The sequence below is a fragment of the Brachypodium distachyon genome, chromosome 2 (genome assembly GCF_000005505.3).
Source record: "Brachypodium distachyon strain Bd21 chromosome 2, Brachypodium_distachyon_v3.0, whole genome shotgun sequence".
NCBI lineage: Eukaryota > Viridiplantae > Streptophyta > Magnoliopsida > Poales > Poaceae > Brachypodium > Brachypodium distachyon.
The window spans coordinates 32,851,656-32,921,418 of record NC_016132.3 but is presented as its reverse complement, the minus strand read 5'-3'; the positions used below and the strand labels follow the sequence as shown (position 1 = coordinate 32,921,418).

General features: G+C 43.4%; 7 protein-coding genes and 2 long non-coding RNA genes across 20 annotated transcripts; 3 read left to right on the top strand and 6 right to left on the bottom strand.

Moving 5' to 3' along the window:
- Positions 1-1,745: 1,745 nt before the first annotated feature.
- LOC112270974 lies at positions 1,746-5,496 on the bottom strand. 12 transcript variants are annotated; one of them, XR_002963702.1, is made up of 3 exons: positions 3,060-5,496; positions 2,907-2,956; positions 1,746-2,160 (listed from the first exon to the last, which is right to left on the bottom strand). XR_002963702.1 is itself a non-coding variant. In XM_024459774.1 (3 exons), the coding sequence occupies exons 1-3, from the start codon at positions 4,828-4,830 to the stop codon at positions 1,833-1,835; spliced, it is 402 nt and encodes a 133-aa protein (XP_024315542.1). In that variant the 5' UTR covers positions 4,831-5,494; the 3' UTR covers positions 1,746-1,832. The 12 variants fall into 12 exon arrangements, 1 of the variants encoding a protein (XP_024315542.1); XM_024459774.1 differs by having other exon boundaries at positions 4,807-5,494; XR_002963701.1 differs by lacking the exon at positions 1,746-2,160 and adding an exon at positions 2,481-2,760.
- Positions 5,497-5,529: 33 nt separating this feature from the next.
- Positions 5,530-9,512, top strand: LOC100826969 (zinc transporter 7). The gene is made up of 4 exons (XM_003568718.4): positions 5,530-5,830; positions 5,949-6,601; positions 6,678-6,827; positions 8,931-9,512. Exons 1-4 carry the CDS (start codon positions 5,773-5,775, stop codon positions 9,234-9,236), a joined length of 1,167 nt encoding a protein of 388 aa, XP_003568766.1. The 5' UTR covers positions 5,530-5,772; the 3' UTR covers positions 9,237-9,512.
- Positions 9,513-16,805: 7,293 nt separating this feature from the next.
- Positions 16,806-18,073, bottom strand: LOC100840303 (NDR1/HIN1-like protein 13). Its single transcript, XM_010233314.3, has one exon. The coding sequence runs from the start codon at positions 17,943-17,945 to the stop codon at positions 17,064-17,066; it is 882 nt and encodes a 293-aa protein (XP_010231616.1). The 5' UTR covers positions 17,946-18,073; the 3' UTR covers positions 16,806-17,063.
- A 16,689-nt stretch (positions 18,074-34,762) lies between these two features.
- LOC100826658 (probable beta-1,3-galactosyltransferase 12) lies at positions 34,763-40,194 on the bottom strand. The gene is made up of 7 exons (XM_003568717.4): positions 39,640-40,194; positions 38,087-38,236; positions 37,913-37,995; positions 37,727-37,826; positions 37,430-37,543; positions 35,588-35,730; positions 34,763-35,322 (listed from the first exon to the last, which is right to left on the bottom strand). Exons 1-7 carry the CDS (start codon positions 40,080-40,082, stop codon positions 35,225-35,227), a joined length of 1,131 nt encoding a protein of 376 aa, XP_003568765.1. The 5' UTR covers positions 40,083-40,194; the 3' UTR covers positions 34,763-35,224.
- Positions 40,195-41,784: 1,590 nt separating this feature from the next.
- LOC112270780 lies at positions 41,785-43,761 on the bottom strand. The gene is made up of 4 exons (XR_002963112.1): positions 43,678-43,761; positions 42,516-42,653; positions 42,255-42,383; positions 41,785-42,143 (listed from the first exon to the last, which is right to left on the bottom strand). It is a non-coding gene; the product is annotated as an uncharacterized LOC112270780 (long non-coding RNA).
- Positions 42,003-43,978, top strand: LOC100839995 (polygalacturonase). The gene is made up of 6 exons (XM_003566398.3): positions 42,003-42,173; positions 42,284-42,415; positions 42,505-42,675; positions 42,871-42,891; positions 42,978-43,493; positions 43,581-43,978. The coding sequence occupies exons 1-6, from the start codon at positions 42,054-42,056 to the stop codon at positions 43,815-43,817; spliced, it is 1,197 nt and encodes a 398-aa protein (XP_003566446.2). The 5' UTR covers positions 42,003-42,053; the 3' UTR covers positions 43,818-43,978.
- Positions 43,979-45,434: 1,456 nt separating this feature from the next.
- On the bottom strand, positions 45,435-51,359 carry LOC100826346 (thioredoxin-like 2, chloroplastic). The gene is made up of 4 exons (XM_003568716.4): positions 50,963-51,359; positions 48,905-49,093; positions 46,173-46,337; positions 45,435-45,856 (listed from the first exon to the last, which is right to left on the bottom strand). Exons 1-4 carry the CDS (start codon positions 51,125-51,127, stop codon positions 45,728-45,730), a joined length of 648 nt encoding a protein of 215 aa, XP_003568764.1. The 5' UTR covers positions 51,128-51,359; the 3' UTR covers positions 45,435-45,727.
- A 10,038-nt stretch (positions 51,360-61,397) lies between these two features.
- On the bottom strand, positions 61,398-62,367 carry LOC100826034 (PRA1 family protein F3). Its single transcript, XM_003568715.4, has one exon. The coding sequence runs from the start codon at positions 62,364-62,366 to the stop codon at positions 61,593-61,595; it is 774 nt and encodes a 257-aa protein (XP_003568763.2). The 5' UTR covers position 62,367; the 3' UTR covers positions 61,398-61,592.
- Positions 62,368-63,005: 638 nt separating this feature from the next.
- LOC112270817 lies at positions 63,006-67,659 on the top strand. Its single transcript, XR_002963232.1, has 2 exons — positions 63,006-65,875; positions 65,992-67,659. It is a non-coding gene; the product is annotated as an uncharacterized LOC112270817 (long non-coding RNA).
- The last annotated feature ends 2,104 nt before the right edge of the window (positions 67,660-69,763 follow it).

Here is a 69,763-nt window from a genome sequence, read left to right as displayed (position 1 = left end):
CAAGGTTGTGATAGTTCTCGCACTCTTCGCAATAACAAGGAATTACACTCCACACAATCTAAAATAAAAGAAACAAACACACAATAAACACAACATTCAGTACAAAAGCCATGCCATGATGCATATGCCATGATGATGCACACAAAGGTTACTTCCAAAATACAAGTTTTGTTTCTGTTTTGAAAAGTTTTTCAAAAGATTTGGACAGATTATACAACATCAAGTGGTAATTAATATGCATGATACATGGATAGGGTTTAAAACAAAAGATTGTGCGGCTTTTGCAACATAGAGCAATATTTAACTTGCATGCCATGATTATACACAAAATAATTTCTTTTCTGGTCCTAATGGACAGAGAACAAGTTTAAATAATTTTACAGCAAGATAACATGTTCAAAAACTATTTTGAAACAATTCATTTGAAATTTAAACCATATTCAACCATTCTGTAAATAGCTACTGTCTAAGTTGTTCAAAACTGAAATTAAACAGTGCCAAAAATTCTGCACGTTGTGACGATTCCAGAAAGGTGCGGATCACAATTTTTGGACAAACGGTTTGAAAGATATGAGGTTTTGAAGTTACAGGGACTTTTCTGCAAAAATGCATTATCTAATTCGGCCGAATTAAAATAAAACAAAATGCTTTGCCACGTGGCAGCGCGGGATAGGCCGGGATCTAGGGTTCCGGCCGACGGGGCTTGCTCGCCGGACGGCGGCGGCGAGCGGCGCGGGGCGGTGCGGCAGCGCGGGCGAGCGGCGCGGGGCCGCGAGCGGCGGCACGGTCGGCACGCAGGCGGCGGGCGCGGGGAGCTCAGCTCGGGGCAGCGCGGGAGGAGGCGGCGCGCGGGCAGGCGGAAGGCGGAGCGGCGCGAGCGGCTCGGGGCGGGCAGGCGGCCGGAGGCGGGGAAGACGGGCAGTGGACGGCGGCGCAAGGACGGCGCGGCAACGGCGGCCAAACTCGAAAGCGAGTGCGTCACGGCATACGCGCTGGAGAGAGGAAGAAGGGGAGAGGGTCGGCGCGGGCGGAAGCTCACCGGAACGACGGCAAAACGCGAAGAACGACGACGTCCGTGAAGAACTTCGGCGAGAAATTAAATCCTAACCGAAGCGAAATTGGGCGAGCGGTTTGAGGGAATTGGTAGAGGAGTTCGAGGGCTTCGAGGTGACGCGCAGGAATTTGGAGGAAACGGCCCGTGCGCGGAGAAATCGGAGGTGGAATCGTCGGCAGTTCGCGGAGCGTGCGTGGCCGGATTTGTCGGTCGGAGGTTGAAGAAGACGCGGGGGTCCCACCGGTCAGGGAGAGCGGGCGGCTCCGGCTGGGCTGAGCCGGTCCGGTTGGTCCGGTCCGGTCCGGTTTGACCGGTTTTCCTCGGTTTTTCTTTTTCTTTTATCTATTTTCTGTTTTTGAACCTCAAAATTGATTCGAAGCTCCAAATCACTCCAAATAAAATGTAACAAAAAAAATCATATTTTCATATGATTTAACTTTTGAAACAAGAATTTTCTCATAATAAAATATCTAAAAATATATTTGCCTATAAAATGGCTTTTAGGGCCCTTAGGCTATCGAAACAAATTATTTTTCAAAATACTTAAAAGCCAATTATGGGATAGCTCTATATATGCATTAAATCCCTTTTTACCACAATACCCTCATGGGTTAAAATGCAAATACTCAAGAGCAAGATCAAAACCCAAAATCAAATAAAGGCATCTTTGCAAAAGGGTTTTCTGGACAAATTTTAGGGTTTTGAAAATGATTAAATGCAAGGGTGACATGATGCTTATGATATGCAATGCATATGAAGAGTTTTGAAAATTGGGATGTTACACATCAGCCAAACCCTTTAGCTGAAAATCTACAAAGACAACCCTTTCCTGCGGGGTCATCACTAAGGCACCCATGTACTTCTCCATTGTGTGCAACCAACTTGATGCCTCCATGGGTGTCCCTGTTCCATCAAAAGTGTCCAAGCGCATGGCCAACCACTTGCTGAGCGTCATAGTTGGAGCAGGGGCATCATGATCACTAGATTGGCTCACAGATGCTTCTGCATCTCCGTGACTGCTACCAGTAGGCTGATTTGCGTCGCTACCGCCGCCCCCATTGTTTCCACGACCTCCACCACGACCACGACGCCTCGGTGGCATCGCTCTGAGCAAAACCACAAAATCAAGAACAAGTTTAATCAAGAAAGTCCATAAACATGAAAACTGAGGATGGTAATAAAAATGCAATGCATAACCCAATAACCCATCCTATTGTGCACCAGTGTGTCAAAATTTTAAGTTGTTAAATCCTAGTTCAATTTTTTTTCCAGGTAACCTACTCCAGAGATCTAAAGCCTAGGCTCTGATACCAACTGTAACACCCCGTACATCGACCCTATCCGGAATATTACTACACTATGCAAATAAAGCTAACTCTTAGGAAAAAAAACTAGAATTTTCGGCAAAGTCTCCTTTGTTTATATGGACATCCACAACAGGCAATTTATAATATCTCTCAAATATAACCAGGAAGCTAGAAAGACATGCACGAAGTTCATAATAACTAAATACTCCAATACAAGTAACCAATAAGCGACCAAAGACTAAATCTCACACGAGAATGCAAAAGGGTTCTCTATGCTGGCTGTTTCTCAAGTAAAACAGGAGGTATGAAACTAAAACTTTAATCTTTAATATGTGATATGTGTGCTGTCCAGTGCATAGTGATGCTACTCCCGCCCATGCATGCCACTACTCGGAGTACCTGAAAACCAAATAAAACAAACAACAAGAGAGCAAGAGTGAGTAATCGTTACTCAGCAAAGGACAGTATGGAGCCAAAATAACAACATTCATCATATTGAAACACTGTCCAAAATAAAGCCATGAAACTCTTTATAAACTTTGTACTTTTTTTGATTGGAGCATTCTGGAATATTCACCGTTAACTTTCTCACCGTCTGCATTGGAATAGTTAAACAAGTGAATTACTCACCGACTTAGCTCAAGCTCACCAGAAAGTTACATAATAACTTAACTCACCGACCGCACCGGAATAGTTACCTATAACTTACTCACCGCCCTGGCTTAAAACAAAACCTTCCGATAGCACAAACCCCAAGGAATTCAAATATCAACTCGGATAACCAAACAACGTTGGCAAACAATGTCAAAGGGGGCTCGTCATGTACTTGCCTTAATCCCGAAATAGGACGGACAATTAATCTGCAGATTTATGCCTCATACCCGAAACTCCTGGACCGGTGGGGTAAAGCAAGTCTTAATACCAACTCAAATCCTAAGATTTAATAAAAAGAGCTGACAACTAAACATGGCTGGACAAGGCATTTAAACTTAAGCCACAATCTGCTCATTTTATTACTTTTACCAAGACCAACCAAACCAGATTCGTGTCTTGTTTCCAATAAACAGAAAAGTACAGACTTGCCAAACTTGTTATGTACTGATAGCCTTTCTGGTTAAAAGAACAATCCATCTAAAACCTGACATGCTGCTGAAGCTGACCAAACAAGCCACCTCAATTCGATGCACACAGCTTCTAGCAACAATTCCAGGTGCTAAACAGCAGTGTACTAATTCCAGGTGCTAAACAACCAGCGGCTTGAACTAGCAGTTGATTCAATCGGGCAACAGCAGCTAGAGCAGAACTTGTCAATTCAATTCACTGGAACGAGTTGCAGCGAGCGAGGAAAATACTTCCAGGCGGCAGAGAAACAGCCCAACTCGTACCTGGCAGTAGCGACGGCGACCAACGAGGACTCCAACGACGGCGAGCAGCGCGGACTGCAACCACGGCGGCACCAGCAGCAGGGCAGTCACCAGACAGCAGCAGAGGCGAGCTCGTGACGGCGGCAACGGCGAACTAACCCTAGGCGTTGGCGGCTGGGGTTGCTCTCGGCCTTGGGCAGTAAAACAGGGGATTAAACCAAGGTCCCCGATCCTTCTCCGACTCAGTTCCACACCGCACGCTGGGTTTTTTTTTTCTTTAATTCCAAATTCACTTAAAGGCTGAAAATAAAGGGTGTTGCGGCAAATTGATCCGGGCTCCGAAATTGACGAACCTATAGTCAATTTCGATCAACTGGACGAGACGAATCTAACCGTGGTCTTCGATTTTCCGTACGGCCTGTGATTCGGAAAGTCAAATTCTGGTCAATTCTTTCGTTCCAATCTGAAATTAACCTTTATAAAAATTCAGGGTATTACAGTCTACTTTTGCTGCCCAACACTAGGTGCGGCCGTGGCAGAGATCGATTCGGAAACCGCCGCAGTAGGATGGAACGGAGGAGAGCCGGCCGGGACAGCTCATAGGACGACACCGTTGCCTGCCACCCGCATGTGGCCGCCGCCAAAACCAGGTTCGAGACCATGGCGGGAAGGCGCCGGTGGGAGCCGAGGACTACTGGCAGCTACGATTAGTTGTGCGTGCCAGTGAAATCCGTGAGGGCCGCTTCGAGGAGCTCCATGCCGGAGTTTTGGCGGCGCAGCGAGGCCAGACGTAGCGTGGGCGAGTAGATCAGTTTTTTTTTTGTTGAGCGAATGCTCTTCACTAGTAGTTTTATCTTTAACTTTTTTTTAGAGCAACGATCTGGCTTTATTGATTCAAAGACAAAGTACATAAGATTGATACACGAACGAACACAAATAATAAAGATACTCAACAAAACTAAAAGCTTCGTCGTAGTTGTTCGAAATAAACTTCTCTTGATTTATCCTTCGCATCTTGATGCTTCTCCATGTATTCGTTGACAAAATTGCAGAATAATATGCTTGCATAATCTGAACTAACCTCGTAGATTTTGAAAAGCCGCATGACGTTGATCCGTGGTTCCCCTCGTCTCTAGAGGATAGATCGCCATGAGAAACGAGAGGAACCGCTGGAAATTGAAATTTACTCAAAACGACGGCTAGGGTTTTCTTGACAGAACAACAACTCCTGTTCCCGTTTATAGTTTTTTCTTTAACTAGCTGAGGATTCTTGTACTACTGTTGGGCCCATGCCCATTAGATGGCACTCTGTGCCAGCCCAATAAGCTGACCAAACGGATGCTAATTAAAGGAATCCCCATCGACCACAGCGGGGCCGCGATCCCTCTGACCACACTATGTCGACATCATTTCTCCATTCCCCCACGACTCCTTCTCCGTCACCAACACGTCATTATAAGTTACCAACTCAGTTCAAACACTGACCAGTAGGCCCAACCAAACACGGTCCGCATGTCAGCGTCTCGTCTTATCCGCGACCGCGTGGCAAGGGCAGGCCCCTCTGTACGTGGGACCAGAAGTATTAAAAGCCCCCGAAGAGGGTCCATCACAACCCGACGCCCTCATAGGCCCATCGCTGCCGTACACCGCTTTAATCGACGGTCCGCGCAAGAGAAGGTGCATGGACCCGGTTTACACAGCCGCTTTTGTCTCGCGCTTTTTTACTCAGACCCCGCATGGACCCACTTGTCAGAAACACAGGACCTTTGTATACGTCAAATTTGGAATCGGCGGTGGCGTCGACGGATCGCGTCCGCCGGATGGCAGTTGTTCGGTGCAGTGCCACCATGACGACATCCCCACCGCTACGACTTCGACTGCCCTTCCTTCTCCTCTCCACTCAGCGAGCTTTTACGTGCGAAGGGAGCGAGGCATCCACCACAGCGAAAAAGTAGGCGAAGTGGTTAAAGAATCGATCGATCTTTCCTAGATTTTTTTTCTTGTCCCCGAGGAATTCGGTTTCGCTCGGAATTCTCCAGCCAGCCCCATGGCGGTTCTTGGCGGCTTCCGCCGGAACATCGGCCTGTTCTTGAGTAAAAGCAACGGTATGTATTACAGTAGATTGCTTTTCGTGGTTCCCTAGGAAAGCATTCTGTTTTCCTTCGGTGTCAATTTGCTTCGGCGCGGGGGTTTGATGTTGGCTTGGCTTTTGCGTGCGTGCAGGATTTATGGCGGCGTCGCTGTCGGCGGCGAGCTGTGCGGAGGAGGTGGAGAAGGCCGAGGGGGCGGCGTGCCGGGACGACGCGGGGGCGCTGAGGCTCAAGTGGATCGCCATGGCCGCGATTCTGGTGGCCGGAGTGCTGGGAGTGGGCTTGCCGCTCGTGGGCCGCAAGCGGCGCGCGGTGCGGACCGGCAGCGCCGTGTTCGTCGCCGCCAAGGCCTTCGCGGCCGGCGTGATCCTGGCCACGGGGTTCGTCCACATGCTGCACGACGCCGAGCACGCGCTCTCCAACCCTTGCCTCCCCGCCGCGCCCTGGCGCCGGTTCCCGTTCCCAGGGTTCGTCGCCATGCTCGCCGCCCTCGCCACGCTCGTGCTCGACTTCGTCGTCACCAGGTTCTACGAGCGCAAGCACCGCGCCGAGGTCGCTCGTGTCAAGGCCGACGCCGCTGCCGCGCTCGCCGCGTCCACCTCTGCCACCGTTAGCGACGAAGACATCACCGTGGTCACAGTTACTGACGATGAGCACAAGGCGCCGCTCTTGCAAACCCACTCGCATTCCCATTCCCACGCGCACTCGCACGGTCACGAGCTGGTGCAGGCAGATGGCCGCGAGGGGGATGTATCAGAGCACGTGCGCTCCGTCGTGGTGTCACAGGTGGTTTATCTCATTTGTCGGTTTCACCTTGTTGTTTAACGGCAATGCATTTCTTTACCGATTCTGTTTCGTGTAGATACTGGAGATGGGAATCGTGTCGCACTCGGTGATCATTGGCCTCTCGCTGGGGGTATCACGGAGCCCCTGCACAATTAGGCCGCTGGTGGCAGCGCTCTCGTTCCACCAGTTCTTCGAGGGGTTTGCGCTTGGTGGATGCATTGCCCAGGTGAGGAATTTAATTCAGTTGCATGATTGTGAGACAACTTCAATGGGAATAAAATTACACAAGATGATGACAGAATTCCTACTGTTTGCACTTTGTTGTATCTATATATAATTCGTCGATATATCCTCAAAAATGCACTCTGAATTTTAGTATTTACGGTTGGCAATTCTAGCATCACATGCAACAGAAAAGAATTATACTTTTCAAACTTGAAATTCAGAAATTTGAACTTCAGAACCATCAAGTTCTGAGTGGCTAAAAGGAAATGTCCAGATTTACAAGTCAAATAATACATCAAAATAACTAAATACCCCTCCCTTCTAGACTCAATTTTTTTATCAAAAGTATTTCCCCAAAGTGGTCGGACCCTTCCCCGGACCCTGCGCAAGCGGGAGCTACATGCACCGGGCTGCCCTTTTTTTTTTTTTATTTCTTTTCCTAGACATCTAGGTCAGTTTGGTCATCTTGTTCTTGTTGAGCCATTCATCAATGCCATCAAGAAAATAGGTAATTAGCTCTTCTTCATGCTTGCAGTCCCTAAGTCCTTTTTTGCGTGGATGTCTTGCTTTCGGATTAACGCTGTTGCGGGAAAAGAGATTAATTAATGCCTTGTTGCATAAATAGACGGACAAAGAAATAATTGAAGGCAAATGTTAACATCTCAGTCACACTCTTAATTCTCGTTCCCATTTCTAAAATACATTAAGTTTGAAGCAGAGGGAAAGTATTCATTAAATAATACTCCGTCTATTTCAAAATAGATGTTTTTCTAGTGTTGGGCACAAGAATTTAAGTGAGTACAAGGTTGTTTTGCCTATCTTTCGTCAGGACATTAATGAAGGTCAAAATATGAACACAATGATAAAAATTGCATTGGAAGTGTAGAAAGACAAATATTGATTGAAAAAAATGAAGAGGCTAAAAGCAGGAGTACTCTATTGAAGGGAGCACTTGTCAGAGGTCCAGTTACAGCTGCCGTAGCAAGAGAAATTAATCCGCCCCTGGATGCTGTTAAACTGGGGTAAATCCAGCAATTTCATTAGTTGAATTTAAGTCCATGTGGTCATGAAAGGCACCTCTGTTAACTGGATGGATGAGCTAACCAGCTACCTCTAACTATTTGAATTTAATCCTGATTTGTGGATGTTTTATCACCACGTTGTAAAAGTTACTACCTCCGTTCCTAAATTTGTGTCGCTGTTTTAGTATAAATTTGAACTAAAACAACGACAAGAATTTAAGAACGGAGGGAGTGTAATTTTCATGCTACAATCAGTTTCTTTAACCACCTTGTCAAACTTTTAGTCCTTGCGCATCACTATAGACTTGATAGCATGGAGATAAACTTGCATGTGGATTACCTTTAATGTGCATGATTTGACTCCTAGTTCAGCGAGTTCACTGAAGCATTAAACTTTCCTGTTATTTTCGATAGCTATTTCTGACGAGGCATGCACATAGCTAAGAAACTGTCCGACATAATTAGGTGGGTACTGCTACTAAATCCTATTGGCATCAGTATGCTTCTCAAAAATTTTAGTTCCACACAGTTTAAGGTGGCTTTCACTCAGCAGGAGCAACTGTTGCTTCTGAACTCTTTTGGCTTTGTACTCAATGATTAACATGATATCTGGAAAAGTGAGTCACCTTCGTGTGTTCCACTGTTCATTTGCATATCTTCTGAATAGCTTGCTGTTATATCAGTATATGCAACATCCGGAGTTCTGATCTCATAGGTGTCATCCACATGATTCCAACTTACCCCATTGATGTTTCCAAATATATTGTTATTGTGTTACTTTTTCACCCCTTGATATCTATATCAGACAGCTGATTTCAGTAAAATAAACTATCATGCCATGTATCTCTTGTTGGTTGTGGTCATATCTTATTTTATTTATGTTCATTGGTATATTTGTAAAATTGTTATGTTGCTATTATTTTGATTATAACTGCCAGCTACTTTGATTTATATGAGTTACCTACTGACTGTACTGTTCTTTTGCACTTTGCATCATTGATTTCTCTTGATGGCTTTATAGTATGTTACTTTACTCATCTGGATTATAGAATTTGACACACCACCAATTTTTCGTCCAACAGGCACAATTTAAGAATCTTTCGGCAGCTATGATGGCATCCTTTTTTGCCATCACAACACCTATGGGTATTGCTGCTGGGGCTGGTTTGGCCTCGTTCTACAACGCCAATAGCCCCAGGGCTCTGGTGGTGGAAGGCATCCTTGACTCCGTGTCAGCCGGCATACTCATATACATGGCGCTCGTGGATCTCATCGCTGCCGACTTCTTGGGTGGGAAAATGACGGGGACGCCGCGGCAGCAGGTGATGGCATATGTCGCCCTGTTCCTTGGCGCGCTCTCGATGTCATCTCTTGCAATCTGGGCCTGAACCACAGGCATTTTAACGGACGGTCGCGTCCTAAAGATGTTGCCTTCAACATGTATAGAACTAATGTGTGTGCATGTGTTCTTGTGGTAATATGCCCTTGTTTTTTATGGGCATGAGAGGGGACAGCGCTGGTGGAAAACCTGGGGCATTGTGTATATGTACTTTTGGCTTTGTAAATGCTACTGCCCCATTGCTGAAAACCACGACAGCAGCTGCTTATGTGAAGAGTGATCTGGTTGCGTTTACTCGGGTATAAATTGCAGGGCATCTGCGAAACTTGGGCTGAAAATTGATTGAGTAACTGACCGTCCGACCCCATCCCATCACAATTCACAACTTGACAAGCAAACCAATTCACAACTTGACAATGGAACCAACACACCCAAATATTGAATTGTTGTAGTACAAAGACAATTGCTGCATCTGCACTTCTGCACGATCTGCAACTGCGGTCCAAGTGCGATCTCTGGACTAGGTCTCTTTAAGAACAAGTATTTTAGTCTTAATGTACATCCACGGTTTATTTTCACAGTGAGCTTAGTATAAAAAATATATTTACATGAGCTTTTGACACAAATGTTTCATGAACCTAGAACATGATTACTCCATTGGTGCAAATTACACACGAACCCATCTCAACGATCTCCTATCCCTCGTTGTGCTGAACTGGAGTCTCTTTCACAAAGCCATGAACGACTACTTGTTCGAATGGTTCGATATTTATACATACATAATGACTCCAGTAGTAATCAGATATGTAAACAATTTCATAATGTTGCACACAACACATTCATAAACTGTACTTACTTCCAAGAAATTGCACGCCAACTTTCCGAAATGTAAACCAACTTTAATAAATTTAGTACTCCCTCTGTCCAACAAAAAATGTCTCAAGTTTGTCAAAATTTGGATGTATCTAGACATGACTTAGTGTATAGATGCATTTAAATTTAGTCAAAATTGAGACATTCTTTGTTGGACGGAGAGAGTACTACAAAATTTTACAACAATTTTAATAACTGTAACCAAATTATTGTGAACTTCCAACTTTTCTGGTGAACTTTTAGATAAAAAAGATTAACTTTCAGAAAATTTACACTAACTTTCAGAAGTTGTACATCAAATTTCAGATACTATATATCAAATTTTTCTGAACTTTATGAAATTTCTAGGCAGACTTTCAAACACAACTTTGATTTATTTATTTTCGGAAAAACACAACACAAGTTAGCTCATATTTGTGGTGACGCTCACACTAACTCCACGCCTCCCATGGCAAAGACCGACACTAGTTTCGCGACAGCCACACCAAGGTAATCTTATGGGATGCACGTTCCCTCCCTTGACAGCAAGGGCTATATCTCGTCTGATGACAGTTCAACATGAGAGATGAGACGGCTTCAGGGTGGAGGGACAGGTCTCGACGGTGCCTTTAGAGTTAATTTTGGTGGTTTGATCCCATAAGATCTAGCAGTTGTTCTTCACCCATGAATTATTAGGTGTAGTCTTAAGAAAATCATGGCTTCTCATCGTCTATTTTGCTTATTCTTTTTTATGTTTTTTTTGCGACTCCGTCTCAATACCATACTCTCAAGGGACATGCAAGGCTTCTTTGAATTAAAAGATTATTATAGGATTTGGGTAGGGTTCTAACCCATGCGAATTTCTTTTGCAGACTCTGGTTCAAAGGAATGCATTTGTATGAATTGGTTTTCTACACTTTAATCCTATAAGAATTCTAGCAAGAGGTCTGAAAAAAATATCCTATATTTCTACATGTTTCCTTTGGTTCAATCAAACAACTTCTACTACCAATTCATATATTCTAAATTCAATATGATCGTGAAAGAGTCTTTAGCCTAATGGTTAGAGTATGCTCAGCAGCTTGTGTATATGATTGTCTATGTGGCATTTAGACGACTAAAGCACAAAGTAAAAGTACAAAGTAAGGCTCCCACAGCTTGTCTGCATTCCGTATGGCAACGGGGACCAAACCCGCCAGGTAGTGGCTAGCCAAACCCGTCCCCGTGACCCTCATCCTAGGCCCGTCCTCGTCCCCGTTCCCGGTCGCGGGTTTCAGTTTTCTCCCGGTCCCATCCCCATCCGATTTTTCATGCCCGTCGGGGAACCCGAACCCGCCAGCATTTCAGCACCAAGTCAAAGTTGCAGCAGCTACATGAATGAAAAACAACCCGTTTCAGGATCAAGATAAGACAAAACAATATAATTTAGGCAATATTTTTTTTTCCACACATATAACAACATTATATGGTTCTCACATATAACATCACCATTTCACACATATAACAACACCATTTGGGGTAGAAATATGGGTTGTATCGTGCCATTTTTATGGGCCATATTGAGTTTTCATGGGTTTCACAGGTACCGGGTTTGGGAAGTGCTCGACCAGGTTTGAACCCGTGAAACCCGCTGGGTTTCACTTTGAACCATAAGCAAACCCGCAGGGATTGAATTTGACCAAAACCCGTCTCCTAATGGGGTAAACACCCCCGTGTTTTAAGGTTTCGGGGCCCCATTGCCATCTTGAGTCTGCATGCTTGTCTAAATTTAGACATCGTCCAAATTTCTGTCCACAATGTCTATATACACACAATCCTGCCACGATTTAGCTATGAAGATAGGAAAGATTTGCTGATGATGCTTCTAGAGGCTCTAACACCACAAGCCAAGGACATGTCTAAGGTCCGGCCCGGTCTCATGCAGGTTGTGATGCCGCTCTGCATGTGTGGGACTAAGGGTCCTATTTTTCCTTTTTAAAATTTCTTATGATTCAGGGTGTTCCTGTGTTTTACTACTCGCCGTGATATAAAGATGTACACGGTCCTCCAATCCATAATAAAAGTTACTTAGGAGTAGTACCGAGTACTTCCCTTTAAATTTAAATTTGCCTTCAAATTTGAAAGAAAACGAACATGCGCCGGTGACCAGATTAATTTTCGATCTGATGGTATGTACACCAAGAAAAGGGTTCCTACACTGTCCCATTCGAGTAAATAAACGTCGCAAAACATGGCCCCACTGGTCAGGGAGCACGGGAGGACGGAGTACACCAGTCCTGCAATGCAATGACAAACCCACCCTGAACCTGAAGTACGGTCATCTAGTAATTCGCTAGGAAACAAAAGAAAAGGGGAACCAGAGGAAATCAAAAGGCCTGCTCCCTGCGGTCCTGCACACTACGAGCAACTAGTACCAGGCCGTACCACGGACTCACTAGTCAGTAGTACAGCCCCTCGTCGGGGGGCCCATCTGTCAGCAACCCAGCCACCCACTCATCGTCCGCCATTCCCTCCTCCCCCTGGGGACCGGCCACGGGCACCGCCTCCGCCGCCGGCGACGGCCACGGCCACGGCACCACCTGAGGCACCGGCGCAGCGAACCGGAAGTCAACCGAGGCCATGACCGTCGACGCCGACCCCGAGAATGACGGCCCGCAGCTCTCCATGTTCGAGCCTTGCACGCTCACGCACGAGCGCCCCGCCGGCGCCGGCGGCGGGACGAGCTCGAGCGCCAGCCAGCTCATCATCTCGGCGATGGACTCCTCCGTGATGCCCTCGTAGTTCTCCTCCTCCTCCTCCTCCGGCAGCCGCACGCACTCCGCCACCTTCTCGATCGCCGCCGCCGCCTGCTGCTGCTGCTGCTCGCCGGCGCCGGAGCCACGGCGGTTGCTGCTCTTCCGCGCGCCGGTGTTGTTCCTCGGCTTCCTCTTCGGCGCGCCGGCGTTGTCTCCCGGCTTCCGCTTCCGCTTCTTCCCACCTGCGCTCTCCTGATCCATTTCCTCTCGATTTGGGACCGAGGCTAGTGAAATCTTTCCGGGTGCTTGAGCATTGCCACTGTGGCTAGCTCCTCAAGCTCAACTCCGGGGCGTATGGGGACTTGGCGAGGCCGCCAGGCCGATCAATATATATTGTCCCCCGTGAACAAGCTGAAGCGAATTCTGCGCCGTTGGATTGATGTTGGAGATGTGTGTTGGGTGCGGGGACTCTGGTTTCTCGGTCCGGTTGGATGGGTCCGACCGGACTGCCCGGGCCAGGTGAGGAGAGACGCGGCGTACTACTGTCGTGCACGTGTGTCGAAATGACGTTTCTGCCCCTGTAGCGTACGGTCAAGCAGGCGTGTATCTTGGACTGTTGTGTGCTTCGGGAAGCTGCGCCCTTCGGGGGAGGCTTGTGACAGAGGGCGAAACAGAGGCGGGGGGTGTCAGGACGAATCAGAGCATTAGCTTGACCTGACCGGGTTGGGTAGCTGCCAGGATCGACATGCACCACCATCTACTATATCCTTTTGCCACGAAACCAGACCATCCTCTGCTTCGGATGCCTGAAGCAGTGGACTAGCCTTGCCTAGGGTTGCAGATGGCATTGATGTGCCATGTTGTGGCCTGTCATCGGTTCGCTCTGAAACGGGCTAGTGATTCTTCCGTGCAAATGGTAATTGCATTATGTTGTCAGGTCACTCCGATGGCAGCCATTGTTTATTACGCGTTCATCTGTTGACGGGTTACCGTGCATCTTTTTTTTAAATGCGTTTAGACCAAAGTATTTGTGTTAAAGCCTAAACTCCCGTTTTTGTTTGAATAATGTGTCTTTGGCATACAGGATTTTAATTTGCTGGAAATGTTTTTACCATCTCCTTACTTTATTGATGGATCAATCCATACAATTTTGGAGTACTCTCTCCTCTTGGGTATACAAGGCTCTTCTCTTAAAATCCTTTAATTTTAATATACAAAATCATTCTCTCCTCGCAACAACTCTTATCTCAACCCAATCGATGCATATTCTTTCCGCAAAAAAAAAGATGCATATTCTGCTATGTTCTTTGCCACCAATAATGCATTATTTATTATAAGTCCATAATAAATGTCTCTGATTTATTATAACTCTAGTACAACTTTGTACTAAATCAACGACACATAACATGATGAGAGGTTGAATTATTTAAAACTTGTTCCAACACTTTGTACTAAATCAACTTTGGATTTCTTTTGTTTCGTGTACAAAATTTATTGTTCTCTAAAATCCTACCACAACTTTTGAAGAAGAAAAAACTAGACCACAATTATTTGGTTATTATTTATGAGAATACCAGTTTTTTCGAAAATAAAACCCCCATTTGTATGATTTCTTGATATTTACTCAGGAAAGTTGGAAGTATCCAAAATAAAACCTCAACTTTGTATCATGAACTATCTCACCGCCAAACGATAAAATCCCATTATTATTATTAGTTTTTTTTACGTCCCTCACGCGCGAGCAAGTTGCATTTCATTTTGGTTGATTTGCAGATACGTGCTCTCCACTACATTTGTATCATGTTGACCTTCCATCGTACTAAATCCAGAGTACTTTCTCAGTCTCATATTATGAGGCACGCACGCATCTTTTATAGATCGTCAATTTAGCTAACTAAATATAAATTAAATAATTATATCAGGTCTTTCGATAAAAATTCTAATGATGTATTTAAAAAAAATTGAGAATGCTTGCCGTGCCACGTATCATGCGAGTACGATACGTGGCAAGTACGGTTGCTATCCTCTGGTGGTAGCCGATAGGGGTGCTGCGAAAGTACACGCGTCCTTGGTTGCTGGTGCATTTATAGGCTGAAACGAATCCTCCGCATTGAATTCCAAATCGAGATAGGCTGGGAAGTGGGAACCGCAGAAACCATTGCATATCCGCTCCCGACGTGAGGCCTGGCATGCAGCTGACATCGCTCATTATATGCGCACCTCACCCACTGTTGTATGCTGTCACCTCTCTACCGCGCGCCGTCCGCCTGAAAAATTGATCTGATCCCGTCGATGCTGCGCTACGGTCAGGTCCGGTCGTATCGGCCGGTCAGGGTAGAGTCTTGTCCTCCGGCAGGTGCCATCATGATGCCCATGGTCAGATCAAGCTGTGGCAGCCCAGCGACGTATCAGTGGTCATGTAATAACATAAATACGTTACTAATTTAATTTACTACGTCCACGGGACAGTAATTTATGTGTTGTGGTGTGCATTGTGTCATTAATTGTCTTATAGATTCATTTTATTTTAATTTGTGTGATGTTATGCTAATATATCTAGTTAACATCTCTTTTTTTTCATTTATTCTCATGACATGTCATCAAAATGTCTAGTTGGCATCTATGTTATTATCCAAATTACTTATACTATGACCAGCCTAATAGATGAAGTGACGAAGATGAAAAATTTAGCATTTCAGGAGAAAAAAATTAGTTTCACCCTGCTAAGTAAAAAAGGTTGCCTGTACACGTGCCCCGTTAACGCAATTGGAGAAGAGACAGCAACATCATACTTGTAACGCAACACAACACATGCCTCATGTTTTCTAAATCGAACCGGCTTCATCAACTTACTCGTTTTTTAGTTTTTACTAATTCGCATTGGAAGTATGTCCTAGAGGTTAGAGGCAATCATGTGATGATAAAAAGTTGTTATGTATTCATTAACTAATAGTATTGTCCTTAAATATCATCACTCATATACATCAACAAATATGTGACTAACTTGTGAGACCATTATTCTTTGATGATTGCACGAGTCCCTTGCGGTCGTTATCTTCACACCAAGTCTTGTGACCAGATCTTGCAATCTATTGCACGAGTTCCTCTCAGTACATGTGAATATACCTTGAAGACGTTGCATCTACGGTATTTGGACGAAAGATCTGTGAGGAGGAGCATACAGTCGGTCACGAGACAATGCTATGAAACGCTGAAGCTATGGTCCTACCATCTGAAGAACAAGGAAAAACAGGCGGTCAACCGTTCAATTGAAGATTGGCCTGATTAATACCAACTATTTTTTCTTCTTTTGCTTCCTTATGTTTGCTCTGTCCTGCCTTATAATTGTTTTCTCTTTTGCCGGTTTCAGGCACTGCAGGCTGCAGCCAGACCCTACGCTGATTACGGGTCTGGCTACAATTCAGATCGCCATGTCCATGTATTCAACGCATGTTCCAATGCACCGGAGAAGGAACTCACGACGTCGCAAAGCAGCCGGGCGGGGCAGCCACGACCACGGGCCGGTATGCGCGTGGGCAGGGGCGCGCGTATTACCGTGCAAAAACAAAAATCGTGGCCCGATCGACTCCACCGACGTGGTTCCCCGTTTTCCACATCCCAGGCGGAAAGCACACTCTTTAATGATCGTGTTGACCTTTAATGACATGTTTTGCCTTCACGACCCTGGCAATTAATTCCCCCCTCCCAACACAGCACCGGCACTCTCTTTGATTAAACAACGCTATCTTCTCCCGCTCAAGTACAAGGCGTTTACAGCTGTGAGCCCCTGTCCTCGCGTCACCACCCGCCCCAACAAGACCTAAAACCTCGCTGTCCTTCACATGATCAACCCTTCTCCGTTTCTTTGCTCAAAAAACAAGTCCCCATTTCCGCCGGATACGGTTTGTTTAGTCCAAACTCAAATCGGCCAAACAGCTCAAAGATTCTCCTTACCGACACAACCACCCATGCATGCTCGCTAAAAGGAAATACTCTATTAGTAACTGAAAAAATAATAATCAAGGCAGGCATTGTAGTAGCAAGTACTAGCGAAGTTGATATATTCGAATGATAGTGTTACAAATAACAAATCACCAAATTATACAATCCACTACAGATACAAAAGAAAAATGTTCAAAACAAGAATAAAAATAAAAGAAATGTTTTGAGGGAATTTACACCGACGACGCATGGCATGGTCTCTACTCCAAGAGTATTTGTAAAGTGAAAAATCTTTTTTCTTTCTCTGAAAGTTTAGCACTCCAGTCCCTAAAAGTCGACGCTCATACCTAGAAGGTCCACTTCCAGATCTTGACGCGGACTCTGACCTTGCACGCGTGCGCGGCGGTGCTCACCGTCGCGGTGGTCGACGGCTCGGCGGTGTCCAGCGCGGGCGCGGGGGCCGGCGCGGCCAGGGCGGTGCCGTTCTTCCCCTTGGTCTTCTTCGGCGCCGGCGGGGGCGGGCTGGGCGGGGTCACCTTGATGCCCTCGCAGCGCACCTGGATGCCGATCTTCTTCGTCTTGAGGCCGCCCACCTTGACCCCGGCGCGCGTCTCGGCGTCGATAGCCACGGAGAAGGCGCCGGACTTTTTGAGGTCGGAGCTGGCGCCGCTGGGGTCGACGGTGAGCGCGGCGGCGGCGACGGTGGCGGTGAAGACGGTGGTGTTCCCGGCGGCGTGCGCGAACCCGGGCGAGGCGGATTCCCCGAGCGGGACGGCGTTGGCGGCCGTGGCGGCGGAGAAGGAGAAGTCGTCGTAGAAGTAGACGAGCTTCTTGTTGGGGTTCTTCGCGGTGACCGTGAGGCTGATAGAGTCGGTGAGCACGGGCGCCGTGGCGGAGGAGGAGAGGTTGAAGGCGGTGAGGCGGACGGAGGAGACGGAGAAGCTGGGCCGCTGCGGACGGTAGAGAAGGTAGAAGGCGCCCCCGGCCGCGGCGGCTACGATTGCTAGGAGGATGATGACTAGCAGCGCCCAGCAGAAGCAGCAGCAGAAGCTGCAGCGACAGGACCGCCCGCGCCGGCTCTTCCCCGCACCCTGGGGCCGGTAGATGGGCCGCTGGTACATCTGCGGCTTGGGCGCAGCTGCCGCCGGTGCGCCGGCGCCGGCTCCTGCGCCGTTGGCCATTGCAGGCGGAGGGTTGGGCTTCGCGGCGGGGTAGACGCGTTCGGCCATTGCAGCCGCTCCCTTCAGAGGAGTACGCCGAGGCTGAAGCTCCTTGAAGACGCGGCGTTGCTGGGCTGCTGGCTGTTGAATTTAGTGGAGCCAGAGAGACGTGCTACTAATAAGGGAGGAGAGGAGAGGGAAGGTGAGCTCAGATGAAAAGAGACCCGTCACCATACCCGCGATGGCTTTACCTCACCTAATGATTTGGTACTTTGCTGCTAATGCTGCTCCTAATTGGAGCCAATCTTTGCTTACTGTGATATGATTAACAAAACAAAAGGGCGGCTTAAGATATCTGGTGCTTTATTCGGTGATGATGTTAACCATTTTGATCCTGCTCCAGTTAATTACCGGAATGTAGGGTTGATGCACCGTAAGTCAATGTCTAAATACGATCCAAATCGTCGTGCAGGGTTCATGCAGGCATTTTTTTCACTTGTTTAAGCGTGTGCAAGCTGATAGTATGTAATTGTGTACCGATCCCTTGTGCAGCCATCCATGTGTTTCTCATTAGCGCGTCACGGTAGTTAAGGCCTTTGACTTTGGTGCAGGGTTGGAGCCGCTTTCAGTAAGTTAAAGAGGAGCAGATCCTGGCTTCATGCTGAAGATCCCCCACATCTGCTTAATCTGACAGAGACTTCCCAAGGACGCAAGGGGAGAGATAGAGAAGCGACAATTAAGAGGGGAAATGTATGTGAGTTCTCTGATAAACGATTGAACGATGGAAGGAAAGTGATTACATCTTTTAAAAGCTGTAATAACTGGTTTCTTTTTGGAGAAGGAGAACTGAAGAAGAAGAAGACAAGGCATGTTCAGTCAGCCGAATGGGGGAGCGAATTATTGGACGGCACAAGGGCGTCCTGCTGGCGGTATCGTGCGCCTGCGGCCATCGCCTCCCACGCCTGGAAACAGGCCGAATCCAACCATGCTGCTGGGGCCCGCTGATCAGACAATCCACTTCCTTTGCGGGTACCCACATTTCCAACAGTCGTCTATCGAAATAGTACAAGGTCCAGTGTAGCAAATGACAGGGGGGCTGCCCTCTGTGACGCGGAGTCTCTCTCTCACGGTTGTTTATTTCTTATACTCCATCCGTTTTAAATTAATTCTATATATAAGTATTGCAAATTTTCATAAAATATTTATAGATTTAGATTTAGCATCATTAGGTTCTTACTTTTCCTAACCTCACTATTTTAATGTTGTCATCATATTGGATGAAGTGAAGTGGAGCTAAGTATAGATTGGAGGAAGATTAAATACAGGATACAATAAATTGTATTCTCCGTCCAACAAAAGATGTCTCAATTTTGACTAAATTTAAATGCATCTATACACTAAGTTATGTCTAGATACATCTAAATTTTGATAAACTTGAGACATCTTTTATTAGACAGAGGAAGTACGTGAATATGAAGAGGAAGATCAAGTACTCTCCTTTTCCCATATTTTGTCTCTAAAAGGCTACATGTACAACTAATTCATAGATAAGATTTAAATTACAATTGGCATCCAAATTTTAAACAGATTTACCTACAGGATTTCTTTTAGCATGATTTTCAAATCTACATTTCACATTAATAATTAGTAAGACACAACACGGATATACAAACACAAAACATGACTATTGTAAGACAGAAGCTACGACACTACATTGCGTGTGTATGACAATTATAAGACCGCAAAAAAATACAGGACGAGCGCGAGTCGAGATATAAGATAAAGATACAATAGATGCCTATTGTTAGATGTTAGGCATCACGAAAATAGCATTAAAAAAATTAACAGAACATATCAATATAGTACCTAGTTTTCAATCTCTCGTCATGAAAAATTTAATGGTGAAAAACATATTTTAACTTGGACGCTCAGTTAAGATTATTGCATTTTGAATTTTTGATCTAGAGAATAAGAGAAGAGTTAAAAAAAACAAAGAGCATGACACATGTTGCACGAGGAGGCCGCACACGACACTTGCTGTGTAGAGAATGCACCTGTTCAGAAAGGGTAGCATTTTTTTTAACAAACCTATTATACTCTCTCCGTTTCATAACATAAGGCACTCACGTATTTGATAAAAAAATATATTTTGTGAACACATGTTTTTGTGGCATGAAAATTGGTGTCGATAGATTGGTTTTAGATTACATATATTATAAAAATTGGTGTCGATAGATTGGTTTTAGATTACATATATTATGATTGGTATCTATAATTGTGATTTTATATCGCATAAAGCAGATGTTAGCAACGTATTTATTAGTCAAAGTTTTATCTTAACGTAACCTAATATATGCATATATGTGGGAAATTTGAATATATTGCAGGTCCTACTATTTTCTTCCCGTGTAGAAGAATCGAGTAAATACAAGATCGGGGTGTCACCAATTTGAATCATTGTGACATGGACATAGATATAGTGATAGTCTGTGTCACATGGACGCACAATTATATTGATTCCGAACGACCTTAGCTAGTCCCGTAGTCCGCAGTCGTATTAATCGCCAACGGAACACATGCTTTAGTACGTACTTCTACGACCTAAATACTGGAGTAACTTGACTATAGTATTAGGGGTATCATGGCGTGGAATACTCTTACGTGTACAACTAGAGTACTACTAAATTATTATACTAGTACAATAATGGCGTGCCTAATTGTAGCTGACATGTTGTTTTTCTAGCTTAGCTCACGTGTATGCGTCATGCAATTATGCAATTATGCCAGGCTGCATGAAACACGTATGAAACGGTTCTTGTAACATAAAACCATGAATTCAGTTTTTTTCAAACGATACTCACGACATGAAAATCAATGAATAACAGAAAATCCAAAAATGACCGGTTAAGACTAGTTAACCTTCGTGGCCCACATGTCATACACGGAAGCCAGTTCTTTGGCTGGCAGCTCATTCATAGCAGCTTGAGCCGGCTCCCTTCTTCATTAGGCTGGCTCGTTCCTTCTTCCTCGCGCAACTCCTGGGCATGGGCATGACCCCGGCGCCGTCCCGTCGAACCTTCTCATCTGCTACGCGGTCGGGGACGGGTAAGACCCAGGCAGCGCCCTGCCTCTTCGCGTGCGCCATCTGCCGCCGCTTCTTCGCGGCCCGCCCGAGCAGCGCCCCGCCTCATCGCGACGGCCGTGGTACGGGGGCAAGGCGGCCCTCTGCCTCGTCGTTGCCGCCGCCGCGCGCGCCGTGCTGAGCGCGTCCAGCTACCTTCACCGCTTCAGGACGCGGCTAGGGTTGGGGGAACCGGAGGTGGCTAAGGTGGCTGGAGGAGAGCTGCCTCGACGTGCGCCACAACATCGGCGCGGTGTGTGGCGGCAGCGCCTAGGAGCTGCAACGGCGGTGGCTCAGGGGCGGCGGCGCACCGAACGGGCTTGGAGAAGAAACTGGCCTCGGAGGGTATAGACTAGGCAGGCTTGGCTCGTGTCTCGGCTCAAGCCGTTTCCTTGGACTTGATCCAGAAATTAGGCGCATTTTATGACATGTGGGCCACGGCTGATTAATTTGGGTAAACTGACCACTTTCGGTTTTTTTTTACAAATTACTACCTCCGTTCCATAATTCTTGTCCCAAATTTGCCAAAAAATGGATGTACCTATTTCTAAAAGGTGTCTAGGTACACGTAAGACTTCGACAAGAATTATGAAACGGAGAAAGTAACATATAATTTGTGGGTATCAGTTGAAAAACTTTGGGTTCGTGGTTTTTTGTTACAATAGCCGCTAGATACGTGTCTTTGTGCAATTTACTCCAGCATTTATATACGGTTAGTGTGAAATTATATGGAACCAGCTCTGCATGTCCCCACAAATCATTAGTATCCTATTTCATGTTTTATCAGTTATCACCGAGAAAATCGATCCGAAAACGATGGGCTACCTGAACGGCAACAACTGCAACCTTTGTTTTTAAGGTAATTAAACTGCTACTTGAGGCGGCTTTTCAGTCCTGATAATTAATGACATCCACTACAAGCTTGATCTGGTGATCGGATGCCGAAATTGCTTCACGTAAGACGTGAAAACGTTCGTTCCTTCCCTCTGTCTACTCCCAGGTTTCGGGCCACCCAAATACAAATCCGAAATATTTAGTGTCCCATAAGATTGTCTCCACAACTCCTCTCCCGATAACCTTTTACGTCTCTTCCTCTTCCCTCCTCTTGTTGATATGCGAATCAATCTAAGTCAGCTGTAATCTGCAGCACTGCATGTAAGTCGGATCGAAATGGCAAATATATGTGACTGAAAGATGTTCTGAATTCTCATTCAATTAGTAGCTCTGATTGGAGGGGGAAACTGAAGAAATGATGCCATTCTTTGCCTAGCAATTATGAACTACAGTACTGTAATTCTTGCCAAATACTTGGGTTTACAACTGATAGCTCCATGAGCTACTGAATTTTCAGAGAACAATTCAACAAGCTTTGCATACATACACATTATGAAAGCATGTAGAGCCACTGTATCAAAAACAGAGCTAATAAACAACCTGTATGTTCTACTTTGCAAGTCAGATTTCTTGCCCTTGAGATTCTCCTTAGACTCGGATGAGCACATCAGGATGACTAGCGATGCAGTATTGGCCGTACGCGTGGTCGCCCGTGACCGACCAAAGACAAGGACGGGATGGTCGCGATGGCAACGGCGACCACCGAGGATTAGGACGGCATGGTTACGACGCGACGGCTTCGAGGATGAAAACGGGATGGTTACGACAGCGATGGCGGTGAGGAAAGACGACGACAACGACATGGTTGTGATAGGAGCAGCGACCAAAGATGAGGATGGAGATCCATGATGTTGTCGGAGAACCAGCAGCGGCAGCAATCCAGAGCCGGGTCGCAGCCTTGCAGGCAGGAGAAAAAACACGATGAATGGCTCTGATCGATTGGTTTTGGACTTTCCTGGACCTGGACTTTGGGTAAACAAAGGCGACCAAAGAAGAAAAAAGATTAACAGCGAGCTCGCAGCCACGTACGACGGACGAAAATTGTCGTATGCATAGCAGGGCCGATCAGATGCTGTTGGAGCACGAAATCGTGGGGCGATTGAGGTCATCGAGACCACACCGGTCGGCAGGTGCTGGGCACCGACAGAGCTCCTCGTTCTCGCTTGGTTCGTTGCGCGAACGCGTCTCAGGCTCTCAGCCCATTTATGGCCGTGTTGTGGGGACTGTTGGGCCCCAGGTAGCGGGTGGTGTGCGCCTGAAACTTCTTTCTGGTGGCTGTACGATTTTGAAGCGCGTCACTTCTACGATTTTTTCCCTGTTTTGCAGGATTTTTTTAGGAACACAATACAAAGGCAGACGCCCACAACACGCACGTACACTCACCCTTATGAACGCACACACGCACACCATATCCCTATGAGCACAGTATTACTACTAATTGCAGAAAATTGTTGCAATTAGTACTAATCTTGTGCACTTGTGAATTTCAGTTCGTCTTTGTGCCCTGAGGTTTCCTTTGTTCCATATTATTTGCATTTTTTTTAAACCAGTCCCAACCCAATCCTTTTGTTAATAAAATCAAAAGAAATAAATGCTCGGTTAATTACTGGAAAAAAATAGTGAAATAGAGACTCAAGGTTATCTTCCTTTCCAAAAAAAATAACGAAAAATTAGGCAATGCTCCATCTCTACTAACAATATTCAAAGGACCAAAGCAACAAGCCTTGCATTTGAGACCGTTGACCACCGAAGACAACTTTTGACAGAGGTAAAAGTGCCCGATCTTTCGATGAGAAGATAGCCCGATCTTTCGATGAGAAGATAGCTATCGATTTTTGGGTAGATGTTGACATTGACGAACCGGCTACAAACCTGCAAGACGTTGCGCCTTAGCGATCGCTACACCAACTTCTGAGGTTATTGATCACACCGGAGCTAGATCAACCTGATCACAAAGGATCAATCCCTGCATGCAACCGAAGAACAAGCAAGAATTATATATGCAATCAAGATATTGCGAATAAAGGTGAAACTTTATTGATGGGATTCTGCAAGCGCGTAGTACAGAAGGTCGATTTGACACTTGTCTTAAACCAAACAAAATCCCAGTCTAAACGAAGACCTAACGGGGGTATATATGAAGGACTAGAGGGATATGCGGCCAGTCTTGGGAAAGAAGGCCGAAACCCACTCTAGGTTGGTTTCCTTCACCTATACGGACTCTAAAACTTCAGCCCATGTATGTGGACGAAAATTACATGGGCATGGCCCAAACTTAAAAGGTGACGCAGCACCATATAATTACGTGGACGAAAATATGAAGGGAAAAGCTCTATATTTTGCCCACGTCTTCATCTCTCATTATGGTGGTTTCAACGTTCTGAAATCTCCCGTTGCGGCGCCATATTCAATCCTCACACGCTTGCTGCCTTCATTTCCATGCGTGATCATGCTCCAATGCTTGTCCCTCTCATCCATGCTAGGTCCATCATTCCTAAGTGTGACAAACACATCTGACTTAGGCAGCATCATATTCTCATGTATGTGAAGAATCGTTCCAAGAAACGAAAGTACCTGATAATTAAATTGGCTGCGCGAGCTCTTGTGATAGGTCCTTGTAATGTGACTGTAGGTGCTACAGGTGTATCAACATGTGGGATGTCCTCATCATCCTCCCCTTCTTGAAATGAAGTCGTCCCCGACGCAATGTCATCTTCTTCTCCCAAATATGGCTTCAAATCTGCAATGTTAAATGTCGGACTTACCGTACCAAAATCTGCAGAAAGCTCAAGTTTATATGCATTATCATTAATTCGTTCTAACACCTTAAGAGGACCAGCAGCCCGTGGCATCAATTTTGAGTTGCGCAAATCAGGAAAATGATCTTTGCGCAAGTGCAACCAAACAAGATCGCCAACATCAAACACAACATGCTTTCGACCCTTATCTCCAACAGTTTTAAACTTAGCATTCATGTGTTCTATATTTTCCTTAGTAGTAGCATGCAACTTCAAGATTAATTTAGCACGTTGTGAAGCATCCAAATTATTTTGCACCGAAGATGGTAAAGGCAATAAATCAATAGGTGCACGAGGAACAAAACCAGACACAATTCCAAAAGGGCACATCTTAGTGGTAGAATGCAGCGAACGATTATAAGCAAATTCAATATGAGGTAAACATTCTTCCCACAATCTTAAACTCTTCTTTAAAACAGCCCTCAACATAGTAGACAATGTTCTATTGACCACTTTGGTTTGTCCATCAGTTTGGAGATGACATGTAGTACTAAACAGCAATTTAGTCACCAACTTAGCCCATAAACATCTCCAGAAGTGACTAAGAAACTTGGTATCACGATCTAAAACAATAGTATTTGGCACGCCATGCAAACGAACAATTTCACGAAAGAACAAATCAACAACATGTGCAGCATCATCACTCTTGTGACAAGGAATAAAATGTGCCATCTTTGAAAATCTATCCACAACAACAAAAATTCTATCCCTCCCCTTCCATGTACGAGGCAAGCCTAAAACAAAGTCCATCGAAATATCCTCTGGATAATTTAAGCATGTAAAACGTTGTTGTACTTCTAATTCTCATGAAAGGTATGCATCAGGATTATATCTACCATCAAACATGGGTATATTCAATTTTAATTTCGCAACATGGTCATCATCACGTACCGGCGGCACATGCGGGCGTGCGTGGCGAATGTAGGGGCGTGGATGACCACGCGGCTGTTGTAGAACTTCCCCCTCGTCCTCTCGCTCGCCCTCGGACTCGTCATCCCCGTAAGACTCCTCATGTTGCTCCTCACGAGCAGCAGCAGCCGAGGTTTGACCTTGGTGAACGGGAACACGCTGTGCCCGCCCAGCGAATGCGTGGAGAGGGGGGGGGGATCCCGAGTTGCGGTTGGTTGTGGCAAGCGCGCCATCAACTCCCAGAATGTGGCATCGAGCTTGTTGGTGAAAGATGTTTCGAGGCCCTCAAGGTGTTCCATCGTATCATTAAAGCGTTTATCGATGTCCTGCATGTGATCGTCCAAAAGCTTGGTGAAGTTCGCCTGTACTTCGGTGCTAGTCCGTTTTGAAGTGTCCTCCCCATCTGTCATGATTAGTATTCAAAAAGCACAACAATATGGGTGTATATGCTTCGGCCAAGTGGTGGAGAACGCGTAATCTATCAAGCAAACCAAGATTCTTACCCGTTCTTACCCTGCAGCAGGTGGTGACTAGCATCCGTTGTGATTAAACCTCAGGAAGATTGAATAAAGCGATTGCCAGGCGGTGTCAACGCACGGTGTAGGAGTATGTGGAGCTCTGGGTGGCTGTATCCTAATATCTGTAGCAACAATTCAAAACAGTAATGCCACAAGTTGAATAATAGCTCAACGACGGTACCGTGCTGGCCCTAGGCTATACCGTGCTAGAGGCGCGAGCCTAGAACACCTGGGAATCACGCCGCGACACCAAAAGCAATAGGTACAGTGCTGGGAAATGGACAGATATATACGAAAACTCACTATGATGGAACGTGTCTCAAAACGAGAAGCAAGGTCTAAAACCTAGATAGCCTCGAAAAAATTTGTGGTCAAAAACTGAAACCGCAAAAAGCTGCTCTGGAAAGCGTGCAGACGTCTCAAAATTTCCGCTATGATGGCGGATAGCTAAAAACGATCCCAGAATTATAAAAACAGTTTATGCTAAAAAAAATTCGGAGAGGGTTCCAGACTATTTTTTTACTCCCCTCTTTTCCTTGCGCTGAAACTTTCCGGACTTATATCAACTTACAGATCGGATCGGAATCTCTTCGTATGGGAAGCCAACTCTAAAAAGGAAAACAAAATAAACCTGATTTGATACGGTATGTGAAATCGACAACGATACGGATATGGATATGGTGGCGGAAGATGGTAAGTGGAACCGAAATTGATACGGTTATGGATATGTGGTGGCGGAATTGGTGGTGACGGAAGATGGTAAGTGGAACCGAAATTGATACGTTTAAGGATATGTGGTGGCATGGAAGATCGGCGAGCGAGGCGAGGCGGTGTGACGGTGGCCTGACGGCTATGAACAGAACTCGAAACTTTAAAGGTCTAGACTCTAAAACCAGCACTCGACATGACGATGCAGCCTAAAATTCAACAATGCACGTACTGAAAGAAAAGATGCAAAGGCTCGAAATTGTTTGTAGGACAAGATCTAACCCTAATTTTTTTTTTGGCTTTTCCGTTGACTGTAGGAATAAATCAGATGCAACTAAGCTAGGAAAATAGTAAGATCTCACCGAAAAACCTGAAATCTGATACCACTTGATAGGGGTAAAGGTGCCCGATCTTTCGATGAGAAGATAGCTATCGATATTTGGGTGGATGTCGACATTGACGAACCGGCTACAAACGTGTGAGACGTTTCGCCTTAGCGATCGCTACACCAACTTCCGAGGTTATTGATCACGCCGGAGCTAGATCAACCTGATCACGAAGGATCAATCCCTGCATGCAACCGAAGAACAAGCAAGAATTATATATGCAATCAAGATATTGCGAATAAAGGTGAAGCTTTATTGATGGGATTCTGCAAGCGCGTAGTACAGAAGGTCGATTTGACACTTGTCTTAAACTAAACAAAATCCCAGTCTAAACGAAGACCTAACGGGGGTATATATGGAGGACTAGAGGGATATGCGGCCAGTCTTGGGAAAGAAGACCGAAACCCACTCTAGGTTGGTTTCCTTCGCCTATACGGACTCTAAAAGTTCAGCCCATGTATGTGGACGAAAATTACATGGGCCTAGTCCAAACTTAAAAGGTGACGCAGCACCATATAATTACGTGGACGAAAATATGAAGAAAAAAGCTCTATATTTCGCCCACGTCTTCATCTCTCATTATGGTGGCTTCAACGTTCTGAAATCTCCCGTTGCGGCGCCATCTTCAATCCTCACGCGCTTGCTGCTTTCATCTCCATGCGTGATCATGCTCCAATGCTTGTCCCTCTCATCCATGCTAGGTCCATCATTCCTAAGTGTGACAAACACATCTGATTTAGGCAGCATCATATTCTCATGTATGTGAAGAATCGTTCCAAGAAACGAAAGTTCCTGATAATTAAGTTGGCGTGCGCGAGCTCTTGTGATAGGTCCTTGTAATGTGACTGTAGGTGCTGCGGGTGTATCAACATGTGGGATGTCCTCGTCAACTTTCACGAGGCATTGTCGCTGCGATGCATGTCGTCCCAGAAGAACACTGGAGCTTTGACTTCACCACTACATGGCAAAAGTGTTGCACCAACAAACATAGGACACCGGTTGGGTGGTCAATATATACCATGCCATGACCATGATCTATTGTCACCTCCGCTGGTGCCACATGAGTCGCACTGCTACCGAATTTGGGACAGATGTCCTAGCATGGATGTCGACTACGTGAATAATTCACTAAACCACTTGTTCCTAGAGCCACGACCTGTTCCAAAATGATGCCTATAATGAGAGAAATTACACTAAAAGCATTATCATCGTCCTCTCTAAGAACATATTAAGCTCTGGGTTTTGCTCTGGAGCATGGCTAGAGGAGGAGGAGGAGACACAATGCACGGCTAGAACTGACCAAAGACCAGACTCAGTTTTCACCGAGAGCTTTCTGAATTCCTCCAACCAGATCTAACCGTCTAGACCACCCAACGCCACTGGCAACGCAGAGTAGGATCCACATAGCTAGAAACACGGCCCAAAAAATATGATGCGCGTTGAAGAAAAGTTGCTCATCGTTAAGCGCCGCCACAGTGCCGCAAGCACCATTCGCCATCACGGCCGTCGTGCAACCTACATGGTGTACTACCTCCAATGCATGCGCGCATATTTGGGGCTTAGAACCATGCGTCCCCACTGCTGCTCTGAGAACCGCCACTCGGTATGGCACCCAGGTATAGTCAGGGAGGACTAGCTCGGTCCATGGAGCATAGGGTGGGCCAAACAATCCCAATGGAGTCAGGCCACCACTTGGCGGGCGCCTCATCGACATGGAGTACAAGAAAAGGCCCCCGATATACTGGAGATACACTTGTAATCCGTATATGAGTCAATATTTTGTAAACCGACTTGAGGACTTGTAACCCTAACCTGACATACTATATACATCGGGGTAGGGAATCCCTCATCGTTAAGGTTCAACCAGGGACACAAACCTAGCGACATTGAGAGATTAGTTGTAAGAGCCCGGGATCGGAATTGTACAATTTAGCCTCAAATTGCTAACCTTGCATAATTCAAGCCTCACGTATTTAACCTACGATAAACACTTCAATACATACATGTATTAATGTGCTCACCGCAGGATTTTTCAACATGAATATCATTACCAAAACTCTACAGACGAGAGTGATTACAAAGCTCGTACAAGGAGCAGAATAACAAATATTATAAAGAGAGAACACATGTCCCAACATTACATCATTACATTAGCGGAAGTCGAATTGTGCCCGAGTACGGACAAGAATACAGCATGGCCTGAAGAGGCTGGAAGCTGGAAGAAAACCCGCCACAAGTCTCAGAACCCTGATCTGGATCTCCTGGCTAAACATCGAATCCAACGTCGTGCTCCACGAAGAAGCTAGCGGCTCACCTGCTCTACTGGAACCTCTGAAAAAAACAACGTTACAAAGCAACTGAGTACAAAGTACTCACAAGACATACGGGGAGATTTATGCTAGTATGCAACATGTTTCAAAGGAGGAAAAAATGGGGTTATGCAGCAGCAATATCTGGAGAGACACTCTAATAACAACGTCTAATGAGAGGATGGGAAGCGGCTACCAGGTGAGGTGATTAACCTATTTACTAAACACCAAAACAACACAATCCTCATATCACCCCCTCAACACCATGTGAGGAAGCAATCCAAAGGACACTCACACTTAAGCAGTTTAAGCATATCCATGATTAAGGCTAATTACTACTCAAGTTGTTGAGAATAAGTTGATTAAGTTCTCTATGATCAAGTAATGACCAACCAAGTCGTCCATAACCGCGGACACGGCTTTCCAAAAGATTTATCCCTGCAGGGTGTGCCAATTTACTCGTACACGTTCGTCCAACCCTTATTGCCACTCGAGTAGAAACACGCAAAAAGGTGTGTCGGCAGGATTGGGCGACACGACGTTTTCAAGCCCCACAACTAATCCAGGGAACCACCCAACTGAGTCTAATCCGAAACGAGAGCTCGGCCGAAGCGTCGTACGGACTCAAGAGTTGCGTGAACAGCTGGTAGTGGTTCAGTGTCCGCAGAATGACCACTCCAGACTAGTGCCGCAATTCTATATGAATGCAAAGTCACCAACAAGTCTCCAACACAACACCAGTGTATATGCGATATGCCAAATGGAACACCCGAACTATGTGGCCTCTGGAAGAGCTAAGAAACGAGTACTAAGCCGAGGGGAACCCATATATTCTTCTACGAGCGGTTAGCACGAAGTTTCTTGAGTTGGCGAAAACGAGAACTCAATCCTTAGGTCGGCGCCAATGGAACAAAACACCAATGCGTTAGAGCACGGCCTCTCATCGTTGCCTTGTTACAATTTAATATCATATCACAGTTTAATAATTGCAAATAAATACAGAAAGTAGCATATGGATGTAGCAATTGTGGAACCCCAGAATAAAGACACTAGACTCGCAACTAAGCATGACTTCTAATGACCAAGAACTAGGCAACAAGCAAACATGTGACATGGTAATAGGACAAGTAACAAGACAAAGGCATTTGAGTAGAGCTGACTAAAAAGCTATGCAATCCTAAAGGCATCGTGACAGGACTGAAAACGTAACTTAGTGCAAGAATGAGAGAGAGGCATTGGGTATAAACAACATGGTCAAGGAATGGTTGCTTGTCTGGAGTGCTCAATTGTCCGAAATTGAGCAAGAATCCTGGAAGAAGAACACAAGCATAGTCGTCGTCGTCGTCGGAATCGAAGACTAGCGAGGAAGAAGCAAATACACCACATAAAAAGAAAGTATAAGCATACAAGATGCACAAGTTAATTGATATGCACAATCAAAGAATGATGCGTGACATGGGGATGATGCATGTCATATTGAGGAATCCGAAAGTAAATCCGATATACGATCACCAAGTTAAATGGAGTCCGAATACTCTACACATAGCATCTATACAACTTCATATGCAAGGAATAGAGTTTAATTGATTAACTACACACAACAATGTGATAGTTGTATCAGCATGCATGGCAATGACATGAATAGGTGCGATGCATGTTTTAAAACAAAAACAACACAAGGATCCGACTAGGTCAGGGCTGCACACACTAGTGGAAACAAGGCACCTGTATCTATCGATATTATCGGTACAATCACGGGCATCTCGTACAACACATGCATTTCATATATTCGCAACCTACGAGTCTTCGCTCGTTATACCTTGGACTCGTTGCGGCATCGCGTGGTAGACGAAGTAGTGGAAGTAGTCGTACGGGCGAGGTAGTCATACACGTGATCGACGGGCGAGGTAGTCATACACGTGATCGACGTAGTCCAAATAGTTGTTCACGTAGGCGACGTAGTCGTTCATGGAAAGGTAGTCGTTCAATTCATCGCGGTCGTAGTCGTTCATGGCTCCGTCTTCGTGGTTCGTCGGTCTTCGCGGCACCCATCAAGGTTTTGGGCAGCAGCACGGCGAAACACACGCGGAGCGGCGGCAACAGCACCAGCACCACATCAACAACACGAAGCCAAGTACAGCAGCAGAGGCGCTGGCCAGCAGGGCCCACACGTCAGGTCTTAAGCAATTTCAGAAAAACAGAAAAAGACTAAAGAGGCACGGGCCTGCTTCCTGGGCTTGGAGATGGGCCTCGGCCTGGTCTTGGGCAAGCTGAGGAGGCGGTCGGGCCTGGGCGGCGCGGCTAGGGGCAGCAGGCGGCGAGCAGCAAGCGGAGGAGGCGAGGGCGGCCGCGGGAGCCGGGCGGCGCGGGGAGGCGCTCGTGAGGCTCGCGGCGAGGTGGTCGTGGGCGGCGTAGCAGGGCGCTACCGGCGGCGAGCTCGGCGAGGTGGAGGCGCGGCGCGCAGCAGGGAGAGAGGAGGGGCGCGCGGCGCAGAGGAGCAAGAGGAGGCGGAGCGGGCGACGCGCGCGACGGCGCGGTGGAGGGCGGAGCAGAGGGAGGCGCGGACGAGGTGGAGGCGCGGGCAGGCGGACGCGGGAGGAGGCGGCTCCGGCGCAGAGGGAGAAGGGCGCGCGGGCGAGCGCGGGGCAGAGAGGCGGAGCAGGGGAGGCGAGCGCGCGGGGAGGCAGCAAGCGCGCGAGGCCGGGGGGAGGAAGAGCGGCGCGGCGAGGGAGATAGGGAGAGAGAGCCGGGTAAGAGAGAGAGCTGCGAGGAGAGAAGGAAGCAGGAGGGGAGCTCGGCCATGGGAGATGTAGCAGTGGGGAGATCGAGAGGAGGAAGACGCTGGCGGCAGGGAGGAGCTCGCGGGAAGAAGAGAAGGGGAGAAGAAGCTGCTTGCGGCGGCGGCTTGGAGGAAGAGAGGAAGAAAAGAAAGGGAAAAGGGGATTAGGGGAAAAACTAGGGTTTTGGATTAATGGGTTTTTGGGCCAACCAAAAGACTCAAACAAAATACAGGTTTTGCAAATTTAGTTTTTCGCAAAAGCTAGGTTTAATTAAACCCGAATTAATTTGTCAAACCAAAATAGGATTTCTAAATTTTTTTTTTTGGGATTTCGCGAACACAACAAAAGACAAGCACATTAAAGACAGCTTTGTGCAAATGAATATGGTTTTCATGTGACATGATGCTAATGACATGGCAAATTAAAGATGATAACATGATGACAACAAATAAATTACAAGCAAGTCCAAAAGAGTTTAAAAAAAAAAGAGTTGGTCTCGGACTGTTACATTAGCTCTCTCTTGTACATTCGAGATATTGACAATACAATCACTAAACATAGGAGTAAGGTAATATCTCTTTTCAGAGGGCTTGCACTTGTATAAATTTGTATCTTGTGCGTAACCACCTTGCATCCACTTCCGTGCACCACCCAAGAACAAATTTGCCGGATATAAACACCGACAGCTACTGGCCCCATGAGGATCTCCAGGACATCGAAGAAGGAGCCATGCACACAGCCCAGGATCTACCAGTGCGCCGCCCTGGGAACCTATATACTATGATGCCAGAGAAGGATCCATCAGCTCCGCCACCATCAGTAGTGAGGTAGTTTAGAGAGAGTTGCATCATCATATATATCCTTGTATTACAAATATATCACCTCTGAGTTGAATCTTTTACTCAAAGCAAAAAGTAAGATGAGTGTTCTTTGACTTCTCCATGGTACAGGACGGCCCCGGTGATCCGTAGATTCAACACCCCACAGAATCAAACACTTGTTTTATCGGACTAGCTAGGGCTCAGTCGACTGAGAAATCATGTTTCTCAGTCGCCGGCCAACATCCCCGTCAGTATGTGTGTGTACATGCATGTGTAAGCATTTGCCCTTATATTAATAAATCGAGTCACCGCTTATATGCTTCTCATGTATATTGCTACAAATTTTAAAACGATGCTAGAAACTTGAAATTTGAAAAATGACCATTCGTGACGGAAACACACTTACACATCACAGCCAAACTCCATGAACAAAAGGAAAAAATGCAACAAAAAAAATAACAATCAAATTTTAAAATTGCAGGTAAAATTTTTTGTGCGATTCTAAAAATTGCAGGTGAAACTTTATGCACGATTCTAAAAATTGTAGATGAAAGGTTATGCGCGATTCTCAAAATAATTGGTGAAACTTTATGCGCGATTTAAAAAATTACAGGTGAAAGTTATGCGCGATTCTAAAAATTGCAGATGAAACATTTAAAATTGCGGGTGAATTTTTTTTAATTACACTGATTTTTTTTTAAATATGCAACTAGTCCAAAAGAAAACTGGGATACAAAAAATAAAATAAGTGTACATATTATCTTATACTACTATTTTATGTTAGTGTAAAAAAAGGTAAGAGAAAAAAATTAAAAGCAAAAATTAAACGATTCATATATGAAGTAAGAAAAGGTAAGAGAAAAAAATTAAAAGCAAAAATGAAACGATTTATAAATTAAAAAACCAAAAATACAGAAAAAAGAAACAAAAAGCAACAGAAAAACAGGCAGGGTTGAGAGTCAAACGTGCGACAACACACCACCAGACGAACTACCTTTCGCTGATTTCACTTCGGTTATTTGCTTACTTACCTATTTTCTTTTCCGCTGTGGACTGAGAAATTTGTTTTATCAGGTGACTGATCCCTAGGAAATCTTGTTTTAGTTATTAAAAGAATAGCAAAAGCGGCAATTTGTGGTGAAGGCGATGGTCCCTAGTTCACCGGTCCAGCTGAAATCCTTTCTTAGACAAGTCCACATGCACGATGGGAGCAACCGCGGTGTCGGTACGTACTATAGCGTATCAGGGCACGCATGACGGAATAGGACGACACGGCTTTGGCCATTTTGGCCCCGAAGTCCAAACGAGTAGCTTCTTCGTTATGCCTGCTGGCCATCTAGGTACTGCTTGTACCATCATTTTGGTTATTCACCCGCACAGATTGTTCGATGCATTTTCTTTTCCTCAGGCAGTTCACACATGACTAGCAATGTGTACTCCAAAAACTTCATGCTCACCAAAAAACTGAAAACGCGTTGCTTGTTTGTTCAAAAAGGCAAAAACATTATGACAAGCAAGAGTAGTAGGTGCAACAGAACGAAAAAAGAAAGAAACAAGGTGCATCTGACAAATGACACAATGCTGCCAGGTATTCTCATCACGCCTGGAATCGATCTCATGACAAATTGGGACTACGATGACAGAAATACTGCTGGAATCAGACGGCAGTAAATATAAATTTATAAATTACCCTGATCGTGCTGTCAGGTGGTCAAGCAACAGTACATAACAACATCACAGTGGTGTATGTACATTCGATGAACATCAACTATAGGGAAGTATCCATAAGTATGATCCGCTTACATAGCAACAGGATGGAAGAAATGCTCATCTATCACCTGACAATACACATCAATGTGCCTGTACCTATGACAAGTGTTGTTTCCATTGATCAACCAAGAGTATACACTCAAATGCTACATTGCTCGTGTGGCGCAATCCTTCTGCATGTATTCTCCAGCAGCAAGGGGCTAGAACAAGACTGCCATCTGAACAAGGTTGGTGATAGATATAACAATATAGCGGATGATGAACCCAATTTCCCAGTGTGAGAGAAATTGGCATCAACACAATAACCCAGTCATGGACCAAAACTGTATCTATTCTACTCTTCCTCCTCCACATCAGGTGGTAATGTTGGGCTTTTTGAGCACAAAGTTGTGTTGTGCAGCTCCTTTATTTTCCCAACGGGGTTACAGGAACCTGGAATGAATAAGGGCTACTTTAAACATGTGTTGGAATTTTCACAAAGCTATTATCAATAACAGTTAATCTTGTATTGCATAATAAGAATTTCATCTATATCCATAGTCTTGAGATATGAAATGCAACAGCACTGGATCTAAATAGCGAATGGTGTTAATTATAGATACTGATAGGAGACAGTGACATAATCAGCAGTATGATCATTCTCCACTTAAGACTTCTATCACAAATACTCCGAGAAGAGTATTTACAGAGGATGTACCTGAACATGTCTTGCTATCCCATACAGCAATGGAGGTGGGAGTGCATGTAGAATCACACATTGCACGGTTATCCTCATGCTTTACATTCATGGCAAGCATCCATGAGCCAATGGTAACATCTTCATAATCAAACATCCTTAAACTGGGGAAGTGTATAAAGAAAAAAGTAACTACATAAACATGCAAAACATAAACAGCAAAGGAAAAGGATAATGACAGAAAAAATATGTATTAAACTAATATTCCCTGGTACTATGTATTCTCATAAATGTTTATTGTATTTTAGTTCTTATAAGTTTGTGTCAAGGTAAACGAGGAATGGGAGTAGGAGTGAAATTTCCATTCGTATCAAGTTAGTATGGTGTGCATATTTTCAAATTTTTGCAACTCTTTCAGCATAAATATATGATTCATTGATAGCAATCACTTTATCTTAATTCTGATGGTAGAATGTGGTTTTTTGGAGACTCGGAATGTAGGGCTAGCGGCTTTTGTGACGACCGTGAGTGGATTGTTTACTTTTTCAACATGTAGTCATTTTGCATGCCCTTTTTAGCAGCATGCCAGCACCTGCCTGAGATGCTGGATGTCTCATTGTAAAAACCATGCTTGCAACTCTCGTGCTGTCATGGTTTTTCGCCTCTGTGTGTCCATTGTTTTTCCTTGAAAGGTTTTCCACCTTAAATCTGTCTTCGTCTGGTCATGATTTTTGTCAGATTTGCGGTGTGCTTATAACAGAACAAACTTGCATAATTAGGCTTGAACCCTAAAATACTTCCTTGCAAATGAAAATAGCGATTTATTTATTAGTAATAATTAATAATGCAACGTTCCAAATGCCGATGGTCATCAGAACATTAACAGAGGATTAATAGCTCATGCTTATGCATGGTCTTAAAAGGGTCAGGTCTATGTCTTTTATCCATGGGTAGGATATGCTTGATCAACTCTTAATGTAGAAAGCTAGATGACAAGGCTAGCATAAGCTGTGCCTTTGTATGCACTAAGACCTTTTTCAGCACAATATATGTGCAGTCCACTAGCAAAAGTAACAAAACAAATTACAAAAATTGTGCATTTGTAATGACAGATATCAGATATGTGCATGTGTTGGTAGGTTCCTCCACCTCTACCTTAGAGGCTCAGGTGATCTTTAATGGTGGATATGTGCATGTGAGGATCTTCTGTGTAGGATGGGGTAATCTGAGCACATATGTATGCATGCTGCATACGGTATTATTATCTACAGTTTGCTTACAAAATGGTAAGAAAATTCCAATTTGGAACAATTATTTTTTGCATAACGAATACGTTGAAAAATATTATATTAGCAATAACTGATTATTTTTGTGCATGATGGATTTCATAGGTTGCTTTAGCATGTTTTACTGAGGCACATTTTGAGTTCCCATTGCAAAGAGTGGGCAACCTACTCATAGTATCTGTAGAGTTTAGGATTATGGCATTGTTTATTTTAGATCTGCATTGCACTGGAACTTAGCTAGAAACTCATATAACTCACCACCAAAACAGATTTGTAAACTGATGTGTAGCTTGCATCACTTTAAATGTAATGTACCAAGGAGTTTATGTGATGTTTCTTGAATGTATGCAATGCTTGCATTTCTTATGTTTTTGTGACGATGAAAGGTCAAACAGGAAAGGTAACTAAATTCTGCTCCCTCCGTCCCATATTAAATGACTCAAATTTGCCCAAATATGGATGTATCTATGCTTAAAAAGCGTTTAGCTACATGTAATAGAAAGTCACTTAATATGAGACGGAGGGAGTATACATCTTTCACTCTTCGGTACAAGCGCCAAAAAGATAAATGACCAACCTATCATTCTTTGCAGTAGCTAGACCTCCCACCACTTCTGAAGATAGAGCATACAGTGAACCAGATGCATGCATGAAGTACTCATTGCCTAATAATCCCCATGAACTTTCATACCTGTCGGGAAACAAGAACACCATCACTGACCAAGATTTTGAGACATACATGGCTGAGATAGCAATATAAGTGCCATTGACACCGGTACGACTTGAAAATGGGAAATTTAATCTTTACTTTCAAAAGGTGGCATATATGTAAATATAATTTTGGAAGTTAGAACCAATCTTCGTCTCAACTGACCATTTCATATTTGGATCACTGACAACTGGTCCTTTCTTCATGCAACCAATGTAAGTCCGGTGATGAGGTCTGTCCTTCGCAAGGAGAGCAGCAAGTCTATCTGGCACAAGACGGTGACAGAATAATATATAACAGATCTAAGTATATAAGCAACAGTTTTTGCACATTGTAAATCACACAGTTTACCTGGGCGCAGATAGATAGCATCATCAGCTTTGATGTAGAATTCTGCATCGAACATGTCATAAGCTGCTTTGAAATATGCTAGCCTATCACATGAGGAACAAAAGTGGTAGATCAGATTAATCAGATGCATGTTCACATGTAGAAATACAAGGGCACAGAGTGCACACAGCTTACATCTTTTGTGGGGACTTCGTACCCTCTTCAACATCAATGAACAAAAAGTCATGATACAGATCTACCTCTTTCTGAAGATCTGCCATTTTTTCTTTGTCATTTGTCCTTCCAATGACAAACCTAAAAGATAAACCAAATCGATGTTCCACACTGCAGGATAGATGGGAGGCCAGTGAGCATAGAAAAGATACAAAATGTTCTTTTACTACTGAAGCGTGAAAAATAAGGGGGGGGAGGGGACATGCCCTCTCCAACCGTTTAGCCAATGAACAGTCTTAACTAGAGATGACCCTTTTCAACTATAACTGCGAAAAATATTTACAGTGTGCTCAAAGTAATGCAGCTAAAAATTGTACATGAAGATACCATATCTGATAAGCTAGAAACAAAATGAGTAAATTGAAGTTACAGAAGAAACATACTGAGCCCTAATCACAACAAGTTATGGTTGGAATTCAGTTTGTTCAATCAATAGTTTAAATCTCTATCTAGTAATGCATGCCAATGCACATACCAGTTATATAAAGTATAGTTCCATGACAAGGAAGTTAATCGCCTCACTTAATGGAAGTTCTTTCTGAAACCTATAAGTTAGTTATCATGAAAGTGTTAACCGTCAACACTACCCACAAGGCAGACGGAAATGAAGAAAGATAACAAAGAATAAGTCCATGTGGCCACCTATCCGTGCTTGTCAACACAATCCTACGTCTAAAGCAATTAAAATGTCGCATTGCCTTTTCTTTTTTAATGTTTACATTCCTAGGTCAGAGAGCAATCATGTGCATTCTTAGCACTTCATAGGAGAAAATACTTAGTAGAAACTAGGTCTCCTCCGCCTTTTGAATATTGTTGTATTGAAACATGAGCATTTGACGTGTTTTCCAAAGTAAAAACGCTGGTTATGGATAACTGGGTTGATTATGAATACTTGGCCAAATAATTGGTGCACCAGTTTTTTCTCTTTCAAGAGCGCATAATCGTCGGCGTTGCAGGTTGGTGACTACATTTTAATTGAATAATTGATTTGAGTCATGATGTACAACGGTTATGAATTTCAGGGAAAATTTAGTATGCCAAAGATTAGATGTGAGGCATAAATTCAAAATTCCTGATATAATTTACAAACATACTTTTCTATGTGAATTAAATGATGGAAATGTAAATTGCTAAGACCAATCCCAACCTTTTCTTTTTCGAAAAGGAGGGAAACTATTAAACCAGACAAACTGAAGATTACAAGAAACCAGTCCCAGCGATTACATCAAGCTACTGGTTATTAAATACATCCATATAACATATATACATCCGTTCCCAAGATTACTGAGTGCAGGCATCTTTAGCAACCCAGACAGATTCCGCATTAGTCTAGACTGCATAGAACAATGCGGGTAATAGCACCTATAAGCATCGGCTTAATAGATCCTCATGGCAGCATAAGCTACAGGTACTACAAGAAGCATCTATTTGGAGCTTATTTAGAGTAGCAGCAAACTAGAGCAAGCAAGCATCTGACCAGATCCATGTAGTATGAATGGAGAAACATATGGAACCTTACGATGCCTTCAGGGTTGGGCGGGAACCAGGTGGCGCGGAGCGCGGCGCGCAGGGCGGCAGATCCAAGCTCCGTATGAACTCCGACGACGGCGAGCACCTTCTCCCTGTCGCCGGTGGAGTAGTTCTGAGAGGAGGCAAGGAAAGAGCGGAGGGAATCCTCCGCACGGCCGCAGCGGAAGACCACGGAGGTGGGGGGCGGCTGGAGTGGCGCAGGGCGACGGATAACGGAGACGGCGAAGGCGAGGGAGGCCACGGCGAGGAGGAGGCACACGACGGCGAAGAGGAAGAGGAAGCGGTGAGCAGAAGCGGGGGAGGCAGGAGAGGTGGGGAAGCTGGAGGGGGCGTAGGGGCGGCGCGGCTTGGCCTCGTCGTCGGAGCGGTGGTAGGGTAGAACGTCCTCGTCGTGGTGGTGCCGGTGCTTGGGATGGTGGAGCGGCATTGGGAGGTTCTAGAAGGTTCTGGAAGGGGCGATTAGATAGAGAGGTGGGACTGGAAGAGGGGAAGCCAGACTTTTGGGAGGTTGAGTTGGTTTGATCTGATCTGTCTGTATTAAGACCAGTGAAGTGTTTACTTTGCTTAACACACACTCCAGTCTCCAGTACTTTGCTCCTACCGCTAGGCAGTAGTACAACAAGGAAAACTAAGGTCAGAAATATTGTTGCAAAAGCAGGCAAGCAGCAAAATGGAGCAAAATACTGAAAATCATGAGGTTGATTAAGTACACTTCAGTAATTTGCAAATATTCTGAAAAGAGAAATTGATTATTTACTATGGAATTTAGTAAATTTCACTATTTCAGGAATATTTATTTTTTGGATTTGCCAAAAAATACAGTTTTTTTTCCAAAATTTTGAATGTTAAGATTATTTTAAATAGTTTATTTTTTAGAGTAAAGTTCCTGCAGTATATATGTTTCATTAGCTTGTAAAGTACCATATTTCCTATAATTTCGTTTGGTGATAGATGTGAGAATACAACTGCTTCCTCCATTTATTTTCTATAAGATGTTTAAACTTTGTCTTAAGTCAAACTTTGTCTTTATTGAAAAAGTTATCAGCATCTACAACTCTAAGTTAGTTTTATTAAAACGACCATGATGTATATCTAGTATACGTATTATATCTGGTATTGTATATATTAGTGTATTTTTCTATAAATTTTGTCAAAATTTAAAAGGTTTGACTTAAAGTTAAAAGCATCATCTAAAAAAGAACCGACGGAGTGAGTATCTTTCCTGTAAACACATTTTTGTCTAGTTTCGAAGTTTAGAAGTAAAATCTAGCAAATGTTGAGGAGTGAAAAGATAATGTGTAACTGTGTTTTTTCTCATAATTGACAACTTATATTCTTTTGACACATGATTTCCCGGCAGCGCTGTACATCGCAAGTTTGGACCGGCACCCTATCCTCCTGCCATCCTCTGTTGATGTCTACTCCTTTTGTGTTTTTCTGCTTTAGTATAGACTTTGTTGGGCCTATGATTACCAAGATGCAAATAGATGTGCAGTAACCAAATGTTACTTTTCATTACCCAGTGCTGATACATTTTTAGGCATATGGTTCAAACTGTCATACATCAGCATAGTGCAGAAACTCCAAGTTGATTCTTTCTGGCTGCCAAAATATTCTCCGTAGCTTCCCCATACTTGGAAGTCTCAGCAAAGGTTGTTCACCTCCTTACTCCACAGATTCTTCGTGCTTGAAATCTCCATCAAGTCCTCATGCGTTTCCTTTCTCAGCTAAGATCCTATAACTGAAAGCCCTGTTCGGTAATATTCAGACACCTAACTGAAAATTAAGGTTGACATTCACGTTCGCATACCCTTTTCTCCTTTTTTGTTTGCGAAAATGCATACCCTTTTCTCCCAGCAGAATTGTCATTGGCAAAGATGAGGTGTAGAATGATTCATCGGTTCCACAAGCCTGTGGGTTGTATATCTACCGGTGTAAAAGGTTACCTTGTAAGATTATTGGGTCTGAAGAGTGCAGCACCGAAGAAATGCATGCATTTTCAGAGGATTTGTTTTCACATTGAGTGATCTTAGGTGTCCTTAATTTTGGTACTCCATCGCCAAGAGCCAATACGGGTTCGTTGGGAGCACTCCAGCGCCAATAGAATCTATGTTTCAAGCACATTTATCTCAATTCCAATGCCAATAGAATCTTCAATTGCTACACCCCAAATAACAATGCCAGCTTAGTTAATCAACCAGAAGCAACCTGAGAAGAGAAAATCCAAAGATTTCCAACCCAACTTGGCACCTATAAATAGTCTTCCTGATGGAACGCTTGATCCATCAATCCCTGCATCTAACAGCACATACTAAGAAGAATGGCCTCCAATGTGCTCATTTTCCCTGCATCCATTCTAGTGGTATTGTTCTTCTGCTGTGTTCTTGCCAAGGGAGACATGAAAGTGGTCTCTCTAACAAATGGAGCTGATCATAGAGGCAGGTCTCTGAAGTCAAACAGTGTCTTCGACGTGCTCAGATATGGGGCTCTTGGGGATGGACACCATGACGATACAAAGGTACGTGTTATGCAACAACATCTCAAAATATAGAGCACAATTGTATTTTACTAGAAATTGAAATGGATATGGAATGCTGACCACAGTGTTTGCACATCCCCTTATTGTAGGGATTGGCAAAGGCGTGGGCTGCAGCTTGTTCCTCTTCTCATCCTAGCATTGTGCTCCTTCCGAAGGGCAAGAAATACCTCACAAAGCACGTAACCTTTTCTGGACCATGCAAATCCAATATCAATTTCATGGTGAGAAGATGGATAACAAGGACATGCATCTTTTTTAATAACTTTTTTTTTTAAATAAAGATCTCATGTGATGTGCCGCCAAATTCCAGATAGAGGGTACCTTGGTCGCTCCTCCAAAGAGATCATACTGGATCGAGGCAACCATTAGGCACTGGATTTTGTTCAAAGCTGTGAGAGGTCTTACTGTCACTGGTGTTGGGACCATTGATGGAAATGGCAAGTTATGGTGGCAGAACTCCTGCAAAGTAAACTCAAAACTCGTAAGTATTTTTACTTCTAATTTTTGCATAATTAATGTATCTCTAAGCACTGTAAAAATGTAATCTTTCATTTTGAAGTTTCAACTTTAAGGTTAACTATTACAGCTTCCATTAGTACATCCTATGTCTAAAAAACACATATATTTTTATCTGGACGCGTTCTAATATGAAATTTTCTTTTCTTCTTATTTTCAGCCCTGCAGACAATCCCCGACAGTGAGTGGACTTTCCAATCTTCATATTCAATGGAGTAGCATTGTTTTCTTCGTAACAAGCTGACTATTTTTCTTTCGAATTTACAGGCTTTGACGTTCTACTCTTGTACAAATCTGAAAGTAAATAATTTAAAACTATTGAATAGCCAGCAAATCCACATGTCAGTGGAGCGCTGCACTGATGTAAGGATATTCCGACTGTCAATCACAGCACCCAGCAGTAGCCCCAACACTGATGGCATCCATATCGCCCACAGTAAGGGTGTGAAAGTCAGAAACTGCATGATCAGGACTGGGGATGACTGCTTGTCAATCGAGGATGGAACTAAGAACCTACATGTTAAGAACATAGTTTGTGGACCAGGGCATGGTATCAGCATTGGGAGCTTAGGTGACCAGAACTCTGAAGCTCAAGTTGCAAATATCACCATCGACGGGGTGCGACTACATGGCACGACAAATGGAGCTCGTATCAAGACATGGCAGGGAGGGCGGGGTTATGCAAAGAATATTGTGTTCCAGAACATGATCATGGATAACGTATGGAACCCAATCATTATCGACCAGAACTACTGCGACTCGGCTACGCCATGTAAGAAACAGGTAAAAAAGACTCTATGGCCAGGTTGATTTTATTAGTTTTATCCATTCATTGATGTGCATAGATATGACTTAGTGTAATTTGCACAGAAATCTGCAGTGGAGGTGAGCAATGTGTTGTTTAAGAACATCAGGGGTACAAGTGCCTCAAGAGAGGCTATCAAACTGAGTTGCAGTAGAGCTGCACCTTGCCACGGCATAGCCTTGCACAACGTCAAGCTTACTCTAAAACGAGGCGGTGGTAATGCAAAGAGTACCTGCCAGAACGCAAAGTGGAAGAAACTGGGAACAGTTATGCCACAGCCATCATGCAATCTCAACGATTGAGACAAATCTGAATAGGATATGTAATGGGTTCGCTGAGTGCATGTATAGGATATGTATAGATCACAAAAAGATGTATAGACAGTACAGAGGTGAAAAGAGAGAAATGCCTAGTTGAATAGAGTTGGAGATGTGCAGAAAAGAAAGGGGTACAACTTCTGACACGCTTCTTTAAATTGTCCAAGTTAACTCATGTAATGGATCCTTGACTGCGATCAATCCCAACTCTATTTCTTTAGTTTCTCCTTCCTCCACCTCCTATGTACTCTCTTGCCTCCTCGGCCCCAATCTTTGTGATGAATATTTATGCTCCTACTGCTCACAACCTCAAAGATAACTTTCTCTCTGAACTTTCCTCTCTTTCTCCTGCCAACGCCTTCCCTTGGCTCATCATTGCATTGATGATTTAAATCTTATGTGAAAGCCTAATTTTTTATTCTAAATGAATTAAGTGCTTTTCTAGTCATTAAAAATAAGGAATTTAGAAATAAATAGAAAAAGATCTAGAAGAGCAAATATTATGAATTTCTGTAAACTAAAATTCATAGAAAAATTTGTGTAAAATAAAATTCCAGTGGGAATGATTCAATTTAGGCTGCTATGAATTTATAGTACAATAATATGGTACTATCTGTTAATTTGTGGATTAGTGAATTAGTCCCATTTCAAAAAGGATTTTAAAGTTGGAAAATACATAAGGACATGATAAAATGGTGATTATTGCTGGTTTAGCTCATATAAATGATTTAGAGAATTTTCATGTTTGGAAGGATTTGTAGTTAATGATTTTAATCCCTTTTATTAGTATTTCTATCGTTAGGTTTTGTTTGAGAAAATAGGTTAGTCCAAAGCTCCATGTTATGGTTGTGGAAAACTTGTAAACCCTTAGATGTATGTTTAGGATTTTTGGTTTAATGATTTCTGTAATGGAGTGTAATTAAGGATTTATTTCCCTTTGTTTTTTTTACCAAATTCAAAAATCTAGGAAAATGCCTAATAAATTATATGACCATGGGAAATATGTGAAAATGAAACCCTAGCTTCATGTTAACAAAATTAAGCAAAGAAAGAACCATTCTTTATCTCCACACAAGAACAAAATGGAACAATTTTCTTGAAATCTCAGTCTATTGTTCCTTATTTGCAAAAATTTAAGATGTGGGTAGTAATTATTAATAAAGGCTTCTTTGCAAGAACTCCAATAGTGTATGCTACCGTGGCAAAGACAAAAGCCATTGCTTAGCTCAACCACGCAAAGAGAAAGAGAACAATTTAAGCTCTACCGCATCAAATTCAGCATATCACAAATTTCATAAAAATCATGCAAGTGAATAGCAGCATCCTTATGGGATAGTACCTCCAAACTGTTCTTTTGATATTAAATTAAACCTTTTAGAAGTGAGGACCCGTTGCATGGAATTTTTCTTTTCCAGCAAGGTGAGGCCCCTTGCACCCAGAGAAACCTACTCCCTCCGTTCCATAATTCTTGTCGAAATATTACATGTATCTAGACGTTTATTATGAATAGACATTTATTAGGAATAGATACATCCATTTTTAGGCAAAGTTGAGACAAGAATTATGAAACGGAGGGAGTACTCAACAATGTGCAATGGCATAAGATTCGAAAAACCAAACGGCTGGGATTGATTTTAGAAACAGTCCCAGGATTGTGTTCCAGTGTTGACTTCTCCCCCCCTAAAATGATATACAGCCCTATAATTCTTCTGTCAGCACACGGAACAGTTTGACACACTATAATACACATTTTCCTTTGAAAGTAAAACAGTAATCCTCATTCCTCACAGCATCTGATGCCCTCTATCCAGGAAAACTGGATATTCTCCTGAGCTGTTTACAGTGGGGCAGAAAAAAAATGCGCAGATATAGAAACGGATGATTTCTACGGGGAACTAGGTAGTAGCTTCTGCAGGTTTCTCCTGAGGGCTCGAGCTATCAAGCACATTCCCAACTCCGACAGGTGGACCAATGCTGCAGCGATCCGTGTTGTGAACAGCAATTGCATCCTTCAGCTTCTGAAACTGCACACGAGAACCCCAATTTGACAAGCTGACACTGAACTTGAACGTTACAAAGGAAAACTTAAATTTCTATGTGCCGACCTACAAAAGGTCCCAAATGAATGGTAAAAACATCTGAATCCATTGTTGAACAACTAAACAGTGAAATCCATGACTGAACAGAAAAATAATAAATATTCACAAAAGAAGCCTCTCTAAACAAGTTTATGCATCTGGAGTTTGGACAACCTAATACATTATGAGTTATATGACTGGAGGTTACTTATTTTAAAACGGTGAGACAGAGTTGATCTATGAATGGGTGATGTGTGCTTACTTTGGCTAAGGAACATGAGAAAGCCTCCAGTTGCCCATCCGCTCCACGATAAAAATGGAAGAAAGGGAGGACTTTCACGTTAAGTCGTTTACACATAGGTTTGTTTTCATCAAAATTTACTTTTAAGAACACAATGTTAGGATTGTCCGTAGCTGTCCTGCAGAGCTGCATTGAGATCAAGATATCATTACTTTAGAATAGCCTTTTGTAATTCCTCACAACACCAGATAGTAAGAGAGATCAGATGCAACTATGTTTTAAGGAAAGCAAGTAGGAGGACATGGTGGGAAGAATGAGATCAGACAATCCACTAGTCATCATCTGCCTAGTTATAGAGTTTCTAACAAGTGATCGCCCACAAACAAAACCTCAAATGCTCTACATACGTCATGATAAAACAACTAAAGCGTATAGTAGTTCTTCTTAGTACAATCATAAATAAGAGAGTCCCTGTGGTCAAAGAAACGAGATGATAACGACTAATGAATAGGCAGCATGATTTTAATTAGAGAACACTAATTTTACCTTAAAGTGGCCTGCTCATATAACGGTTGTTAAATGCAAATTATGCTTTACTAAATTAGCCCTCTCTGCAATTGACCAGAATCCAGAAACAGCAACCTACATCTCACTTAACTGTGACTTAAGTAGCAGTTTTGGCAAAAGAAGTTTCTGAGCTTGTTTGGTACTTTGATGGTTCCATGATATTTCTCAAAATAGATGTGAACCTTGAAAGCTGGACAATGGTGGGAAGGACCGAAAAGATCTCTGCCCAAACAACGCAGGACTCTAATTGAGTTATCATTTCACTTGGTGGAATCTCTAGGAGGAATAGAACCACAGAATTTTCAGTAACTCACAGTCAGCCATGACCAGGTAGGAAGTCGACATGATCCAGGATGGACGTCAGCAAAGGAACTAGCTTTCACTTAGTAAGATGATTGGCTGATGTCAGGAAGCAATTATAACTTGTTAGTTGAGCTGTAACGACAGGTATGCTGCTTGTGTAGTACTACTGTAGGTTCTTGCCCTTATTCTCAAGTTACTCAACAACCTTGAAGTGAAATCTTTTCTGTTCCACCTATAAACCGGTAGCACTCCTTTTCTTTCAGGAAAAGAAAAGTTATGCTCCACAGCTGGAGCTAAGGTTTCCCCCGCAGAAGTTCTCAATCACAAACTTCCCAAAAATACCTAAAGTACAACAATCAAATTCATAATATTTTATGTATGCAACCCTTCCCGTGTCACTATCTCAACTGGTGTCACCAAGGCTTAAACAAACTCTAGGGGCTACCCTAGAAAGCAATGGTGAGCAGAAAATGCCAAGGGAGAAGTAAGTAATAGAAGGAAAAGGGGGAGAAGTTAGTGATGGACAGCTGAGATATCCCAGCTCAACTGGTCCATTTGTACTGCATCCTATATGGGTGTTCTTTAGGCTGACCATAGTTAAATACCTCCATCAACCAGCAGCCATAGCAAGCAGTCCCAGCAACGATGGTGCCCAGCCACTTGATTCCTTTCCAGAGGAAAGCCCAGACCACTGCCCAGGGACAAAGCACGGCGGCAAGCTTCCGCCCAGCACTAGGTGACTGCCTTATGCCGCCCCTTTTCAAGCTGGGTGTAACTGATCTAAAACTATGCACAGCATGACCATTACAAACACAGTTTACAATACAGATGCACATTGATTGAATCCTCAAACCATAGATGTGTGCTTTTTATGAACCATACACATCCTATCTGGTTATTCTTCTGTTCATTAGTGATACTTTATGCTTACAGAAAGACTACAAACCACAACCTTGACGATTGAGGAAAGGCATATTGATTACTCCTAGTTATTTCTATCGAGTAAGGTGTTTTAGCATAGCAATAAACAATGATTCAAATATTTCTTTTGGTCTTATTTCAGTATCTCCGGAGATTGAAGGTCATGGTCATCTAAAAACTTATTGCAAACAGAAAACTCAAGGAAAGTTCTTCAAAATATTGCAGACCTTTTTAGATTTCTCAGAATCAGTATATGTTCATATCCTCTGAATATCTTCAATGCCTTCAAGTATTCAACGATTTGGCTATCTATCGCTCGTTTATCTTCCGTTCACAGAACAGTAAAATCAGAATCCCACAACTCATCAGAAATCTATTAAGATCTCATCAATTATTTTATCTTTTTGTGACTTACTTAGATCAAGCACAGGGAGTAAGAAGGTAATGTAACAAAGATAAATAGTAATGACAATAGCATCCATGATGTTAATGTGTTGGGAATGAGAGAATGATATCAGTACGTGTGTTTACTTGTAAACGTTCAAGACACTGGGGAGTTAAATATTTTCAATGAGAGAAGATGGCATCAGTTCCACATGGAAGCCATATATTTTGGACCAAGATAGCAAAAACTAAAGGCCTCACATTTTGAGATGGAAACTGGAGAGAGTACTTCCTTAGAGCTAGCATCCGAGCATTGGAAGAAATGTCATTACACATCTACACTTTATAGGTGCAAAAGAAAAATGCTTCACACTACAAGGTAGTTGCGTAACTTGAGCAAGAGCAAGAAAGCATAGTAAACAAGCACAATAGCTTCTAAATGTCATGTATCACCATAACTGCGTAAATTCATAACTACCCAGGTGAGAAACAAATTAGCAAGAAAAGGTATTCAAGGCAAGAGAAAATTAAGACGGAACATAGTCATATACATATCAGGAAGGATTAATGGCAAATACCCGAGGGAAGAGTGCGCGGCAAGAACCACACCAAGTTCCATAAAACTCCACAATAACAAGCCTGTCACCTGCATCCCTTAGTGCATCCAAGAACTCCTGCGTGGAGTGTATGTCAATCATATTCGCACCAGCATTCTTTTCCCACCATTTTGGTTGCTCACCAGTTTCTGAACCCACCACTGCATGGGCCTGGCACAAGAACAACGAAAAGTTCAAAACCATCAAAAACTCAGCACCATGAATTGAGCAGGAATCCTATCCATGTCACAGGCATGTAAATTCAAGAAGCCTTTCTAGTTTCAGCAGATCCTCAAGAAACTAAACCAAGGATGAAGTAACAAATTTTGAAGTTTGATAATTTAACAACTTCCAATATTGGGACCTAGTGGAGAGGTGCGGGAATGTTAATCATAAATGTCATTCATATCAGCCAAATCAAGCAATTCGGTATACTTTGTAAATGACATAAATTAGAATGGTTCAAAAAAGCGCTAAGCGTTAAGTGGAATTGAAGCTTAAGCGGAGCTTAAGCGTTCCGTACGGACTCTGTTTTTTGATAAATAGGCAGGATTCTTGGAGGAAACCAAGGGGAATTGGAGAATTTGGATGGACTATGTTGCTCGCCCAGGAAAAATTGGCGGGATCCTTGGAGAAAATCAAGGGGAATTGGAGAAATTGGCGGGATTTTGTTGTTCGCCCAGGAGAAATTGGCGGGTCCTTGAAGGAAATGAAGGGGAATTGGAGAAATTGGAGGGATCCTTGGTGGGAATCAGGCGGGAGAGAGAGAAGCCGCCCCTGCAGAAGAGAATTTTGCTAATGGGCCTTATCACCGCTTAATTAGGCGCTTAGGGCCTAAGCGAGGTGTTTTCCCACCGATCAGAGCTTTTGCCCGCTTAAGCGATGCTTTTTTGAACCATGTAAATTAGACACATTCCAACACACCACAAATTAAATAATTAATCTAAGGATTGCACATGCATCTGATTCAGCAAATCTTCTATATCTAAACTGCCGCCTCCCACTACCTAATTTCTCTTCTCTCTCAGCCATCCATGTCATTCACCCTAATTCGGATTATGATTTTAGAAAATCAAGCCGATTTGGTTTGCCCTTTCTATATAACAGAAGATCCTTAGCCGTAACTGAAAACTTGAGGCTTTAATTTTTTTATGCATGATGGATTTTCAGTTACCGCGAAGAATTTGGAAATTAAGTTTTGGTGTGTTGGAACCCATCATGCATCAAACTTGAGGCTAGACCCCACCCCCATTCGCCGTATATTTAAGTGCTTGTGGTTCAGAGGTTGTTTGCTGGAGCATTTGGAAAGGTAGGAATTCTTCTTATTTTGAAGAGAAACAGATTAGAGATCCTATTAACATTATTTTTTCAATATGTCATTGGCTCATATATATTGGGATGGCTTCAAAAGGGCGTTAGCAAAGGAGAACTGAAGCTGGCAGCTCACAGACTTTCGCACATCGCTGTTGAAGTATTGCATGCAAGATATGGGTGGAAGCCGATGACAAAACAAATTGGAGTTGGATGAATAGAAACTTGTAGTGGAAGTATTGCCTGTAATAAGTAGAGTTTGTTTGCTACTGTAGGTTTAAAGTAGACTTGGTAGAATGTTGGTAGTCGACATTTGCGATTTCCTTAAATGAAACCAGGAGTGAGGCTCCTTTCATCTAAAAAAGTGTTTCCAATAATTCAATATTTTTCAAAAAGAATGTGAATATCCACTAAGCTTACATTACATGCTTCGCTGGGTTTACTTCCCATCCTTAAATTACCTATGTTTTCTTTTGAAATCTCCTTAAATTACCAATGTCAGACCGCTTACCTCACTAAAATGATCATGTTCTAACTAATGTTTCATTGTAACAGACAACATTTTACACGCTCTCCATTCTGTAGCCTAGAATGTAAACTCTGAAGCTAGCAGACGCCCTTCAGAACCCTACCAATTCTAAAACCCTACATGAGCCTCGGTACTCCCCCGCCCCAACAGAGCGAAAATCTTCTCAGCGGAAGCCACGGGAGACAGGAGAACACACGCACCTTGAGCCGGCGAGGCTGCCCGGGCGGGGCGGCGGCCGCCAAGCGCGTCTGCCGCAGCTCGGCGCGCGGGGCGGGTGAGAGGACCCACTGGGACGACGGGGACGCGGAGGCGGCGGTGGAGGGGAAGAAGCCGCGGGGGAGGTGGTGGAGGATGGCCTCGGCCATGTGCTCTGCGCCGCTAAGGGTCTGGGCCAGGCCAACAACTCCGGCGAGCACCGCTAGGCCGCCGCCGCAAGCACCGGTGTATGCGGCGCCGGGGCCGGGAGCCTCCGAGGCCGGGAGGAGGCTGGGCTCGAGTAAACTCGTCGGCTCGTGCCGTCTCCACCGCCTCCTTCCGTGGTGGGATTGTGGCCGTGTGGTGGAGATGGTGGCGGATTGCTTTTTCGCGTGGATGGGGAGATTTTGGGGGCAGCCAAAGCCCAAAGGAAATGGGGTGGGGTCTACGCGGGCAGCGATTGCTCAGTCGGGCGAGAACGATGGATAGCTCTCATGGCTGGCACCGTTCGAAATTTCGAACTGGGAACAGCCTGCCTAGAAAACGAAAAATAAAGGGAACAGCCAAAATGTAACGACCCGGACCCGGTAAGGTTCGAATCTCTGGGTTTATTCCTGGGTCATAGCTAGCACAAACAGTAACAAATATATGTAAAAATTTATTATTCAAACGGTAGATCCAGAGTTTACTTACAAACTTACGCAACAGAGTTGCTGGCTCACGTGACAGTAAAATCATCAGAGAGATGCAAAACTTGGGCTCCATCAACATCACAGGCCTTGTTGAGTGTAGGCCCCGTGATTCTATCGTACTCACTTCTTATCTGCACTGATATGTAGCAGGTGAGTACGTGAAATGTACTCGCAAGTTACCAAGAAGTTATAACATATATATATATATATGTCAAAGGAAAGGTTGAGGGTTGTTTTGCATAAAGCCCATTTTGTTTCATAAACTTTTTTTTTTCAAAGCTCCTTTATTGCTCAAATATTTTTCAAATCAAAATAGTTTTCTCACGTGGAATCCACCATGTCCCAAATACGAGCTAAACTAACTCCATAGCCAATCACTGGATAGAGTCAGCATGCTTAATTTTCCATAGGCAATACTAACTTCATAACCAATCAGTGGATAAAGTCGACATGCCTAAGTTTTTGAAAACATTTTTAAAACAAAGGAGATTCTCCATCAGCTTCAATCTTCAATTGCTCAAATTTCTCGTGATCGGAAGCACGGCTAATCGATTAGATCAAACTCTGCAGAGGTTGTACACTTTACCCACATGACATAACAGTCCAAAGTGTTGCCTAACGACAAGCGTGCGCAACAGGTAAAGATTGTGCCGAAGTCTTTCCATGGAGTCCCTCGTACATAATGCTAGCACGCCCGCAACCACTCTCCTATGGCCAATGCCAACGCACGAGTTCTCATCCATGTACTAAACTAAGTCAGATCCCATATAGCATGTGGTTGTACAGTTGGAAGCTTCTTGGACCGAAACTTAGAAGATTCTCTTTGTTCCTGGGCGGCGGTCCCCTCCAAATTCCTGAGCATCCGCAGAGCCAATCACTGGTTGCTGCCCTTGTAGACACCAATCACTGGCTCTTATCATACCACTCTGCTCAGAGGAAAACATTTTGAATTTTTATTTTGGAAATAGTTTGCACATTAATAGTGCCCCATATTGGGCTCATAATATCATAAAACAATTTTATTGAAAAAAAAACCCCGTAACCTTTATATATAAGCATTGCTAAGTATATAGACATTATAAAGATATAAAACATGGCTACAAGGATTAATGGTATGGAACCTATGGTTTTCTACTAGGATATAAAACATATAGCATTTTCCTACACATGCATTTCTACGAAAATAAGTAAAACATGCATAGCAAAATAATGGGATAAATATGGTCAAAGCAACTTGCCTGATTAATGTCCTTGTAATTCTGTTCTTCACAATACTCTTAATGATCGCACTCCGTATAATCTAACGTGAAGAACAGAAGAACGATAATAAACAACATGTTTGATAACTCCAAATAAATCCAAATAAGAGAACGATATGCAAAAACATGAACGACATAATAACATTACCATAACATAGTACTAATAGTTTAATGCAAAACCTAAGTCCAAAACTGAAGGCTAGGAAGAGATTAGAGTTCAAACGGATGTGAAGTGATTGAATAGATAGCTTAAACAGAATACAATTTTCTGTTGACGATGGAGTCATGAAGTTGAATGATAAATGATGTCTAAAGTGATCTAAACTGGAGAGTTTAATCTACTCTTTCCAACACAGCAAGAATCATCTACAAAGAACATACGGATCCACGGTTATAGGCTCTGGAAGTATGTTAATCAATGTGAATGTGCAAATACAAAGTTCAACTGATGATTCACTCGTGTAGATGAACAGGACAATATGAACAAAGCGAACTGGATTATAGAGTGTGATCTATTCTTTGCGATACAATAAGAGTAGCATTAATCGGATATACAGAACAGAAGATGTGAGCTTCTAAAGGTGGCTAATCAAAAAAGTTTACTGCTGAATGTTGCTGCCACGGTAGGATGCTTAACGGCGAGGAGCGGTCTGGCTGGCAGCAAGGTATAAGACGAAGGCATCGATGATATGATGTTGGAGGTCCCAGAGAATCCACGAGTCCAAGGCGAGGTCCAAGGCAAACTCCTCCGGTGGGACTTCCTTGCCGGAGTTTGACGGGTGACGGCAAACTTGGCAACGAAGTTGTCGCAGGGCTTGAGGAAGATGCGGAAGGTGTAGGAGGCCGCGAGGAAGTAGATGACGTCCATGGAGGTCTTCGGGGCGTCTCCAAATGGCGGTGAGCAGTGCACGGAGTGGCCTCGGCGTCGATCGTCGGGGAGGCGCGGCCAACGACTTCTATTGTTCTCAAGACCTTGTCTAGGAGGTAGGAGGAGGTCACAGGGGTGTACCGGTGAAATTAATTAAGAACACGAGCTTCGGGGTGATCTCACCGTCAACAATGGTGACGGTGACCGGCGGGGAAAGACGGTCATGGCACCGGGCTCTACGGAGGATAAGAGACGAAAATTTCTTTTGCAGTATGATGGAGGAATGGAAAAGGCTCAAAGAGACGAGCTCGTGAAAGGCTTTTATAGTCTGAGAGTGTAGATCGAAGGGTGGATGCCGACGGTCGGTGGTGCGCGTGGGTGGAATTGGGAGAAGAAGAGGGGAAACGGGATAATTGTTGCCTGAAACGGTTCATGGAGACATGACGATTAATTTGCACTTTTTAATTTCATTCAAGAGTATTAGTGCATACGAAGGGAATCGGAAGGAGATCAACTGGCGACAGTCATGGCTGTTTCTGCGTGCTCTGGAACGAACATAGGAGGAAGACGAAGCCTCGGCTGGGCTGGGGCGTTGGGGAGTTGGGCCAGAGGGGAGGGTGTGGCCCAAAACGAAAAGAGAAAGCTGAGGTGGGCTGGTCCGCCAGGGAAAGAGGCTGGGCTGGCCCGAAGGAAATAGAGAGAGGGAGGGGAGGCCGGCCGGGCTGGCTAGGGGAGATGGGCTTCGGCCCAGGGATAGGTTTAGGCTTTTATAGCCTTTTCTAATTCCAATAAAATCACAGAAATTCAAAAATGGCTTTATACACACCATATGAACTCCAAAAAATTCCAGAAAATCAAAATAATCATTGTGGGCTTAGGAAATATAGTTTCCACCCAAAATATTGTTTCGTAAATACTTTTATAATAAAATAACTTTTGATTAAACCCCATAAAAGTCTTATAATATTACAATTGTCCAATAAATTCCGAAATAAAATTCTAACACCAAATCAGGCATTTTTTAAACCATAACAAATGTTTCCAACTATATACTTGGGAAAGTCATGTCATTCCCAGTCTCAATGATTGAATAAATGTTGGAAAATCATTTGCACATGAGGATGTCATGTTACCCTCTTTCTCTTTTATTTGATCATTTCCAATTGGAAATGAAATATCAAAATGAGAATCAGTCAAACAGAGAGGAAACATTAAAGATATTTTCTAACCATATAATTGGGAAGTCATATTATTCCCTCTCTTAATCATTTACATAAATGTTGGAAAGCATTTATAATGATTCAGAAATTCAAATGATGACCAAGACTGATCATGAGCATGATATATGCTTTAGTCGTCGTCCAAACAGGAAATTTGAGATTTTACGATTCCTTAATATAGCCAAGAAATGCAAACAAGAGTTGTTGAGTTCCAAAATTTCAGACAGTGGCATAAAATGCAAATGGATCAAATAGAAATAATTTGAACTTGTATATATATCTCACAACCATGTTGTATATTTTTGGATAGTCATCTTAATCCACTCGTTGGTTCAAATCACAAACATGGTGTGAAAAAGTTTAAACAGGGTCTAGAAATGTGAACTCCTTCAGAAAATCAAACAAATTCCATCAAAAAGATTTTCAACACAACAAGTTTAATTAAAATAATTATTTTTATTTAACATTCCAAAATAGGAAATTTTGGGATGTTACACAAAAGTTTTCCTCAACTGGTCAACAAAAGTTTACGGTTGCATTGTATTTCTAGTCAGATTTTAGCCTTTGATATTTTCGTTGAACATCGAGGGTCGGAGGGAATAGTTCAATCAAATGATAGCTCTATCGCACAATTTGAAAACAAAGTTTCAAGTATTTTTTTAAGTACATTTTGACAATATTAGGCTTGAGCCATCTGATCCGATGATTGGTTGAACCATGTACTCCATCCGTTTCTAAATTTTTGTCGTTGTTTTAGTTCAAATTTGAACTAAACCACGACAAAAATTGGTAGGCGTATATACGCCATTAATTGCGAAGCCACTTACTAGTTGCAATCAAGCTAATTAATGTGCCTCTACAATCTCCGCCTTTGGAATGTGTTTGAATTAATTATATCTGGCCGATTGTCTCAGCAAGAGCATGCATGTATTCAGCAAACATCTCGCCAGTTGGCTCTAAATTGTTTCATGTCATGCACAAGGGTTGTTGAAGCTTCCTTTTATTGCAAGGGAGGACAGCCCATGTAGCTCCCTAATAATCCTCCATGTGACTTGGTGCCGGTTTTGATCATCAAACTAGTTGCCTGCCGCCTTGGATCTTATAGGCTCCCATGAATTTCGAAGTGAAAGCTAAGACCGACGATTCCTAGCAATAGGATGGATGGATTTTTTTTCATCATGTGTTCGTTGTTTCCTCATCCACCAAAGCTATCAACAATTTGTCGCCACGGTTTCTTGTCACTTGAGTGCTCCCGCACAAGTGTTGATCACTTATGTGGAAGCGGAATCCACCCGCCCAGTTAAAATCACAGCCCATAATTCTTGCTAGGGCCAAGCTGGTTCTTATCAGCTAGGCTTTTGCCAAGACCAAAGCTACAAATGAAAGAAATCTGCATCTTGCCGCCAGGAAGCCCCATATGAAAAACAAAAATCCACATTAAGTTTAATGTACCTCGATGACGGTTTTGACCATCAAACTTATTGACTGTCGACTTGGCTCTTATAGGCTCACATGAAATTGTAAGTGAGAGACAATACCAACATTGTCCAACAAGACGTTGGAGGCATTATTTTTCACCATGTATTAATTGTCTCCTAGTCCACCAAATATACCAGTTCATGGAGTTTGATGTCCGTGAAGCATAATATGACCAGTCAGGTCAAGCATAGTTGACAATGTTTGTCAGCTCAAGCTTCTCCAAAATACTCCCTCCTACCCATATTACTTGTCGTTGATTTAGCACAACTTTGTACTAAATCTGGGGCAAATAATATGGGTCGGAGGGAGTAAGAAACATTGTCTTTTCGCACTGAGATACGAGTGGCCAATGCCCCATCCGCTCCAAAGAGTGCATATCGGGCACTGCCCACTGCGTGTCTAATTCTCTATTAGTTAGGATCATCTTCAGCGCGACAACTACATGTAGAGCTCGCTAGTAAAGGATTTTTTACCTTGCTCGGAACTTTTAGTTTCCATAGTTCTTCAAAACCAGATTTTTCTCCTTTTGTAATAAAACTGCTTTACACACCTATTAACGCTTATACCTTGGTCTATCTATGCCCCGTGCTAAATCATACTCCTTCAAACTAGACTTTATTTGCCTCCAGGAAACTAAGAAAGAATCCTTTTTTGATCTTGGTTAAATAGTATTACTGGTAGAAGAAAATTTATTTGGTATTGGGCTCCTTCTGTTGGAGGTTCTGGTGGTCTCCTAATGGGCATCGATGAAGATAAGTATGAGGTGGGGGACATAGATAAAGGGGATTTCTTTACTAGAATGTTTGTTATGGATAAGGAATCTGGTTTTAAATGGAATCTTATCAATTTATATGGGGCAGCCCATGCTAGAGATAAGAGGAGATTTTTAGTAGAACTAGTTAAGGTCTTAAATGTTAATGATGCCCCTGTGGTGATAGGGGGAGATTTCAATATTGTCGGAAAGAATTGTGAGAGGAATAAGAAGAGTAGATCTTCTAAGTGGTCCTTTTTATTTAAAGTTGTTATTGAACATTGGTGTTTAAAAGAGTTAGAAATAGCTGGTGCTAGATTTACTTGGTGGAATAATCAAAGAGATCCTCTCCTGCAACAGCTGGATAGGATCCTAGTTAGCATCGATTGGGAGAGGAAATTGCCTTTGGTTACTGTTAAATCTTTGGTCAGAAGTGTATCTGACCACGCCCCCTTAGTTTTAAATGATGGTCAAATAATTCCTAAGGTAAATAGACCTTTCAGGTTTGAACTAAGCTGGTTTACCAGAGTAGATCTGTTTGAAGTGGTAGCTAAAGTTTGGCAAGGAGTATATGTGGGGGATGCTTATGCTAATATTGTACAACAGAAGTTGAGAAAGTCTAGGCAAGTGCTAAAGGGGTGGAATTTTAACTATGAGTCTTACTTTAGGAAGAATAAAAAGATCATTAGTGATAAAATAGAGGAAATAGATAGAAGGAGTGAAGACAATGGTCTATCTCTCCAAGATTATCAATTAGTGATAAGAGAGGATGAAATTAACTGGATGCAAAGGGCTAAGGAAGTAGATTGACTACAAGGTGACAATAATACCTCCTATTTCATGGCAAAAGCTAGTGGTAGGAAAAGGAAAACGAAAATTTTCCGGTTACATTAGGAGGAGGGGATAATTCAAGGGGATAGAGAGATTTTGCTTTATGCCACAAAATTTTATAAGGAGCTTTTTGGACCCGTAGATTTACTTCCTATTTCACTTTCCCGGGAAGTAGAGTGTGTTCTAACTGATTTGGATAGAGAGTTACTTAGTAGAGACTTTACTTGGAGGAAATTAAACATGTTGTATTCTCAATGGCACACAATAAGGCTAGTGGGCCAGATGGCTTTCCCATTGAATTTTATCAAAAATTTGGGCCTTTGGTCTGTCATGATCTTTTGTTACTGTTTAAAGATTTTAGTTCAGGAGTATTAGATATTTCTAGATTTAACTATGGGATCATTACCTTACTTTCGAAAGGGCAAGATGCAAATAAAATTCAAATGTATAGGCCCATTTGCCTATCCAATGTCCTTTTTAAAATCTTCACTAAATGTGTGCATAATAAAACTGCCTTGGTAGCTGACAAGGTGGTAGATGAGATTCAATCAACATTTATCAAAGGTAGATATATCCTGGATAATGTGGTGCTACTTCATGAGTGCTTAGATGACCTGCATAGAAAGAAAAAACCTGGGGTGCTGTTTAAGGTTGATTTCGAAAAGGCATACGATAAAATAAATTGGTCGTTTATGTTTAATGTTCTTAGAATGAAGGGCTTCCCTTCGAAGTATATAGACTGGGTGATGAGTACAGTTAGTGATGGCCATGTAGTTGTCATGGCCAATGACATCATAGGACCTTATTTCAAAACTAAGAAGGGCTTAAGACAAGGAGACCCCTTATCCCCTATTTTGTTCAATATTGCTGCTGATACTCTTGCGGTTCTTGTTAAAAGAGCACAAGAATTGGGACTTATTAAAGGGTTGGCTTCCAATTTGCTAGATGATGGAATGATTATTTAACAATATGCCGACGACACTATTTTCTGTCTTGAGGAGGATCTCATTAGTGCTAGAAACTTAAAATTTATACTGTGTATTTTTGAGCATTTAACAGGGCTGAAAATTAACTTTCACAAAAGTGAAGTGTACTGTTTTGGGACAGCAGCTGAGAAACATGATGAGCATTCGTTGATTTTTACATGTCAGAAAGGGACATTTCCTTTTAGATATCTAGGGATTCCAATTAAGGATAAGAGACTCGGTAATAGTGATTGGAAAGTAATAGAAGATAAGGTAGAAGGTAAACTCTGTTGCTGGCAAGGAAAGATTTTGTCCTTGTGGGGGAGACTGACTTTAGTAGAGGCTGAGTTAAGTAATGCTCCTAGCCATATGATTTCTCTGTTTAGAATTCCTAAAGGGGTTAAAAAAAAGATTAGATTTCTTTTGAGCTCGTTTATTGTGGCAGGAAGATCAAGAGGTAAAGAAATATCGTTTGGTTAATTGGCAAGAAATACGTCAACCTAGAGATCAAGGTGGTTTAGGAGTAACTGATTTAGATATTAAGAATATTTGTCTTCTATGCAAATGGTTATGGAAATTAGAGAATGAAGAGGGTGTTTGGCAGGATATGATTAGAGCTAAATACCCGAAGAAACAAATACTTTACACATGTGAACAGGGCAAGGGTTGATGCAAGTTAAACCCATTTTTATTAACTGTTGTAGAAAAATAATAGGTAATGGGGAACGAACATATTTTTGAGAGGAACACTGGATAGGAGACCGAGCTCTTTGTGATAAATTTTCTAGATTATATGGAATAATTAATAAGCAGTATGTGTCAGTAGCTGAGGTAGTGAGTTCTAGATGGAAGTGTATCAGCTTCCGAAGATCTTTCCAGGAGTAAACGTTGGACATGTGGAATCAAGTGCTAGACCTATGGCAGCATGTTTAGCTGACAGAGGAAGAGGATAGGTGTTTTTGGAAATTGACTAAGTCTGGTCAATTTTCAGTAGGATCTTTATATAGAATGCTGAAAGATAAACAGGTTGCTATCCCATATGTACAGTTGTGGAAAAATAGGATCCCTTTAAAAGTTAAGGTCTTCTTGTGGTTAATGTGCAGAAACAACATATTAACAAGGGACAACTTAGCTAAACGAGGTTGGGATGGACCAACTAAATGTGAATTTTGTGGTGATCAAGAAAGTGTTGATCGCTTATTCTTTTCCTGTTCGGTGGCGAAATTCTGCTGGAATGTGATCTGTTGTTCCTTTGGGATCAACAAGGCCCCTGAATCGATGGATGATCTTATTAACATCTGGATACTGCAATTCAAAGGGCGGCAGCGCACATATGTATCTGTGAGCGTGGCCTCTTTGTGCTGGAGTATTTGGAAAAGCCGCAATTTATCTTGTTTTCAAGGAATAGAGCTTAAGGAACCTACTAATATTATCTTTTCTGTTTGTCATTGGATACAATTTTGGGCTGTTCTTCAAAAGGATGTTGGTCGTGAGAGGTTTAAGATTGGAGCTTCCAAACTCTCGCATAAAGCATTAGAAGTTATGCGGGCGTCCTCTGAATGGCGGGCGACGACGACGAGGACTACAGACTGATGATGCAGCTGCTTATAGTACATCAAGACATTTCTGTAGTCTATGTCGTTTGGCCTGTAATATGCCGTTTTGCTGGAGTTTAGCAGTTGTATGCTGCCCAGCATTGTTTTGGTTTTTACTTTTCGCATGCTGAACTCCTAGTTAACACCTGTTGAACTGCTGATTTCGTTAATGAAATCGGGAGCTGAGTTCCTTTATTCTAAAAAAAAATCATACTCTCTCGGTTTCTTTTTGTACGACGTCGTTCTATTTTTTTGCTAAGTTTCTCAAAGTTTGACAACATTTATAGATACATTTGCTTAAATTTTAATTGTCTTTGACTTAGCACAGAGCTAGAAATTCCATAAGAAACCGAGGGAGTACCGTCCAAGATTACCAATCCCCGTTAGAAAATTGAAATTCAGGAGGTTCTGGATGGTCTAAGTGGATAAGCATAGTTGTACTTCTGCTATTGCTCAAAGACTAATTAACAAAGTGATTGGTGCAAGCAAGTCAGATGGTCGCATCAACGTCTCCGTCTCATGGGAACGTCGATTTCTGACCACATCCTGATCACAAGGCAATCTCTCTGGTTTGACCATGCACTTCCTTCTTCAATACGCATTCTATTTCTAAGCCAGCATTTTACTAGAATATCACTTGTTTTCCCCTTGAGAAAACAATGCACCGGCCAAATTTGACTCCAAACTGATCGCTAGCTTGTTCCTAATTCATCTACGGCACACCCGAAGTACTGGCCATAATTTGCAGTTTCAGCGAAAATGTCTGATATCAGCCAGTTGTAAGATACAAAACGTAACAATAACATAAATTCCCCACATTATTGTTTAGTTAGTAACAAGCGCAGAAATGGATCAAGAACGAACAGATGAAATTCCACAAGGAATTAACGACGGAACACAATTCACAAACCAGGGAACAATTGAAGAGATCTACAAGAAGAGACAACGAGCAGCTCACAATTGGATCAGATCAGACTAGTACGGCGGCGGCGGCGGGACGGGCGTGTACCACCGTCCAGCCTCCTCGTCGATGCTGTCGGCGGGGCGGTGCAGCAGGGCGTGCACAAGGACGAGCACGACCCCGACGAGCAGCGAGCCGAGGATGTTGGCGGTGGCGCCGGTGAGCAGGAGCAGGACGAGCGTGATCCCCGAGAGGGCCGCGAGCACGACGCCGTCCCCGATTACGGCGCGGCCCGCGGAGACCTGGAGCGGGACGTCGCGGAGGAAGTAGAGGAAGAGCCAGGCGACCATGCAGGCGAGGAAGACGACGAGGGACCAGGGGTGCCAGAGCAGGGAGACGAAGACGACGGCCAGGACGACGATGGCGTAGTTCATGGAGAAGTGCGCGAGGTTGGCGCGGGCGCGGGCGTAGGCGTCCCCGAGCCCCCGGGGCACGGCCAGGGCCCCCGGGTCCGCGAGCTCGCGCCAGGGCCGGCGCGTCGATAGAGCCGAGGCGCCCAGGGCCTTGGCGCGGGAGATGAAGTCGAGCGGGGAGGAGCCTGCGGTGGGCGGGGGCTCGGAGGAGGAGGAGGAGGGGATGGTGCCGTACTTGGACATGGCTGGCTGGAGAGGGGAGGCGGACGGTGCGGTGGCCGGCGCTGTCGAGGAGGAAGTAAAGGACGCGGTGGCCGGTGGGGGTGAGACGTGGGGTGAAACAAACTTGACGTGAAGAAGTGGGAGTCTAGAACACGGGCGGCAAAGGAGATGAGAGGAAAACGCAGAATTGAGCAGGGATATTGCTGTGTGCATCGATTGCCGTAGAGGTTGGGGTTTTTTCTTTTCCGAAAAAAAATATTGGACGTGGAGGCTTGGGGAGCGTGACTTGCTTGCAGTTGATAGGAAGTAAAATGCATTCGCGGGGCTAATATTTATTGAAGAGATCACAAGTTAGTTTTAAAATTATAGAACCCCATATTTGGATCCAAACTTTTTTTTAAATTGATCATCTCAGGTCTTAAGGTGGTTCGGAAACATGCGCACCATGTAGACGGGTGAGACTGTCTGGAGCCACATTATGACCTGTCATGAATTCATGATCAATTTAACAAAAAAATAGGACACAAATATACGTTCTAATACTTTTAGGACCACACCTACTTAATAATATTTGCACCGCCGTTGCATTTATTCTATTTTAATGATTTTACGAATAACTATCATATATATACTTCTGTCCTATTAAAATAAGCGGCGTAAAAAAATCATTTGGTAGGTTGAATCATGAATGGAGCAGGAGCCCGCGAATCTCTCCCGCTGCCCAAATCAAACCGCTAGCAAGCAATCAGATCGGACAACGGTCCCGTCTGTCGATCGTTCGGCGGTAACAGGCTAACAGCAGGTACGGCATAGCATTTAGAGTTTTCGAAAAATTGTTTCCCGATAACATAGACTAACCTCAAATTTCGCAGTTCACAAAATAAAGTACACTCCGTAAAATAAAATAAAGTTCCCCTGCGACTCTGCTCAACCTCCCAAAATCCCCAATGACGACTGACGGCCTCGCCTGCCATCCCCCACCTCCGCGCCGTCGACCGCCGCCTCTTCCTCGACGCCATCACCACCTCCTCCAGCTGACCACCCACTAGGACCGCGCACCACCTCGTAGCCTCCGGCGGCCGAGCCACCACCTCAAACCCAAGCCCCAGCCTCCACCGCAGCACCGCCTCCCTCATCACCGGCGACGCCTCCGCTTCCGTGGGTCTCGTCCCCGTATTCCCCAGCGTCACCTTCCCCAACTGTTGCTCCATCGCATGATCGCAGCAACTGTGCTGCAGCACGGCAACTTAATTTACCCATCCCGTCTCCGGGGTCCCCTCGACCATGCCCCCCCATGGCCCAAAGTGGTGGTTCGGGGAGCCCCTCTAGGCCACCGCCGGCGACCAGGGTTGCTGCCTCTACCTTCTCCTAGACCGGCTCCCAGCTCAGAGAAGGGCGCCTAGACCCGCACGCCGCAGTTGCGTGGCCACTACGACGACCACTCAGTGCCCCTTGGAGGACAGGGACACAGGGTTTGTACCATTCTGAGCTCCTTTAATCCCCTGTCAGGAAATGCTGAAGTTCCTGTCGCTCTAGTTTGAGAATCCCGACCACCAAGGGCATCAAGTCGAGCCCAATGGCCCGCCAACCACCGGCACGGTGAGGGCCATTGACCAGGTGATGGGCAACAGGGCAAGCATATTTGTGGGTTGGAGGAAAGGGGATATTCGACGATGTGATCATACTCATCATTTTCTAGTGGACCTGGCGCCATGGATTAAGGTGCTGGCACTGGATTCAGTCAATGAGCCCACCGCTGGCCATCAGGCAACCGCCGGTGTTGTCACCAGGGATGTCGAATCGAACAAGGGGCTAGTGTCCAGGAAGGTGAACTATGGGGTCCTATTTGAGGATGTACCTGAAGCAGGATTTTCCAGAATGCCTCCATTGCTCAGATAATTACAAGATCTCTCTGATCATCGAGTTGCTGGAGGAAGGGGGTAGGAGATGGAGAGGGCAGAAAGGGGCGAGTGTGGCTGTGTGTAGGCACTCATATGTATGCAATGCCTTCTTGATGAGGCCATATTCATTTGTCCATGGACCTCAGTTTGCTCAGGGAAGGAGTGAAGGGGTTGACAGAGTCTTTCTTCACAGGAAACCGAAAACCTAAGCGAGCTACCTCTGGTTGGGCCAAGTAGGAAACCAACATATTTTGAACTAATCATCAGGATCTGAATTTTTTAATCCAATCATTCGAGCCATGCAAAGCCCATGACAAGAAGCCCACACAGTTCGATCCAATCATCAGCACCAAAAAATGGTACCGGCCATGAGAAAAAAGAGTGAAAACTAGCCCAATGAAAAGAAATGTTGCAAACTTATCACTTAAGCAGACCCTATATCTTCAGAACAACTAAACAATTCTCATTTGCCACTATTAACAAATATTCACCTCTTACATTACTAACGAACAGATATCTTGCTTCATGTAATTTGTAAGTTTCATGTTCTATGCCTCCATTTATTTGCGTCAATTCCTAGTGTCATATTTTCAGATTGACGGCAATGCATGCCACCATGATCTACTATTGAAATAAGGCGTGGGTGCATTGCATTTTGTAGCTTCCTAGCCAGTAGTAGGTATGCTCTGATGCACATTACTCAAACTGTTCGATTGTAAGCTGTCTATTTTGTGATCTTGATATTGAGTTTGGAGAAAGATCTGTAATCATGCTATCTTGTCAATCTGTTACTCATTATGTTAGGGACTGTTTTTCTTTTCTACTGCTAACTCGGATGCCTACATAGCAAAATTTGTTGATGTGTAATTTGCCCAAATGGCTAGATCCTCCAGTGCTGCATCCTCCAGTTGAACAGAACAACCATCCGTTCTGAAATGGATATTACCTATGGAAAATATAATGAAGGGTTGTAAATGGATATTACCTATGGAAAGTTCGAAATCGGTAAACATGAAAGCAGTATTGATAATATATATTCTAGGTTGTTCAACATTTTGCTGTCATCTGGAAGGTTGCATATCGGTAACATCCAAACTCTTAAAAGAATGAGTCATGTCTAGGAGGAACTAGACATCAATGTTTAATTAAGGTAGAGCCGAGGTTTGAACCCACGCGAGCCAGTGCACAATCCATGGTGCTAGACAGTAAGCCCCTGGGTGACTTCTCTGTAACATCCCAACTTTTATTTCTGCCAGATTAATTTCTTGTTTGGCTGTTCATACCAAGGCAATTTCATGGTAGGGATTCAGAGATCACATTAACTGCACATGTATGTACCATGCCTTGGAATGGCGAGTTTCGGTCGGTTCTCTGCAGCCTGTCCTGGCCCTGGGTTAAGTTTTTCTGACTATGCTCTCAGCCAAACAGAAAAATAACCTCAGAAAGAGCACGAGGTAAAAACAATACTTTTGTCCAAAACAAATTACTTTTGTAGATTGAGGAGCAGAACAAATGAAACCGTAAGATTTTCTCTTATCTCAAAGGGGCATGAAAGTACTCCATAGACCATATCTGAAGACGCATTTCTTGGATGTGATTCTACATCCAACTTCTGAAGCCATAAGATTCTGGCTTTACAAGCACAATGCCATGACAACTTTACTTTCTTACTTCTGAATAATTGTTTCTGGCATGTGAAGAAATACCAGAGAGAGGAACAAAAAGGTTCAGGGGATGCATGTTCGGATGTTCGCAAAGATGATGATGACCAGCAAGCCTCTAACCACATTGTCCATGCCATTGATAAATGCAACCTGGCAGGTTTGATTTATGTTTGATATTTTTATGTAGGTTCTCTTTTCTTTGTAAAATCGTTTCTGGTGATTGGTTGTCTTCTAAAGTCATTTGCCAATTCAAAGATGAATGCAACCTGGCAGGTTGCAAGTACTGGCCTACTAGGTATTCTGGTGGACCTCTGAACATGATTGGTTGGTGGCCTGCAAGCAAGAGATGCCATAAGATATTCTCTCAAACTACACCATGAGCTAATGTTGATTTATGTAATGATCAACATGCCTTTTCTGATTCTAAAAAAAAACGTGCCCTTTCTGTAAGATGCAGCATGCACCTTTTTTTTTTTGCGAAGAAGATGCAGCATGCACCTGTGGCAGTAGAGGGACCATCAATAGTTAGATCCAATAATTGGACCTGTGTTTTAGTTGGGTTATGTTCTTGCATTGAGACTATTTGAAGTTCATCATTAATAGTCATTACTTGAGTATAGACATGTTAACTGTTTCCCTGAAGTCGGCAGTGCCTCATTATATGGAATCGATCATCAAATAGTTCTGCTGACCCACAGTATTCCCAAATTATCTTTTTCATTTGCAGTATGATATGAGTATTAATGATGACTGATATATGTTCCCTCTCTTATTCAAGCAGGAATTCTGAAACAATAAAATCATTGACGAATCAGATCTATTTACAACAGTCATTTCCAGCTTTTGGCTCGTACTAACCAGAGTCACAGCAAGTCGAGACTATCTTCTTTGAGGAGTCTTAAGTACTGGTAGTTGCACTGGGAGCAAGATTAGAGGGTGCTGATTTTCCAAATGAAAACTCAGTATGCCCGGTAGTATTAATCTTCTAAAAAGATAAAAAGGTGAAGCTACGCATATACCGTATGCAATATAATGTGAAGCTTGTTAGAAATCAATTCTAAGATTAGCATTTTTATGACGTTGATCATAAAATGTAGGATATGTTCGGTTTTTGCCCAAAATGTGCCTTACCTATTTTTTGGATTGTTGCCAATTTTGATCACTATCAAAGGTATCTCACCTGCCCTGGTCATTGCCAATTTTTTCAGCTTGTCCATTCACCTTTGCCAATAGCGAAATAATGACAAGCAAAACCTAGACAAAATCTTGGTTGCGTAGACTTGAGCTCAAGCACACCTGTAACACCCAGCCCATTGAAGTGGTGGCTCAAGTGGAGTTGTGGTGGTAGGTTTAGATTTTAGTGCGATTTCTGCTAGCATATAAGGCTTGTTGGGTCTAAACACAATGCATCGGGTTAATCTTGTTGAACAAACCATGGACGAAAGTTTTAGGTGAGGTGCTATGCATACGAGGGCCTTCTCCACTGTGGGTGACCAAGGGCTCATCTTCAGACCTGGGTGTTTCATAACTGCTTTACAATCTGGGTTTTAAATTTTTGCATAATTTATCTGGCATAAATTGCTTGCATGATTTGGCAGGACAGGCAGTTACTTCATCAATCATTCAGTGCAGTTTTTCATAAAAAAAAATTGGGAACCCACTTGGCGTCTTTTTTGGTTGTTGAATCAGCAAGTTGATACTTACCTTATATTGCACAATAAGGTCAGAGGCTCTGTTGAGCAATGCTCTTCTACGATTTAGCTCGTACTTTGTCGTCGGAAGTTCTGCTTTCCCTTTCATACTGATTTACGTCCGTGCTTATTTACGCTTGTATACTTGGAGTATTTACGTACTACAGGGAAACTGTACAAGGTTAACGCTGCTATTAACTACAGGGAAACTGTATAAGAATAACACTGCAATCAAAGCATCCCTTTAATACATTGAGCATGACTATTGTTCTATTTTGAAAAACATAACTATTGTTTATAATATTTGCATGAATACTCATATCTAACATATATACAATACAGTACAAAGAAACGGTCAAGCCTGCATCTGCGTTTGCACATGTTGCAGTTCTGCAGGAAGTACAGTTAAGTTGGGTAGCTACATTTCCTTCTGGCCTGGATCCACCAATAAGGCCCATTCTGCCTCCCTGTTTTGTTTTAAATTTTGTGCTCACACTTAAGCAGTACTGCTATTCAAACCCAATAGTATCTGTGTCTCTCCGGGGCATATCGATGTGCCCTCGTGAACTGTGGGAAACTAGGAATACACTTTTGCTCAAGGCCACTATGGGAGGGACCTCACCTGTGCCCTGTTGACCTGTGACGGCTGCTACCCAAAGTTGCATGCCGACCTCTGCTCCTCCTCTTGTATATTAACAGGATAAACTCAAGAAAAACACCTCCATGATGATCTCTTTCGACACAAGGCCAATTGTAGATGAATAGTTCCGACTAATTAGAACAGTAACTGAACAGAACTGTGGTGGATGCCTTATTGATTGCATGTTCACATCAACTTTGAGTACGTTTAATATCATCTATATATGTCGACTTTCGCAGTCAAATATTGTGGTGCCTTTATTATGTACATAAGGAACAACAACGAACTACATGTTTTTCCCTGATATATGCACATTATAGCATCTATGTCATAGGACATGAGGGATATACATAAGGAACAACAACGGACTACATGTTTTTCCCTGATATATGCACATAATAGCATAGATGTCATACGGCATGAGGGGGAACAAGTTGTGATTGATATTTCAAGATGCATCTACTAATCCAGATTAACATGCTTAATCTGGTGCGTGCTAACTGGATTACAGCTAGGTTATCCCAGCAATCCCTCTAAGGCACCCTACAGCAAAGCGATCATGTGCAGATGAATAATTTTTTTTTGTATCATTGGATATTTTTGTTTCAAAAGGCTAATGATTGTATCACCTGGTGCCTTGCAATAGAAAAACCAATCTTCTTTAGACCTAACCATGGGTGTTAGTTTGACCACTCTGGCTAATCATATCTTTGATGCAAAGTTTCAACTGAGCATGCAAGATGCAATCGGCGAAGAGGAGAGCCTCAGAGCATCAGGCTGTTTGTAATCATAGTGAGTGCCCTTTAAACGAGTGATTGAGTCACTTTAATGGCACGTCCGTTTGATTTCGGGTCTCTGGTCACATCATTGCTTGGAATAAGCACTGTGGATGAACTACTGTCAAGAGCACATTCTAATCTAAAGCACTGTAGGTCAGGTCATAATGCCATCATGATGCTGCATACTTATGTACTTATCCATTAGCTGATGTGTCGAAGAAACTAAAATATGTTGTATGGCAAATAGATGCATCCATTGCTCTCTTGTTCATAGTTTGACATGTCTTTGGGTACATAGTGTCAGTGATAGCGATGTCTCAGGTTATTCCTTGTGGTGTGCCCAGCCGTGTTGGCATCTTTGTTGTTTGTTTCTGGTGTTGCTAGTGATGTTGGTTATTCCAATGGTAACCTCGCCGTCAAGATTTATTTGTTGAAGATGTGTTAGTCTGTGCTTGTTTTGTTTGAACGTGAGGAGAGTAAGAAGCATGATAGTTTTTCTGCTGTATGAACTACAGAGTTATGTGTTGTTCAACGAACTGATCTCACAGACTAGGGCTCGTCTATGAATGAAAAAATTCAGGCACTTCTGTTTTTTTTTCTTCTGTTATAATTTTATTTAGGCTATTGCATTTTTTAGTAAGTATACATGTTTAAAAATAAGATATGATAGCGAGAGTTTTATAAGACATTACTTAATGGCAAAAATAAAGTTTTTTCTTTGTACTGCTACGTTTACAAGACACACATATTTTGAGATTGAACTTTAAAAATCAATTTGACCAACACAATATGCATACAAATTATGGTATTTTGGAGACTTTCACTGAATTGAACGTGTACAAGTTCTCAGCTCCGGCACAGTATTTTGTGGAGTATTATCGTGCATGCATGCCATTTCGCCGCTACAAACCTTTATACGCACGTGCGCATCTCTA

Excerpts from the sequence above, each read along its gene's own strand:
- LOC112270974 (XM_024459774.1), bottom strand. The coding sequence starts at position 4,830 with ATGCGGCTTTTCAAAATCTACGAG. Across the intron at positions 2,957-4,806 it reads GGCTTTTCAAAATCTACGAG|ACGGTGAGAAAGTTAACGGT; the intron begins GTTAGTTCAGAT and ends ATTCCAATGCAG. Across the intron at positions 2,161-2,906 it reads GAATGCTCCAATCAAAAAAA|AGCGATGCCACCGAGGCGTC; the intron begins GTACAAAGTTTA and ends GGTTTTGCTCAG.
- LOC100826969 (XM_003568718.4), top strand. The coding sequence starts at position 5,773 with ATGGCGGTTCTTGGCGGCTTCCGCCGGAACATCGGCCTGTTCTTGAGT. Across the intron at positions 5,831-5,948 it reads GTTCTTGAGTAAAAGCAACG|GATTTATGGCGGCGTCGCTG; the intron begins GTATGTATTACA and ends GCGTGCGTGCAG. Across the intron at positions 6,828-8,930 it reads TTGGTGGATGCATTGCCCAG|GCACAATTTAAGAATCTTTC; the intron begins GTGAGGAATTTA and ends TTCGTCCAACAG.
- LOC100840303 (XM_010233314.3), bottom strand. The coding sequence starts at position 17,945 with ATGGCCGAACGCGTCTACCCCGCCGCGAAGCCCAACCCTCCGCCTGCA.
- LOC100826658 (XM_003568717.4), bottom strand. The coding sequence starts at position 40,082 with ATGCCGCTCCACCATCCCAAGCACCGGCACCACCACGACGAGGACGTT. Across the intron at positions 35,731-37,429 it reads GCTACTGCAAAGAATGATAG|TTTAAGGATGTTTGATTATG; the intron begins GTTGGTCATTTA and ends ACACTTCCCCAG. Across the intron at positions 35,323-35,587 it reads GGATAGCAAGACATGTTCAG|GTTCCTGTAACCCCGTTGGG; the intron begins GTACATCCTCTG and ends TATTCATTCCAG.
- LOC100839995 (XM_003566398.3), top strand. The coding sequence starts at position 42,054 with ATGAAAGTGGTCTCTCTAACAAATGGAGCTGATCATAGAGGCAGGTCT. Across the intron at positions 42,892-42,977 it reads CCTGCAGACAATCCCCGACA|GCTTTGACGTTCTACTCTTG; the intron begins GTGAGTGGACTT and ends TCGAATTTACAG. Across the intron at positions 43,494-43,580 it reads CTACGCCATGTAAGAAACAG|AAATCTGCAGTGGAGGTGAG; the intron begins GTAAAAAAGACT and ends TAATTTGCACAG.
- LOC100826346 (XM_003568716.4), bottom strand. The coding sequence starts at position 51,127 with ATGGCCGAGGCCATCCTCCACCACCTCCCCCGCGGCTTCTTCCCCTCC. Across the intron at positions 49,094-50,962 it reads GGCAGCCTCGCCGGCTCAAG|GCCCATGCAGTGGTGGGTTC; the intron begins GTGCGTGTGTTC and ends TTCTTGTGCCAG. Across the intron at positions 45,857-46,172 it reads TCTCATGTTCCTTAGCCAAA|TTTCAGAAGCTGAAGGATGC; the intron begins GTAAGCACACAT and ends TCTCGTGTGCAG.
- LOC100826034 (XM_003568715.4), bottom strand. The coding sequence starts at position 62,366 with ATGCACACAGCAATATCCCTGCTCAATTCTGCGTTTTCCTCTCATCTC.